Here is a 72,089-nt window from a genome sequence, read left to right on the forward strand (position 1 = left end):
GTTTGTTAACTAAAGTGAATGGTTTGGTCTTTGAAGAACCAGAAAAAAAGAAGGTGTCCTTGCAGGTAAATTTGACTAAGTTTGAAAGGACCACTCACCTTCAGGAAAAATGGTCACCTATCAGACCTCAAACATTACAAATCATCAAAATCAAGGTTACTAATTATTTGAACACCATCCTTCACTGTCTGCCACCACATAAATCATTAATCATTTCTCAGAACAGTTCAATAATATATCATCACTCATTGGCGAAATAGTTAGTAGTTACCTCTTCCAATCTAAGAACAGTGGTAGATACACAATTGTACTTCCTCTCTCCTCTTTAATGCAAGAAACACATTGGAATGGCATTGGCACTGACAGTCTTTTAAGTCAATGATCTTCTGGAGCAGCCCTGCTAGGTGATAAAAAAGATAGGCATGTGAAGGAGGAAGGCATTGTCTACAATGTCCTGAAAGGAATGTGGAGGCTTCTTCACTGCACATTGGTCCAGCGCCAATCTGGCCATAAATATTACTAAAAAATGGCGGGCAGTATAAATCTGACAGAAACATAATGTTTCGCTAGCTACATCTTGTTCTTTTTGGGCAAGGAAAGACGTTTGATGATAGATAACCAAAAAGTATAATGGTGGCATACACAGCCAGGGAAGTAGAGTTGGTTTTCAAAAGCATGTGGTTCACCCAGAAGTTCAGCTAACACTAATGATTGTGACCAATCATCCTCCTCCTTTTGTGGTGTTTCAAGAACAGTGCAATTGTGTGGTATGAAATGTTGGTTCATTTTGTTCATGGTCAATCTCTTCATGTTTTTAGACAAGAGACTGCTCCTTCTCACTTTGACAACTGAGCCAGCTGCACTGAACACATGCTCAGCAGACACACTGACTACAGGACAAGCCAGATACATTATTTCCAGCCTGCTGAGCACTAGTCATTGGCGCATCTTCGCATACCTATATACCCAGGGTTTTGAGCCACATAGACCACTTTTGGGTCATCCAGATACTTTTGGAACACCCTCTCAATGGTCATTGGAGCTTCCACTTGCTCGATCTCTATTGCCTTTGCCTCTGAACTAGACTTAAGACCTGCCACTTGAAACCAACTTGAAACCAAGCCAATGCAGATGTTGGAGCCGATTTGTGTGATCCTGGAGTTGTGATTTTTGCTGGTGTTCTTGTTGCTGTTTTTGACTGCTATGAGACAAGTCTGCCCTCTCTTGAAGTTGAAGGTGGCACCCCACAACTTCTGCCCAGGAGTGGGACTCTAGTCATTTCCAGCCATTCTTCTTCCAGGTCTCCAGATTTCTCACAAGCCCACCTGCTTGTATTATGAAATACCCCTTCAGAAAAAGGAAGGAAAGTGTCCAGAATGTGTTTCTACCATGGATCAAGTAGTGTGGCACAGATGTACTCTTTGGACAGGATGATGTCATTCTGCAGCATTGCATTACAAGCCAAGCAAACTATTAGGCTCTCATCCAAGGCATGTGCTTCACGTTTTCATTCGCACCTGCAACTTCAAACCTTTCAGACACCTTCTTTATCTTGTCCTGTAGCAGATGCAACAATAGGATATCTTGGCCTATCATACTGTCCACCTTCCTAACGTCCAGTGTGAAAAGCTCAAAAGGGAGGAGCATGTGTTTCAGGCATTTGACTAAACCCCATTTGACCGCATCCATGGGCATAGCTTTCCCAACTGCATCCCCTGCTCTTTGAATAACATAGTCATTGATCTGTCTGTATTGCTCAAACAGACTTTGCAACATGTAATAGGTCAAGTTCCAATGTGTTGGAACCTCCTATATGAGGGCTTTAACCGGTGCTAAACTAGTGGTGCTAAACTAGTGCGCTGAATAATCCTAAAATGCTTCCACCCTTTGAAAAAAATGGTTGAAATGAGTTACAGATTCTTCTGCAGGTGGTCAGTATGTTGATGACTCTGGGCCTGATTTAGAGTTTGGCTGATGGTTACCCTGCCACAAACATGACAGATATCCCATCCACCACATTACGATTCCCATAGGAGATAATGGGAAAATAACACAGCAGATGGGATATCCGTCATGTTTGTGACAGAGTAACCCCATCCACCAAACTCTAAATTAGGCCCAGTGTCTTCTTTTTTGAGAAACTCCTGTACTGCCAGGTTGATGCAATGCCCCAAATCCAGGAACCTAAAAGAGCCAGAATCTGATATGACCTTGACAATATTACCGCCATTTTCCATGGTAACAAATCCAATTCTCAGACCTCTGGGCCGCAGACACTCACTAACCTTTGTTATTTACAGTGAACGTTTGTTGTTTTATCATATTCAGCCAAATTCCTGACTAAGGATACATTTTGACCATGCACAGTAGGGGTTTGGACTCAGAATATCACCCTCAAAACAGTCCTTTCGTCCAACCTCCACACCTTTTCACCTTCTCACCATGCATGACCTGAGACTAGGGATTTACCATAGAGCCAAGCCTGTAGCCAACCACTGTGCCCAAAAATTGTTGCTGGCAGGAGAAGGTTATGTGGAGTGGTTGTTTGCACAGGGCTTAGCCTGTGGTCAAACCCTGCAAGTGACCAAATCCTGTTGCTGGCTAATAACCCACAGTCGCATATCCCCCCCAAAGACACCCAACTCAAGTTTTCCATTAACTTATTTTTTTTTCTTGCATTACTGCAATACTCCCACAGTATTGTCACAAAAGCAGCACTCCAAGCTACCACAGGACCATGCAATCTTCTCTTTTTAATATTTACATAGTCACACAATTCCCCACAGTTCTCTTGTCAGACCCCACAGGGCCTGCTCTGAGTCCTGCAATACACCTGCAGGTCCACACCTGAGACCTTGCTGAGTCTGGCAGAAGGAGCATTGGACTTGTGGGACAATTATTTTTTCATTTTGGCAGAAGGGGTCCCTCTTGAAGCTCCTTGCAAAGGCTCAAAGTCAGGGTACTCCTACTCTTCCTCTTGTGCCTTATACAACAGTGACAGAGTGCTCATGTCCTAAAATGGCAGGCAGAACTTTTCTATTGATGTTCCAGCCAACCTCTAATGTTGCTCAGTAATATGCATCTAAAGTAGGTGTTTCCAACCATTCGATCGAGAACTACCAGTAGCTCCCAGGCCCCTTCAGAGTGGCTTGTGGCCCTGAGTTCATTTTAAATAAGCACAGGGCTACCTTTTTGTCCTTTAAAGTTAAAGGAAGGCTGTGTTTATTTTACATTATTATCATCAAACCGCAGATAGTGGGGCCTGAGAAGGAACAGTGCTGGAGTCAGACTTATGATCCAGGGCACAGAGGCGAAGTGTTGAACCTCTAAAGTATTTAATTCTTAAATAAAAGTCCCGTCAATTCAATATTAGAGGTGAGATTCCAAAATTATGTTTCTCAATGCTTTTAAATCAGAGAATATTAAAAACAAAAGTTACTTTATAATTAAGTTAACTGTTCATTTTAATTTTCTCCAATTTGTTTCAAAGAGTTGCATTTACAAACTGCTGGCCTCTTGCTCTCAATTTCCAGTCGAACACTGTGCTATATTTATAACTGAAAAATAAAGTCATTTTTTAAATGGGAGAAATTTAGGCCCATATTTATACTTTTTGACGCTAAACTGCGCTAACGCAGTTTAGCGTCAAAAAATTTTGCGCCGTCTAACGCCATTCTGAAGCGCCATGCGGGCGCCGTATTTATGGAATGGCGTTAGACGGCGCAATCAGACCGGCGCTGCCTGGTGTGCGTGGAAAAAAACCACGTAGACCAGGCAGCGCCGGCGTTGGGAAAAAATGACGTTAGGGCGTCTTAAAATGGCGCAAGTCAGGTTGACGCTAAAAAATCGTCTTAACCCGATTTGCGCCATTTTTTCGACGCCCAGACGCCATTTCATGACTCCTGTCTTAGTAAAGACAGGAGTCATGCCCCCTTGCCCAATGGCCATGCCCAGGGGACTTGTGTCCCCTGGGCATGGTCATTGGGCATAGTGGCATGTAGGGGGGCACAAATAAGGCCCCCCTATGCCACAAAAAAAATCAAAAAATTTTAAAAAATTATACTTACCTGAACTTACCTGTACTTCACTGGGATGGGTCCCTCCATCCTTGGGTGTCCTCCTGGGGTGGGCAGGGGTGGCAGGGGGGGTCCCTGGGGGCAGGGGAGGGCACCTGTGGGCTCATTCTGAGCCCACAGGTCCCTTAACGCCTACCCTGACCCAGGCGTTAAATTCAGGCGCAAATGCAGGTTTTTTTGACCCGCCACCTCCCGGGCGTGATTTTTGCCCGGGAGTATAAATACGACGCATTTGCGTCGCCGTCATTTTTTTAGACGGGAACGCCTTCCTTGCATCTCATTAACGCAAGGAAGGCGTTCACGCTAAAAAATGACGCTCTTTCTTCATACTTTGGCGCTAGACGCGTCTAACGCCAAAGTATAAATATGGCGTTAGTTTTGCGCCGAATTTGCGTCGAAAAAAACGACGCTAATTTGGCGCAAACGGAGTATAAATACGGGCCTTAAAGTGCAGACAAATGTTCCACATTTGAATATTTATGCACTTTAAGGGGAATTAGTACAAACTTAACTTCATATTTATATTTTGACGTTAGAGCCATCTAGCGTCAAAATATTGGAGTAAAAGTATTTTTTGGATGCGTGAAACTACCTTGCGTCAATGAGATGCAAGGTAGGAGTTCCAGTCCAAAAAATGTCTTAAAGCCCCTAGCCCCTTATTTATCCTCCCGTGCAAAAATGGTGCACAGGGGGCAAGCAGGCCTAAATAATTGTGCAAAGCCTGCTTAGCGCCATCATTTAACACTTGGGTCAGGACAGGCGCTAGGGGGTCTGTGGACCCATTTCCATGGTCAAACACCATGGAAAGAGCCTACAGGTGTCCACTATAACCTCCAAGAACACCCCCACCCACACCAGAGGGACACCAGAGGATGGGGGACCCCATCCCAGGAAAGTAGGGTAAGTAGAGATAAGTATTTTATTTAAAATAAAAAAGCCCCCCCACATGGCAGTAGGTGCAGTGGCCAAGCCCAGGGGACCCTTGTCCCCTGTGCTTGCCATTGGGGTGGTGGGCATGACTCTTGTCGGTTTTGCTTCATGAAATGACACTAGGCTGGTTAAAAAATTGTTTTTGCCTCTAACCAGTCTAGCGTCATTTTTTGGTGCAAAACCCCCTTCCTTCATACCGCCACCACCACCCGGCTAATGTAATTTTCCCAGACGTTAGCCCACCCTTTGCGCCAGCCAGCGCTATACTTTTTGATGCAAAACTGCATTCGCGCAGTTTTGCGTCAAAAACTGTAAATATGGGCCTAAATGGCTGTATGCTTATACATATACCTATGCCAAATATGGTAAGATGTATGCCCTGTGCCACAAGTACACAGGACACAGGCTCTAAGTTACCCATACACATATCCTTTTCATATGCACACAAGTTCACATGTCCTGAAAGACCATGCTCTCACTGACCCATATGGCAGCCCTATCATAGAGGCGCTAGTTAAAGTATTTTGTTCAAACCATAGTATCTGTCTCTATGGACATTAGGCTCAAGTTCAAGGAAGCTGGCTGTGGGGTGTCTGGTAATAATGTGCAAGTTGTTTAGCCTTCAGTAGCTCTTCGGTAGCTCTCCATGACACACATAGCAGCACTGTCATATGTTCTCTTAGTCAAAATATATTGTTCAAACCATAGCATCTGGCTCTATGGATATTAGATTTAAAGTCAAGAAAGCTGTAAGTGGGGGTGACTGGTAATAATGTGAGAGTTGCTTAGCCTTTGGTAGCTCACAATGATTTTCACTGATCAGAAATAGCTCTTGATATAGAAAAGGTTGAAGACCTCTGATCTAAAGGGTCATACAGGGGAAAAAAGCTGGATCGACCAAGCAGATTGGTGACATTTACATACCACGAGGCTGAAGGCTGAGTGGTGTATAGATAGCACCCAAACCCTGAATAGGCAATATAGGTCCATACTAGACATGCCACTCAACATATATTTTTTACATGACATAATTTATTAATTGCTGTCACTATCTTTAGAAAGATTTAGGGCCTCATTGCGAGGTTGGCAGATCAACTGCCAGCCCAGTGGAGAGGGGACCACTGCAGAGATGGCGGTCTCCCAAGGGCCGATTACAAGGTTTCCAGTGGACTGACTGACGGAAATCACAGATATCTGAGGTTTCTGCCGATCAGCCCAGTGGAAGCCATGCAATGGCATTGACCTCAGCTCCTCATGGAGCCAAGGTCACTGTCTGCCATAGCAGACAGCGTGTCACGATTCTTCCACTTCAATTGTAGGCAAGCAAACAGCCATGATTGTGTGAGTGTTAGCTGTGTTACAGGCTCATTTTGTGTTCTTTCTCAGTTTCCATAGTAGCTTCCACTGCCGTCTCTGAGGCTATATAAGCAGCCCGCACATACACATGTGGGTTATTCGAGGCGAAGACAGAGGTCAGGTGTTGTCTCCGATCATGCTTGTTTCCCAGAAGACACGCTTCTTCATCAATCCCCAGAGAGTCAGCGTGTCATCACGTGTTACAAAAGCAGGATTCCCCAAATGTTTTCAGGCCTTGTCAGGTAGGGAATCAACGATTACTTATAGGATCAAAATAACGGCAATCAAGCAGTAAGTTCAAGCATTTGAGGTTTGGTTTTTGAGTTTCTATGGCTGGGTGAACTGCCCTGTGAACTTTTCTCAAGTGTTAAACCAGTGAAATCAACGTCATAAAAACAATATTGATATATTGATGATTGTCGTAATTTCATGATGTTCTCTTAAAGCGAGAAACGAAATCTAAGGTGAACTTTTGTCAAGTGTTAAACCAGTGAAATTACTGCCATAACGAATAATATCGATATATTGATGATTGTCGTAATTTCATGATGTTGTCATAAAGCGAGAAACAAAATCAAAAGTGAACTTTTGTCAAGCATTAAACCAGTGAAATCAATGTCATAACAAACAATATTTATTTACCGATGATTGTCATACTTTTAATGATGTTCACCTAAACCTGGAAACAGAACCGAAAGTGAACTTTTGTCAACAGTTAAAACATTAGGGGCTACAGCATAATGAACAATAATTATATATCAATTGTCGTTAGAGTATTTATGGTATTCAGATGAAGCCAGAAGTGAAATCGAAAGTAATTAGAAAAGGAGAAATAGTCATAAATATGAGAAGGAAGTAAATCTAACAAATTCTTATAATTTGATAATGGTTTGAGAGTATTTAACGTAGAATTCAAGGTAAAAAAACTGTAAGAATTTACAAGTATTATAAAGTGTATTCTAATCAACCTTAAGACAAAGAAGGTCTCACCATTTGCAAGAATTAGTGACTAAGGTGGTCATTACAACCCTGGCGGACGGTGTAAAAGGTGGGGTAATACCGCAAACAGGCCGGCGAAAAAAAAAAGGGAATTACGACCCTGGCGGTAACCGCCAACAAAGACAGCCACTTTAACACTTCGCCCGTCACGGCGGTACAGACAAACAGCGTGGCGGTCACCGCCAACAGACAGGCGGGAGACAAAGTACCGCCCACACTATTACAACACACCAATCCGCCACCTTTTCCGGGGCGGATTCACCGTGGATAAAAACAGGGCGGAAACAGCCTTTGCTATGGGAAAACGCTCACCTCAACACACTCCACGAGGGACGACGACTCCATGGAGCCGGAACTCCAAATACTCCCTGCCCTTGTCTTTCTGCTCCTGTACGAACAACAGCGACGTAGGCGCAGAACATACCGGTGAGTACTGCATCTACGACACGGGGGAGGGAGGAGGCAAAAGTTAGGGGGACCCCCACCAAACACCCCCACCCTCGCATAGTACAACATACACACCAATGCAGTCAAAAATATCACATTAACAACCCACAATCCCCCCGGAAGAATGCAAAGACAAAGCGAGAGCCGTTCAAATATTGTAATGTGCCAATATACATGTCATATAAAAATATACTGAATCATATCTCGAAATCTGTCATATTTATATATACAATACAAGAAATAGTGCAGATATGTACACAACAATGTCCGTGCACCAACAGTCCAAAAATGCATGGGCGAGGCCCACAATAGATACCTGACCAAAATCCGAGAGAACACTGCCGGGGCATCAGATTGAAACACTACAGGCACCTCAGGGGGAAGGGAAAGGGGGGGCACCTCAGCCACATGACTGCAAAGCCAGATCCACGACGGGGCTCCATGCCCATTGATGTATCCTGGGGAGTGCAAAGCCACAGTCTCTCAAGTCTTTACAGTGGGTGGGTTTCCCACTGGACCATCCTGGGGAGTGCAAAGCCACAGTCTCTCAAGTCTCTACAGTGGGTGGCTTGCCCACTGTGCCATCCTGGGAGTGCAAAGCCACAGTCTCTCAAGTCTTTACAGTGGGTGGGTTGCCCACTGGACCATCCTGGGGAGTGCAAAGGCACATTGACGCAAGTAGATGCAGTTCTCAACTGGTACTGGGTGGGACTGGTGGCCAGACTGGATGAGTCTCCCCGTGAAAGTTCCTGTCCTGTCACTATCCCAGCTGCACATGGGAGAAGGATGCCTGATGTGGCGGCCTATTCATACCCACAAGGTGTTTGCCCTGATCAGCGGTCTTCACCATGGCGGTCTTGACCTTGTTCAGCGGTGCTTTGCCCTGGCTGGCTATGGACTGTTCAGCGGTGCTTTGCCATGGCTGGCTATGGACTGTTCAGCGGTCTTCACCATGGCGGTCTTGGCCTTGTTCAGCGGTGCTTTGCCATGGCTGGCTATGGACTGTTCAGCGGTCTTCACCATGGCGGTCTTGGCCTTGTTCAGCGGTGCTTTGCCATGGCGGGCTTGGCCTTGTACAGCGGTGCTTTGCCATGCCTGGCTATGGACTGTTCAGCGGTGCTTTGCCATGCCTGGCTATGGACTGTTCAGCGGTCTTCACCATGGCGGTCTTGGCCTTGTTCAGCGGTCTTCACCATGGCGGTCTTGGCCTTGCTCAGGGGTGCTTTGCCATGGCTGGCTATGGACTGTTCAGCGGTCTTCACCATGGCGGTCTTGGCCTTGTTCAGCGGTGCATTGCCATGGCGGTCTTGGCCTTGTTCAGCGGTGCTTTGCCATGGCTGGCTATGGACTGTTCAGCGGTGCTTTGCCATGGCTGGCTATGGACTGTTCAGCGGTCTTCACCATGGCGGTCTTGGCCTTGTTCAGCGGTCTTCACCATGGCGATCTTGGCCTTGTTCAGCGGTGCTTTGCCATGGCTGGCTATGGACTGTTCAGCGGTCTTCACCATGGCGGTCTTGGCCTTGTTCACCGGTGCTTTGCCATGGCGGTCTTGGCCTTGTTCAGCGGTGCTTTGCCATGGCTGGCTATGGACTGTTCAGCGGTGCTTTGCCATGGCTGGCTATGGACTGTTCAGCGGTCTTCACCATGGCGGTCTTGGCCTTGTTCAGCAGTCTTCACCATGGCGTTCTTGGCCTTGTTCAGCGGTGCTTTGCCATGGCGGTCTTGGCCTTGTTCAGCGGTGCTTTGCCATGGCTGCCTATGGACTGTTCAGCAGTGCTTTGCCATGGCTGGCTATGGACTGTTCAGCGGTCTTCACCATGGCGGTCTTGGCCTTGTTCAGCGGTGCTTTGCCATGGCTGGCTATGGACTGTTCAGCGGTCTTCACCATGGCGGTCTTGGCCTTGTTCAGCGGTGCTTTGCCATGGCGGGCTTGGCCTTGTACAGCGGTGCTTTGCCATGCCTGGCTATGGACTGTTCAGCAGTGCTTTGCCATGCCTGGCTATGGACTGTTCAGCGGTCTTCACCATGGCGGTCTTGGCCTTGTTCAGCGGTCTTCACCATGGCGGTCTTGGCCTTGCTCAGGGGTGCTTTGCCATGGCTGGCTATGGACTGTTCAGCGGTCTTCACCATGGCGGTCTTGGCCTTGTTCAGCGGTGCATTGCCATGGCCGTCTTGGCCTTGTTCAGCGGTGCTTTCCCATGGCTGGCTATGGACTGTTCAGCGGTGCTTTGCCATGGCTGGCTATGGACTGTTCAGCGGTCTTCACCATGGCGGTCTTGGCCTTGTTCAGCGGTCTTCACCATGGCGATCTTGGCCTTGTTCAGCGGTGCTTTGCCATGGCTGGCTATGGACTGTTCAGCGGTCTTCACCATGGCGGTCTTGGCCTTGTTCACCGGTGCTTTGCCATGGCGGTCTTGGCCTTGTTCAGCGGTGCTTTGCCATGGCTGGCTATGGACTGTTCAGCGGTGCTTTGCCATGGCTGGCTATGGACTGTTCAGCGGTCTTCACCATGGCGGTCTTGGCCTTGTTCAGCAGTCTTCACCATGGCAGTCTTGGCCTTGTTCAGCGGTGCTTTGCCATGGCGGTCTTGGCCTTGTTCAGCGGTGCTTTGCCATGGCTGCCTATGGACTGTTCAGCGGTGCTTTGCCATGGCTGGCTATGGACTGTTCAGCGGTCTTCACCATGGCGGTCTTGGCCTTGTTCAGCGGTGCTTTGCCATGGCTGGCTATGGACTGTTCAGCGGTCTTCACCATGGCGGTCTTGGCCTTGTTCAGCGGTGCTTTGCCATGGCGGTCTTGGCCTTGTTCAGCAGTGATTTGCCATGGCTGGCTATGGACTGTTCAGCGGTATCCTGAGATGGCGGTTCAGATACTGACATTGGTGTGTGGCATGACGAACTCCACACTGGACATTGGGGTGTGGCGTGACGAACTCCACACTGGACATTGGGGTGTGGCGTGACGAACTCCACACTGGACATTGGGGTGTGGCATGACGAACTCCACACTGGACATTGGGGTGTGGCATGACGAACTCCACACTGGACATTGGTGTGTGGCATGACGAATTCCACACTGGACATTGGGTGTGGCATGACGAACTCCATACTGGACATTGGGGTGTGGCATGACATTCTATCATCCCCCAGCGGGACTGTGGGATCCTGGTCCCTCCTGGGCACTGACTCTGGCGGTGGTCTTCTGACCAGTAACGATACTTGGGCCCTCCTGGGCAATGACTCTGGCGGTGGTCTCCTGACCAGTGGCGATACTCGGGCCCTCCTGGGCACTGACTCCGGCGGTGGTCTCCTGACCAGTAACGATACTTGGGCCCTCCTGGGCAATGACTCTGGCGGTGGTCTCCTGACCAGTGACGATACGGGCCCTCCTGGGCACTGACTCCGGCGGTGGTCTCCTGACCAGTAACAATACTTGGGCCCTCCTGGGCAATGACTCTGGCGGTGGTCTCTGGACCAGTAACGACGGTGCTGGCGGTTGTGTCTGGACCGCCGGAAATGATGGCGCACTTCTCCGCCGTGACACTCACAACAGGCTGGGCAGACTTCCTCGGAACCTTCCCCACCTTCTTTGGAGTTACAGATGACTCCCAATCGCCTTCGATCCCATTTCACTTGTTGTCCCACCAGGAGTCTTGACACGGTCCCGTCGTCCACTGTCCAATTTCGGTGCCTTTGCAGGGGGTGGGCTGACAGTGCCTTGGCTCCGGGTCCTACTGCCTGCCCTGGTGGACGGTGCACTCCAAAAACCCGGAACACGCACCACTGGTACTGGAGGCTTTTTGGCTGAGGCGCTACGATGGGACTGATGAACTGGAGGGGACGGTGGGGGCAAACAGGTCAATTTGACAGAGGGACAGTTTCTGACGGACACTGGGATGGGTAGTTGGAGGGAGTCTGGGAGTGGAGGTAGAGGAGGTGGTTGTAGGAGGTGTCACTTTAGCTGTTTTGGGTGCAGGTGCAGGTACTGGAGGCTGTCGTGAGGTGGATGGATGTTGGGTGAGTGATTGCCGGCGTTTGTATACTTTGGGAGGGGGCGTCACAGACACACTGGGAGAGGACACGGGACGTGTAAATGGCAGTGGAGGTGGTGAGTGCAGGTGAGCGGCTTGTGGTGCTGGGTGTTCTTGTGCGAGTCCTAGTGCCTGTAGATGTGGTGCATGCAGGTGTGTGTGTAGACGACACTGGGAGGGAGGAGGGAGAAGAGGAGGAGGGGGACACAGTGGAGACAGTGGATGTTGCTGTGTCTGTATGGGTGTGATGCTTGTGTGAGTGCCTGTGGTGTGTGTGGTGCCTATGTTTGCTTGAGCTACTTTTGGGTGTTGACTTGTGTGCAGGCTGGTCTGTAGGTGTGCTTGGGATGGGCTGGGGTACAGGGGATTGGGTCTGGGTGGAGGAGGTTGGAGGGGGGAGGCTGGACACAGGGACAGGGGCTGCCATCAGTGCTGAAGTCAGAGATTGCAGGGTTCACTGAAGGACAGCCTGACCAGAATGAATGCCTTCCAGGAATGCATTACCGTGTTTCAACTCTACACCCTGGATGGCATTCACAATGGTAGACTGCCCAACAGTGAGTGACCTGAGGAGGTCAATGGCCTCCTCACTGAGGGCAGCAGGGGTGACTGGGGCAGGGCCTGAGGTGCCTGGGGCGAAGGTGATGCCCACCCTCCTGGGTGAACGGGCACGGGACACACGCTGAGGGACTGCTAGGAGGGCGGTGCTGGTAGGGGAGGTGGCGGCTGTACCTGTAGAAGTGGGGCATACAGATGGTGCCGCCACCACAGGGGAGCTCCCATCGGCGGACGAGTCCGTGTCGCTGGTTGGTGATCTGGTGGCCGACGTGAAGCTCCCCTCGCCCTCCGTCCCACTGGTGAATTCAGAGTCTGTGGTGCGGCCCTCCATGGCCATGTGGGATGCAGCTCCCTCGTGCTCCGGTGCCACTGTACCTGTTGATGCTGATGTACAAAAGAACAGGGAGAGCAGGAAAAGGGGGGAGACAGAAGAAAGAGAGTTTTAGTGCATGGCATACCGCTACCATTGGCAGACAAGACAGACTCAGCAGCCCCATGTATTACGCCGTGCTCCTGACCGCTGCACATGCTATTTCTGGGATATGGCCTACATGGCAATGGTAGTAATCTGCCCACATGGATGGCAAAGGGGCAACTATACATCAACTTCCCTCTGTTTTGAGCTAGGGTAGAGTGCCACATGGCCTACATAACAGAGGGGCCTTGCCTACCTAACTCGCCCTGGCCTAGGGACACCCACAACCCACCACCCCCACCCAGACACCTCCACTGCACGCAAAGTCCATATGATGAGGTAGTACTCACCCCCTTGTGTCTGCTGTGATGTCGTTAAGCGCCCATCCAACTCCGGGTAGGCCACCGCCAGGATCCGGAACATCAGGGGGGTCATGGTGCGACAGGCACCCCTCCCACGTTGGGAGGCCATCCCCAGCTGAGCCTCCGCCGTCTTCTTGCTGCAGCAGGAATGTCCTCCCATCTCTTACGGCAGTGGGTGCCCCCTCTCTGGTGGGCAACCAGGGTCTGGACTTCCTTGGCGATGGCACGCCAAATGTCCCTCTTCTGGTGGGCGCTGACCTACATGACATGCACAAGGAAAGAGGACAGTCATTACCTACTGCACCGTCGTTGTGATTGTCCCCCTCCCAACTCTATCCCTGTGGCCCATTCATCCCCATGCATAACTGTTCTATGTACTCTGCCCCCTTCCCTCATCCACCCAGCCCTCCCACCCAGGCCTAGCCCATACAACGTGCTCCCTCTGTACTAACCTGTTAGTCTGGAGGACCGTAGAGCAGCGTGTACTGGGGGAGGACCCCATCCACAAGTTTCTCCAACTCCTGTGCAGCGAAGGCAGGGGCCCTTTTCCCAGACGCAGCAGCCATCGTCGCTTCTAGACCGAGGTCACAGCAGCACTAGCAGTGTAGGTCCTCTCCAGTCGAAGGTCAGGTATCTAGTGATTGAAGAGATAGAAAATGGTGGTGACGTCCGCGGCGGCACCTGTTCATTGGCTCCTGGGACCCATAGGGTCCAATGTTAACCAATGCAGCATTGCGCCACGCTCTACGACCGCCTACCGCGATGCTGTGCAACGCCAGCGCAGTTACCCCACAATCCCATTGTCCCAGTTTAGAGGTCAGACAGCCTCCATTTCAGGGGCCCACATGGCTTCAATTACTACTGCGTCACACATACCGAGGCCTACACTCAAAACCTTTCCCGGATGGGTTAATTGTCTGTTGTAGTCTTGTGTGTGACTGTGGGTACATACCTGGAGGAATGCTGACAGTTTCTTTGCTGTTGTCCTTCTTAGGCAACGTCAGTTGGGACATATTGGAAGATGGCGGAATCCGCCAGTGTACCGACCGCTGGTGGACCTGTTGACAATGGAAGAGCGACATGTCATCGTGACCTACCGGTTTGACCGTGCCACAATCCAGGAACTATGTACCCAGTTGGAGCCAGACCTGATGTCACCAATCCGCCATCCGACTGGAATCCCCCCTGACGTGCAGGTGCTGTCAGTGCTGCATTTCCTTGCAAGTGGATCTTTTCAGACAACAGTGGCCATGGCATCAGGGATGTCCCAGCCTATGTTTTCCAACGTCTTGTCCAGAGTGTTGTCTGCACTGCTGAAACACGTAAGGAGATACATCATTTTCCCTGAGGTGGAGGATTTGCCTACAGTGAAAGGTGATTTCTATGCCCTTGGACATATTCCCAACGTCATAGGTGCCATTGATGGGACCCATGTAGCTCTGGTCCCCCCCGCAGGAATGAACAGGTGTACAGGAACAGGAAGAGTTATCATTCGATGAATGTCCAAATGGTCTGTTCGGCAGACCAGTACATCTCTCAGGTAAATGCTATGTTCCCTGGCTCTGTGCATGATGCCTACATCCTGCGGAATAGCAGCATCCCTGATATGATGGGTGAACCCCAGAGGCACCGTTTATGGCTATTGGGGGACTCTGGTTACCCCAACCTGTCATGGCTATTGACCCCAGTGAGGAATCCCAGGACCAGGGCAGAGGAACGGTACAATGAGGCCCATGGACGGACTAGGAGGGTGATCGAGCGGACCTTTGGTCTCTTGAAGGCCAGGTTCAGGTGCCTCCATATGACTGGTGGATCCCTATTCTACTCACCGAAGAAGGTGTGCGACATCATCATCGCCTGCTCCATGCTCCATAACTTGCCATTGCTACGGCAGGTGCCTTTTCTGCAGGAGGATGATCCAGATGACGGTGTTGTTGCAGCGGGGGAGCCTGGGGAGCCTGTGGACAGTGATGAGGATGAAGCTGATGAAGATGAAAACGACAACAGGGAGTCAGTCATACAGCAATATTTTCAGTGAGACACAGGTGAGTATATTTTCATGTTTCACATATTATTAACTTTCACACGTCTACCTCTATCCTGTACCCACATTTCACTCCCTATTTGTTAACTGAGTTGTCCCCTTCCATTTCAGTTTCACTATTGTGGTAACCTACGTGTCAACAGCTTGCACCCTTGAAAGGCTTGTGATGTGTGACATTGGTATGTTGGCCTTCCAATGGGTAACCTTTTTTAACACTGTAATTGACAATACAAAGTTCACAATCATTGACTGACTCCAGTTTTATTAGTGTTTCCAGGGTGTTTATTTAAGTGCATAACAATGAAGGGGGGTTGTGAAATGGGGATGGGTGATGGTGGAGGAATGTCCATGGCAGAGTCCAGTCTATTAGTCTCACAGGTACATTGCACATCTGGCCATTGGAAGTGGAGCTGGGGCAGTTCCGATTTGGACAGGGTAACAAAGTGGGAGGACGATCAGGGTGGTCTTATTTCCTGGCGGGGGTCTTGCCATCTTGCTCTGTCCTGTTCCTGGATCTCAGGGCCCGCTTGCGTGGTGGTGGTCCATCTGCAGGGGATGGGGTGCTGGTGTGTTGGTCCTGTGGCGGTGCCTCCTGTCCACTAGCGCCGGCGGAGGTGGTGGGCATTTCATCGTCCTGGCTAGTGTCAGGGGCCCCTTGGAGTGCCACGGTATCCCTCAAGGTCTTTTGAATGTCCGTCAGCACCCCTACAATGGTGCCCAGGGCGGAGCCGATGGTCCTGAACTCCTCCCTGAACCCCAAATACTGTTCCTCCTGCAGACGCAGGGTCTCCTGCAACTTGTCCAGAACCGTGGCCATCGTCTCCTGGGAGTGGTGGTATGCTCCCATGATGGAGGAGAGGGCCTCGTTGAGAGTAGGTTCCCTTGGCCTGACCTCCCTCTGTCGCACAGCAGCCCTCCCAGTTCCCCTGTGTTCCTGTGCCTCCGTCCCCTGGACCGTGTGCCCACTACCACTGCCCCCAGGTCCCTGTTGTTGTTGGGGTGGTGGGTTCGCCTGGGTGCCCTGTAGTGGTGGACACACCGCTGATTGACCTGTCCTGGGTAGGGAGGTTTGGGCCCGCTGGGTGGGTGCTGTGCTGGTGTTCCCAGAGGGTGGCAGTTCGGTGTTGGGCTGTGGCTGGGCAAGGGGAACCGACTGTCCTGAGGCCCACGATGGTCTGGGCTGGTCATCAAAATCCAGTGGGGCAGAGCTGCTGTTGTCACTGTGGGCCTCCTCTGGGAGTGGAGTGGTGTTGTCTGGACCCTCTGGTGTGGTGACGTTCCTTCGGGTTCCTGCGGGGGTATGAGTACATGATTATTGGAGGTGTGTGTTTCATGATGTGCAATGTTTGGGTGTGCGTGTACCCCAGTGCAGGCATTCCTGTGTGGGGGCTTGTGTGGTGATAGTTGGGGGGTGTTGTGGGTCTGTGCAGTGGGCATGCTTTAGTGATGGGTATCCATGCTTAGTTAGGTCATGCAGGTTTTGGGGTTGGGATGGGTGGTTGGTGTCATGGGTAGATAGGTGAGGATTTGGAGTGATAGGGGAGGGTGTGAGGGTGGGGGTGTGTGATAGCATGCAGGTACGGTGGGGGATATGATAGTTGAAATTTGACTTACCAGTGTCCGTTCCTCCACTGACTCCTGCGAGGCCCTCAGGATGCAAGATGGACAAGACTTGCTCCTCCCATGTTGTTAGTTGTGGGGGAGGAGGTGGGGGTCCGCCGCCAGTCCGCTGTACCGCGATGTGGTGCCTGGATACCGTGGAATGCACCTTCCCCCGTAGGTCGTTCAACCTCTTCCTGATGTCCTCCCTATTTCTTGGGTGCTGTCCCACAGCGTTGACCCTGTCGACTATTCTTTGCAACAGCTCCATCTTCCTGGCTATATGATGTGTGCTGTACCTGTGATCCAAATAGCTGTGGATCTACCCGGATGATTTCCTCGACCATGACCCTGAGCTCCTCCGAGGAGAAGCAGGGGTGTCTTTGGTGTGCCATGGGGTGGTGTGTGTGATGTGTGGGGTGGTGTATGTGTTGATGAGTGTGGTGAGTGTAGTGGTATGTGGTGTTTTGTGCGTGGGTGTTGTGTGGGTGATGGTGTAGTGTGCCTCTGTGTGATGGGGTTCTCTATTCTGTGCTGTCTCTCTCTGGCCTTCTCTCAGAAATTGTGGTCGTAGGGGTTTGTGTGTGATGTGGGTGTGTGTTTTATATTGTATTGGGTGTGTGGGAGTGGTGTGTGTATGTGTATCAGGTATGTGTATTTCGAAATGTCCAATGTGGCGGTGTTTTGGAGATGTGTGTGTATTCTGAGCGCGGCGGTGTGTACCACCAATGGAATACCGCGGTTGAAAGACCGCTGCGTGGATTTGTGGGTCGTAATAGCATGGGCGTGTTTCTGTTGGCGTGGAGGTGGAGGATTTGTTTTCGCCAGTTTATCGCTGACCTTTGGTGTGGCGGTGTTGTGTGGGTGTCTGAATTTCGGCGGATTCCGAGATGTGTGTCATAATAGCTGTGGCGGTCTACCGCGGTCGCGGCGGTGTATTGGCAGTCTTCTGCATGGCGTTAAGCGCCTTATACCGCCAAGGTCGTAATGACCCCCATAGTTTTTAAACCTTGATATTATATTTACTAATAGAGAAAAGGCAGGATTTTAATGTTTATATTCTGCTTTCAGCTCTCCCTCCCCGCAGTACCCTCCCTAAATCCCTTCCCCTCGTCTGGCCATTCTGATACTCTGCATATATATATATATATATATATATATATATATATATATATATATATATATATATTCAGAGTCAGAGTTACTGGAAGGTGGGCCTCTTGAGGTTACTGGTCCTGAAAACCAGTCAAACAAACCTTGACACAGTGTGCATTCCGAGAGTGATGAGCAGGGGGGCCCCTGCACTGCCACAACATGGTTATGGGCAGTGCAGGCACCCCCCTGTGGTCACCAGCACTTCCTTTCTACCAGCCTTTTTATGGTAGGGATCACGCCATGAAAAGACAGGCATAAAGGGGACTCTGGGACCACTGTTCAGACCTCCACCATCCAATCGGGAAGCATGTCTCTGGTGGTGGCGGCAGTCCACTGGTGGTCTGATTGCCACGGTCGAAATGTAGCAGTCCGACTGCCAGCAATGTGGAGGTCTGGCCACCACCACAAGACTGGCTGTTTGAAGACTGCCACCTTCGTAATGAGGACCTTAGACAGTTAAACCATCATATGTTTAGTGTTTATTGTTCGCCTGAGACTGCAAATATGAGTGTCAATGTTTTTTTAAATGTGTGTCTTTGTTCAATGCAGTTTCTATCCAGAGTGGATTAACATAAGGCTCTCAAAGAATTTGGCACATAATTTGCATTTTTATAGACACTTTTAAAAATGTTCCTGCAAAACCTGGTCCTCCATACTGCATAATCTAGTAGCTCAGAAAATGGTACATCTCTGCAGAGTGGTAAATATGATGAAGAAATTCACATTTCACGCAGAACCGTTAAATGTTTCCATTATTAGAAGTAAAATATGTATAGTTATACAATTGCATTATGCACAATAAAATAATCCAAGCATGTAATTTATTTAGAGCAATGATGTAAATAAAGACACAATTTTCCATTTAGTACTACAATGCAAATGTCAAATTCCAGTTGCTTACCACTGTACAAGAGTAACATGAGAAAAACACTTTACTATATATATATATATATATATATATATATATATATATATATATATATTACCTAGTGGCAGTCGATAGTTATAGTTAGAACCTAGTTTCTGTAGATTTTCTTTTTTTTTATTTGCCTATATCTTTGGCAGTGGTTGACGAATCTTCACAAACTTTTTTAAAAAAAAATCACGTTCTCTTCAACTGCTGTCTGGAAAGCTTCGGGGTGATCCGTCAAGCAGGGGCTGAGAAAAAGCGGGGGTCCCAAAGCGTGTTTTCCCTTTTCATTTTTCTATGGGGGTCTTGAACAGTGATAGTGCCGAAACCACTGGACGGAAATACGCCAAGTTTGGCAGAAAGGTAGCTATTGCTCCAGAAAGAACCTTTTTGATATTTGGTGTAAATCCATTAAGTAGTTTTGGAGAAATTAACAAAAAAATCCAAATTTGTACATCTAGGGAAACAAAGGATTCACAACCCCTTCCGGTCTCGTGCTGAGATCTGATTGGCTGCCAACACTTCAACAAGTTTAGGCAGCCATGTTGGGACTTGGCTTCAGCTGAGTCTCAGAAAAAAATGTACAAAAAAGAAAAGGGGCCAGGGTACGAACACCCTGATCACTTAGCTCTGGGGCTAAAAAGCACTTTTTTACAAAGTAAATTGATGAGAAATCACCAAGTGGTCGCGAATCGACAGCAAAAATTAAAAAAAGAAACAAGTGCGGGCTGCCGCATTTCCTAATACCTAAGACCCCGGGTGAGCCAAGTCCCGAGGGCATTGATATTTGTAATGTGAGGGTGCCACCCAGCCCTTCGCAGCCTTGGGGACCGCCACCTCCTTGGGACTAAAATCATTATGTGTGCAGGGTGCCCCACACAGCCCTGGGGACAGCCCCTCCCCTGTGCTATTATTAAATTTAATGGGTGGGCACGGCTCCCCCACAGCCAGAAGGACAGCCACCTCCCCGGGGCTTAAATGTAATTTAATGTGGGGGGCTGCATGCCCCCCCTGACCCCGGGGACCCTCATCTACCCAGGGCTTATAACAAATATAATACAGGGGCGGTAGTGACACCCTGTTTCTCTGGGGACCACCACCTTCCGAATGCTTTTATGAAATTTAATATGGGGAGCTGCGCAGCCCCCCACTGACCCGGGAACCAACTCCTCACTGGGGCACTAAAGACAAACAATGGGGGAGGGCCACATGGCCCCCCATAGCCCCAGGGACAAACACCTCCCAGAGGCTTCACTAAATAAGTGAAGGGGGTATAATCAGGACACTCAAAGCCCTGTGGACTACTACCTCCACAGGTTTATGCTTGTTGAAGGGTGGCCATGCGGCCCCTCTCAGGGGAGCCACTGATGGCCATGAAGACCTAGGGTGCATGCCCCATGGCCAAGCTGTTTGTTTTTGCTTGGTGGAAGCTGACAGCTCTCACCAAGCAAAAGCAACCATAGTCAGCTTTCTGACAGCAGGAGATGTCAAACAGCTCCGGCTGTCAGAAAGTGGAGTTTTTATCTATCTTCCCTGCACACAAATATGTGTTCAGCAAAGACAGATGAAAACATTTCCAGAACAACAGGGAGCTGCTATTAAAAGCAGCTCCCTGCTTGGGGGAGCAGTGCCCGCCCCCACAGGACATAGGGAGCTGGCTAGGACCGCAGGGGCCTTGAGGCTCCCCCAGGGTCCTTTCACTCTTTCTCTCTCTCTCTCTCTCTCTCTCTTTCTCTAGCTCTCTCTCTCTCTTCCATCCCATAATGGGATGGAAGAGAGCAAGAGAGAGATGTTAATTTAAATGGTCTCCCCATGCAATGACTCAAAACAGATAATAATGTCAGGAGTCACCTGTGGCAGTGGTTGGATTAATGTATAGTAATGAAAATTACTCTACATTAAAGAAACCATAGAAATTCACTGAACAAAACAGGGATGTTATAGTTGGGAAAATAATTTTAAAAAACATAGAAATTCACTTAAAAACAAAGGTTACAAGAACATTACAGTTAGGCTCACATTTTAACGTACCAAACATACCAAACCATAGCAATTCACCAGTTATAGTTAGAGTTATCTCAAGTAACTATAACATACGCCCTAAAGTAACTATAACTTGTGCTGGAAAGTAACTTTAGGCAATGAGTGACAGTGCCTTACTACAACTATAACTACAAGCATAACTAGAACTGCTGAATTTCTATGGTTTCTATGGGTAAAACATCAGCTCAACTATAACGTCCCTGTAACCTTTGTTTTTTTCAGTGAATTTCCAATTTTTTTTTAACACGCATGCCAATATAACCAGTGGTGCGCATGGCCTTCGGCCAGGCTCTGTGGCCAACCCTGTTGTATGTACCCAAACCCACGTTCTGCAGAGCCGAAGAGGTGGGATGTAGTGGGTGTTTTTTTTTGACAATTTTTTTTCTGTATCTGCAGATCCACCCACAAATTTACACAGGGGACTGCGCTGAGACCCATAGTAGATATCTGGATTGGACTGGAAAAAACATGTTGGGCAATTTTTTGCCCATGATGGGTATATGGGGCCTCATGTTTTTTTGCAGTATTTCTTTCCACCTCCAGCAGAAGAGACAAAGAAAATGACAACTTTTCTGTTCGGTTGCAGCCAGCCAATCAGGGCTTTGTTTTTACCACAGATCCGCAGCACAACATATATGTATATTTTAGCCTTAAATAGTTAAAAAACTACTGAACAGAATTAAACCACATTTTTTAAAAAGCACACTTCAGGCCCAATATCCAGCTTTCTGCCAGATTTGGTGCAATTCCGTTCAGCAGTTTCGGCTGTAGTCATGTTCAAATTTACAAAAAACCCATCGACATAGAATGGGGAAAACTGTTTTGGGACCCCCTTTTTCTCTACCCCTGCATTACCGATCACCCCAAAACATTTCAGACACCAGCTAAAGTGAGTGAAGTATAAGTTTTGAAAATTTTGTGAAGATTCATCAAATGGCACCAAAGTTATTGGCAAAAAAAACAAAAACATAAAGTGCCCCGTCTATGGAAAAAAGTGGTCTTAACCCCTCGGATGACCTAGACGTAACCGTTACGTCCAGGTAGGGGCCCTCGGGGGAAGCGCTAGCGCTCACCCCAGGGGCCTCGCACTCCCCTCCCCTGGGCAGGGATGGAAGGGGAATCGCTTCCCCTTCCACCCCCGCTCCCCCTGACCTCCCGTGGTGTGTGAATATATCAGCGCCGGATTGCACGTTGACCTCATCAGAGGCCTACCCTATGCGCTAGAAGCTGAACTTCCAGCGCGGATTGGAGGAGAAATGCAAAAGCATTTCTCCTCCGATCACATGGAGGGGGCAAGAGAAGCATGAAAGGAGAGGAAATGCCTTTCCTCTCCTTTCCTGTCTCTCTCAGCATTTCTGCTGTCTGATCGCAATGCGATAGGGCAGCAGCAATGCCACTAGACACCAGGGATTTTTTTCTATCTATACCGATATAAATTTGGCCCCACTTGTCAGCCTAAAAATGTTTATTTTTTTTTAAACTGCCCTCTTCGCCCTGCTTTGGTTCCCCCTCAATTTTGGCAGGTTTTTGGCTCTTCCCTGTCACAGGAACTTGGCCCACCTACACAAGTGAGGTATCATTTTTACCGGGAGAGTGAAAGTAATATTGGGAGGTAGGAAATTTGTTCCGGTGAGGTGAACCCACCCAGAAATGTAGGAACATTTTTATTTTTTTAGCTAAATTTTAGGTTTGCTAAGTATTCTGGGTAAGAAAACACTGCGGGATCTACAAAAGTCACACCTCCTTGGACTCCCACAGGTGTCTAGTTTTCAGAAAAGTCTGGGTTTGATAGGTTTCTCTGTATTGCTGCTGAGCCCATGACCAAAAAAATCAGGTGCCCCAACCTTGCAAAAACAGGTAGTTTTGTATTTGATCATTTTGATGTGTCCGTATATGTTTTGGGGCATTTCCTTTCGCAGGCACTAGGCTTACCTATACAAGTGAGGTACCATTTTTATTGGAAGACATGGGGAAACACTGGGTGGAAGGAAATGTGTGGCTCCTCTCAGATTCCAGAACTTTCTGTCACCGAAATGTGAGGAAAAAGTGTTTTTTTGGCCAATTTTTGAGGTTTACAAAGGATTCTGGGTAACAGAACCTGGTGAGAGCCCCACACGTCACACCATCCTGTATTGCCCTAGGTATCTAGTTTTGAAAAATGCACAGGTTTGGTAAGTTTCCCTAGGTGCCGGCTGAGCTAGAGGTCAAAATCCACAGCTTGCCACTTTGCAAAAAACAGCTCTGTTTTCTTTGGGAAAATGTGATGTGTTCATGTTGTGTTTTGGGGCATTTCCTGTCATGAGCACTAGACCTACCCATACAAGTGAGGCACCATTTTTATCTGGAGACTTGGGGGAACGCTGGGTGGAAGGAACTTTGTGGCTCCTCTCAGATTACACAACTTTCTGTCGAAATGTGACGAAAAAGTGTTTTATTGGCTGAATTTTGAGGTTTGCAAAGGACTCTGGGTAACAGAACCTGGCCATATTGGATTCCCCTAAATGTCTAGTTTTCAAAAATGCACACATATGGTAGGTTTCCGTAGGTGCTGGCTGAGCTAGAGGCCAAAATCCACAGGTAGGCACTTTGCAAAAAACAGCTTTGTTTTCTTCGGAAAATTGTGATGTGTCCATGTTGTGTTTTGGGGCATTTTCTGCCATGGGCACTAGGCCTATCCAAACAAGTAAAGTACAATTTTTATCGGGAGACTTGGGGAAATGCTGGGTGGAAGGAAATTTGTGGCTCCTCTCAGATTTCAGAACATTCTGTCACTGAAATGTGAGGAAAAATTGTTTTTTGGCCACATTTTGAGATTTGCAAAGGATTCTGGCTACCAAACCTGGTGAGAGCCTCACAAGTCACCCCATCCTGGATTCCCCTAGGTGTCTAGATTTCAGAAATGCACAGGTTTGGTAGGTTTTCCTAGGTGCCGGCTGAGCTAGAGATCAAAACCCACAGCTAGCCACTTTCCAAAAACACATCAGTTTTCAATGTAAAAATGTGATGTGTCCATGTTGCATTTCCTGTTGCAGGCGTTAGGCCTACCAAAGCAAGTGAGGTACCATTTTTAGTGGGAGACTTGGAGGAGCACAGAATAGCTTACAAGTATTGTTGCCCTTGTCTGTCTCTACATTTTTTCCTTCCAAATGCAAGACAGTGTGCAAAAAAGATGTCTATTTGAGAAATGCCCTGTAATTCACATGCTATTAGGGGGACCCCAGAATTCAGAGATGTGCAAATAACCACTGCTTCTCCATACCTTATCTGGTGCCCATGTTTGAAATACAAAGGTTTTCTTGATACCTATTTTTCACTCTTTATATTTCACCAAATGAATTGCTGTATACCTGGTATAGAATAAAAAACCCATTGCAAGGTGCAGCTCATTCATTGGCTCTGGGTACCTAGGGATCTTGATGAACTACAAGCCCTCTATATCCCCACAGAAGAGTCCATCAGATATAATGGTATATTGCTTTAACAAATCTGGCATCACAGGAAAATGCTACAGAGGAAAACGTGTCAAGAAATAACTGTTTTTTTTCACCTCAATTTCAATATTTTTTTATTGTAGCTGTTGTTTTCTGTAGGAATACCTTGTAGGATTTACACAAATGACCCCTTGCTGAATTCAGAATGTTGTTTACTTTCCAGAAATGTTTAGCTGTCTCGGATCCATCATTGGTTTTACACCCATTTCTGTCACTAACTGGAAGGAGTCTAAAAGCACAAAAAATAGTAAGAATGTGGTATGTCTCAGTAAAATCCCAAAATTTTGTTGAAAAATGTGTTTTTCAGATTCAAGTCTGCCTGTTCAGGAAAGCTGCGAAGCTGGTGATTTTAGCACCACAAACCCTTTGTTGATGCCATTTTCAAGGAAAATAACACAACCATTCTTTAGCAGCCTTTTTCCCATTTTTTTTTCAAAAAATTTAATTTTCGCTTTCGCTTCAAGGAAACCCACAAACTCTGGGTACCTCTAGAATCCCTAGGATGTTGGAAAAAAGGATGCAAATTTGGCGTGGGTAGCTTATGTGGACAAAAAGTCATGAGGGCCTACGCGAACTGCTCCAAATAGTCAAAAAAAGACCTGGCACCTGAGGGGGAAAAGGCTTGGCAGCGAAGTGGTTAACTATAGCTACGCACTGGCTAATGGCAGTAGGTGATATATATATATATATGTGTGTGTGTTTGTGTATATATACATACATACCATTCCATACAAGATAAAAACATACATGTATAATCATTATTGAAATTACATAAAGAGATATCGATGCAGCCTGCAAAATACAGGCCATGAGGGTATGTGCATGATGATGAAAACAATATGCCATAACAACTTGATGAGTTTTAGTTAAAACAAAATATTATTTAGCACTTGCTACATGGGAGTGTTCTTCGGTTTGCTCTTTCTTTCTTTCTTTTTCCTTTTCTCTCTTTCCTTTTCATCCTATTCTCTCTCGTTTTTCCTCTCATAACTCTCCTTTGAGGTTTATTTTTATTTTTGTCTTCTCTTCTTTTTTGTTCTTTTTTCGTTCTGCTCTCTTTTTCTTCCTTTTCATTTTTTACTCTTCAATTTTTTATTCACTTTTTTATCCTTCCTCTATCTTTCTATTTTTCTTCTATTGTACACAGAGTAGAGCAATAAATACAGCAAAACAAAAATGGAAGAGAGAGCAGCAAAATGTGCTCTCAAAGCTGCAACATTGTTCTCAACAATGCAAGGGATTGAAAGATTGGAAGAAGTTGCAAAACCCATAGATAATGCTATGACTATACAAGATACATGTTTTAAATTGGAGAAATGGTATTGTAAGGGGATAAATAAAAGTTGGGAAATAATTGCTCTAGAGAAATATATAGAGGTTGGCAGAGTGCCAAGAGGTTTGAGGATCTTTACACTTCCCAATCACTTAGACATGAGACCTGAGCTATTATCAGAATGGGGTGAAAACAACATGATCTGTTCACGTAACATGATGTTGATTCTGATTAAATATGCCAAAATAGATGCGGCGGAAGCAATAAAGGAAGCGCAAATACTGGAAGAAAAAGCTAAAGATATGAGTAATCAAGAAGAATCAATTAGATGTAGCAAGAAAATGGAGGATAGACTCATTAAAAATGAATCCGAAATAGAATTACGAAAACCAAGAAAATGTAATCGGGATGAACTAGATTACAAAAATGGCACTGTGGTATCCTTTGCGAAGAGATTTGAACGCATCAAGGAACAACATTCTAAAGATATCAAATTAAAAAATCCAGCAATGTCGGAAACAATAAGTGAATCGGATATTGAAATCAGTGAAGGAGAAGAATCTGGCAATGTAAATATTAGAACAACTTTGGTGGAAGAAATGCAGATCATATGTATGAATCAACAAACATCAAAAGGCAGGGGCCGAGGACGCAGTGTGGGCAGAGGCCACCCAAAAAACATACAATCAGGTATAGGAAAATCAGAAGAAGTAAAAGAAAGAAGGAACTATCCTCTGCGCAACAGACAGAGGAAATAATAGATGATGTGGAAAAGATTGAAGAAGAAAAAATAGTGATAAATTCATCTAATCACATACTAACAAAGGAAGAAGAGAATGTATTAAACAAAGGCTTGTCATTCAGTCCTGAACATCATATGGACAGGGTGGAAACTAAAATAGACACATACAAGTTAATTAGAAAAATCAAGCTAGCAAAATATTTCAGCAAGCATCAACTAAGACCCAGAGACAAACAAAATACACAAAATGATGCAGGTTTAACAATTGATCAAATAGAAGATGTAAACGTTTGTTATGATCTAATGGACAACTTAGAAGATGATGAGATGACATCAACTCAGATATTGGGAACAATTGGAGTACCAACAAATATTCATGAATATAGCCAGTTCAAACCAGTTTCAAAATTTTGCCCTGTTTTAAATCCAGGAAATAAAGTAGATTTATTTTACGAATTGGTTATTAATGATTTGGAAAGATTAGAATATGCTAAACCTTCCAAAAGAGGAGACGATTTAAGCATATCTGAATGGGTTTAAAACAATTGTCGGATAATCAAAATATTATTATCAAACCCGCAGACAAGGGAGGTAATATTGTGATTCTTAATCAAAAGGACTATGTCACAGAAGCAATGAGACAAATAAATGACAAAGAGAGTTATGAAAAATTTAAAAATGATCCCACAAATCATATACATGAGGTGATCATAAAGAAATTGGAAAAATGGCGCAATGAATGTCTGATCAATGAGGAAGAATTCAAATATCTAAATCCAAGATATCCAATATTGTCTACTATTTATTTTCTTCCAAAGATCCACAAGACATTAATCAATCCTCCAGCAAGACCCACCATCTCTGGGTGTGGATCGCTGTTTGAAAATATATATAAATATGTTGACCATAACATTGTTCCATTAGTCTCTTCTCTCAGTTCGTATATCAAAGATACGGGAGACTTCTTACTTACAATAGACAACATTCAATGGCAATCAGAATATAAATTAGTGACAGTGGATGCAGTGTCATTATATATATCAATCAGACATGAAGTTGGACTAAATGCACTAAAACTCTTTTTACGACAAAGAAAAGTTTAAGAAAAAAGTCACTCGGAGATGTTAGTGGAGATGGTGGAGCTATGTTTAACTAACAATATTTTTTTATTCAATAAAAAACATCTATAAACAAGTGTGTGGAACTGCCATGGGAATTTCTCTCTCTCCAAGTTATGCCAACCTAACTTTGGGGTGGTGGGAGAGGGAAATAGCATGGCAGGATGGATACTCCGAACATCTGGATAAAGTAGTATTATGGCTACGCTATATAGACGATCTATTTCTGATTTGGAATGGTACCAAGGAGGAGTTTGCAATGTATTTCAAAATCTTGAATTAAAACGAATATGGTTTGAGCTTCACTTATGACATCAATGAAAAACAAATTGATTTTTTGGATATTAGAGTATACGTAGATAATGATCAAATCAACACAATTGTATTCAGGAAAGCGACTTCTACTAACAGTGTCCTACATGGGAGTAGCTTTCATCCAAAACCTTTGATAAAGAACATCCCATTTGGCAAATTCCTAAGAATGAGACGGAACTGTTCTAATGACAAAGAAATGGTGAATCAATTTAAAATGGTACGAAAACGCTTCTTGCGCCGTGGATATTCAAGAACAAACATTGAACTGAGTGAGAAGAGGGCTAAGAGGATGCCTCGACAGGAAACACTGATAGACAAGGGTGTAAAGAGAGGAAGTGATAAGGAGGAAATATGTCCTTGCCTAATTCTCACTATCAGCAAAGAAAGTAAGGAAATAGAATCAATATTTAGAAAACATTGGAAGATATTGAGGAGTGATCGAGATCTGGCAAAAAGAATAGGTGGAATTCCACAAATATCATATAGGAAATCACGCTCATTAAAGGACATATTGGTAAAAAGCCATTATGAAGCACCAACTATAAGGAATTGGCTGAAGAATGAAACAACAGGCTTTTATAAATGCAATAAATGCAAAGTGTGTCAAATTGCAAGAAATACAAAAACTTATATGGATTACAAAGGTAAGGCCACACATATCTTACAAAGAATCACTTGCGCAGCCAATATGTAGTTTACATGCTTGAATGTGAGTGTGGGTTGAGATATATTGGCAGTACAATCTGTCCATTGAAGAAAAGGATTTTGGAGCACACTAGAGCTATTACCAACAAAGACATGAGCTACACAATGGCAAAACACTTTGCGAACTTGCATACTAATGATTGGAGATCATTACGATTCATAGGTATACCACAAATGAAAAGAAGCGAGAGAGGAGGAGATAGAACTCGGAAGCTAAGACAAATGGAGAGTAAATGTATTATTCAGCTCCGCACGAAGATGCCTTATGGATTGAATATGGATGAAGAATTACATGTACATTTGTGATTCTGCAAAATGGTCAAATGTATGATAATAATGGCATTTATGCGGGAGGCCACTGATAAAAATACTATGAAAAAAGTATATAACATCCTAGTCGAATAATGATAGGTATCACATTGGAGAGAATTGATATGTGTTTACCTAGGATCGAGAGAGTAGAATCTAATATGTAAAAAAAGAAAAAGATTGTGAAAATCATAATAATGAATGAATTTAGCAAATCTCTCAAGGTCATTAATGACATATAGGAATGTTTTAGTTAGAAATGCTGGAATACCATAGTGATACTATCTCTTAATGCATATATGAAAAATGGAATAGATGTTATAGGGTAAAATTGTGTCACATGTGTACAGCTTTTTTGACAATTATAATGCAATGATTAATCAGTGGCCAATGTAAATAGTATGAAGTTATGAATTAGAAATTGAATGAAATGGCACAATATAGGAGAACACAAGCAACAAGTACTATATTATGAGAAAGGGATCTTTATAAGCACTATTTTATTTAATTTTTATTTTTATTTTATTATTTGTATTTAAATTTAGAAAAATATATAAATGTTTTTTAATTGGAATTTGTAAACAATGAAGCACTATGGGGTATAAATAGCAAAAGGGAAAAGGGACTCATTCACTATGAACAAGACTCCTTGGGGAGTTGAAACGCTTTGGTGGTTGTTACTTTGGTATAAATAAATATGCACTTCATGGAGTGCAGTGAATACTTTTGGTGATTTATATATATATATATATATATATATATATATATATATATATATATATTTCCTTTAAAAAATAATTTGCATCACTCCAAAAGACTTATTATCAGTATTTACTCTTCCTCAGAACAAACCATCCTGATCATCTCATATACATGCCCTTTACGTATATCCAGTGCATACTCTTACCCACTTATTTTTTTACATGTTCCACTAATTTTACATTTAACACCTATTCTCTGCTTCACCCATACGAATTTGTCTGAGTGCAATATCCCACACATATCCAGGCACTAGAATCGACTGATAGACACCATGGAAGAAATTATTAGGACAAAAGCATCTTTTTCAAAAAAAATTGGGATGCACAACAGGGACCATTCCTCCTTAAAGATGATTTACAGAGCAAACCTTCTCCACCCTCTGTACTTACAAGTTGTGTGAGTTTCACAAGTCTTGCAATGACTGACTAAAAGGCACTAAAAGGGACAAGTAAGTTGAAGTGGGAGTCTGAGAAATACCTGAATTTCCTTTCCATAAATTAAGCTTTCATAGCACGTCTGACATTTGCCAAAAATCATCCAAAACTACCTCAGACTCAAGGAGATTATTATTGCATAACACATGCTCCCAAGAATCACTCATAATGAATTACTTTAAATCTATTAGATGATACTATTGTCTCCTAGTCACTCACTTTTAGCCACTCTAAGTCAGCTATACTTCCCAATTTGCTTCCCACTGATTCCCCTACATATTCAATTACTGTAGTTAGTAGCCTGTTCCATCGTATACAATTCGGAAATGTGTCACCAGCCTATCCAATTCTTAGTTAGCTTGATTCATCATGTGCAACATGGATTTTGGGGAAACCTGTCCATTAATTATATATTTCCCTGATGCCAATCTTGTACAACTTAGATAATCTCTTCTTTCATTACCACGCAAAGGCCCTGGCATGGTCTACAAAGGTGTTTTTTCTGTGTAGCTGTTCAGTAAACATCAGGCTCCCACACTGAGGATGATCAATGTGAGAGCCTAAAATGTATTGGTCCAGGAGGCCTCACGTTGTCATAGAAAGCTTTATTGCCTATGACTGGAAATGTAAGCGCACACATTGCTTTAGATCCCTTCAGAGTGACTGTTGTTTCCCAAATCTCTTGAAGTGTTCAAACCAGGGAATCATTGCTCTCGCTAATATTGAAAATTATTCACATGTTTTCACCACTACCCTAGGTATTTCAGAGACTTGATCTTTGCACACATCCCCAAACCAAAGGAGCACATGCTGCTAAATAGGAACTTGGTCAAAGGACCCAAAGCAAGATATTACTTTGCCTGCATCTATATATGGTATCTGTGGATTTTGTAAAGAAATATTTGTGATTTCTGATATCAGAGCAATTGAAGTAGTACTTAACCCTGGTTTTGGAAGAAAGTCCTAGTTATTTGCATCAACATTGTCTGAAACTGATACAGCCAACTAGGGCAAAGGGGAGACAGTCACCAGTATCCTCCTGAATCTCTCAGCAGCGTTCAACACCATCTACCACCACACGCTCATTGCCAGACTTTGGGGGTCATTATGAATATGGCGGTAAACACCGTTGCCCGCTGTGGCGAAGGTGAACAGAATACCGCCATTGGCGGTGAACAGAAACCTGCCATATAAAGAAGCCAAAAACAGAAACCGCCAACATTTTTGTTACCACCGCCAGGGCCTTGTCAGCGAAAAGCTGCACATCCCACCCCGCCACCGCTGAGCATTCAAATCCCTCGCCCTCCAAATAATGATGCAGAAATCACTGGAACAGTCAGTGGATGCTGAACGACCAATGGCGGTACAGACCACCACGGCCAGCAATGAGACCCAACAGCAAGAAATGCCCACATTGGCAAGTTTGAAACCCACACACCTGACACACATCCACAGCACTATAAAATATGCACACACACACCCCACAATCCTTTGCACCGCCAATAGGAGAAGCCAGACTGGCAACACTACAAGCAGATGCTGAATGCAACAGCACACAACTCACACACCCAACCACACAACAGCACCCTCACCAATATCCACACAACAGACCACCCACAACAGACACCACGGCGCCCTCTAAGCACCCACGATCACAGAAAGGGAGCTAATAACAATGGTGGACGAGATACTCAAGGTCAAGCCACAAATATTCGGAGCACAAGTCCAGCACACACCCATCGCCAGGAAGATGGAGTTATGGCAGACAATAGTCAACAAGGTCAACGCAGTCGGAAACCATCCACGCACAAGGGACGAATCCGCAAGAGATGGAACGACCTGCGTGGGAAGGCGAGGTCCATGGCAATAAGGCACATCATTGCGGTCCAGGAGACTGGGGGAGGACCTCCACCAACCCCCTTGACTACACTTACTGGGAGGAAAAAGTACTGGCATTCTGCACTCTGAGGTCCTCACTGGACTCACTAGAGGAATGGACTCGGGTAAGTCATCTACAATTACCATATATCTACCACACCTGTAATGCATACACCTCCACACCCCTCCAACTACCACCAGTACCACTACTCCACCCAGGCCACAATCACTACATCCAGTCACCCTGCATGCCCACAAACGCACCAACAGGCCCACATCCCTCCCCCTGTGCACAGCCACCTACCCCTGCAAGGAATCACAATAGCACTACACCACCCAAAATGCACCTCCACATTCCATGCTAAATGCAATGGCAAGCTCACAAAAGGACACTGCATGGTCCAACAGTGGAAAACCTGCACAAAATAGTCCTGCCCTGTGCACCCCATCTGATTCCGTAAATGTAATATACATGTCCATTCCCTCCCACAGGCACCACCACCCATGTCACCCTAATGGAAAGGACAAGGAGTGCCGGCGACCCACATGGAGACAGAGGCACCACTCAGGACACTTGTGAGAGTAGTATGGACAGTGAGGATTAACCTGGCCCATCACACAGCCCTGGACTGTCACCATCCAGCAGACCCACCCCGAAACACCACTGACACCCCTACCACCCAGCCACCAAAATCAGCTCTGGCCACACAACCCCACACCAGTGTATCCAGGCCACAGACTGGTGGAACACAAGGACAGAGACCACAGTCACCACCTACCAACAGGCAGGATGACTATGGCCCCAGTACAAGTAGCACCGCCAGACCTGTGCAGGGGACACAGGCAAAGGGGGTTCGGCCCAGTGGGAGGGTATCAGTGGCCCAGGCTGGAGGCCAAAGGATGGCTGCTACAGCCCAGTAGGTGATCTCTGAGGTCCTGGGAGCATACCACCATACCCAGGACAGGATGGGCCAGATCGTGGCCACCCTGGAGCAGAATCAAAGGCTGCAGATAGCACACCACTAAGAGGCCACGGAGGAGTGGAAACAACCCAGTGCCACCATGGTCGCCATTGCAGAGGCACTGCTGCACCACTTTCCAACCTAGCATGAGACCCCCACAAACCAGGAAGCCCCTACCACAGACCACGATACAGACCAGCCATCAACATCAGCAGCAGCAACTCAACTGGTGCAACTATCTAAGGACACACAGGAGACCAGCACCCCTACCCGTACAGTCCAGCAACAGGCACTTAAACGGTCCCTCAGGCCCAGATATGGTACTGGTACACCTGCCAAGACCAAGGCACCCTCAAAGAAGTGACTGTGACACAAACTGCCTTCCAAGTGTGCCACTGAACCACCATCCTCACTGGCCAATAGCAACTCAACAACCTGCAAGGTACAGATGGACACATTACCACAGCCACCAATCGCTGAGACCATGTAGCCAGTATGGACATCCACCATCAGCCCACTGCCATCACTGTAAAGAGCAACATGGCATCCCTGACACCTATCAAAACACATGTACACCAATGTCAATGTCCCCTGTCAATATGTTGAATCAATTTGTAGTGTGAATGCATTTGCCATTGAAATCCAATAATCAAACCTTTCTTGCAGGAATGGCACCCCATGCACAAGATGGTATGGAGTGAACAGAAATGTCTAACCAGTTGTTCATCATGTCACATGGCACTTGAATACCTTGTTACAGTGTAAATGTCTACAGACCCAACACCCCCATAGAGAATTAGTTAGACCAACAGTATGCAGTACAGACAACAACATCAGCAAACAGTACCTCTTAGTCGCTGGAAGTATAGTTGGATCAGTTGGTTCCTGGAGTGTGCATCTTCCCCCTCTTCGTCATCACCATCACTGTCATCCCCTCTCAGAGGAAGCTGGTCTGGATATACAGCACCCTCCTCCTCCAAGAGGGGAATAGATTTCCTCTCAGCCACATTGTGCAGCACGCAGCAGGCCACCACTATTCTACACACCTTCAAGGGCTATAGCACAGGGAACCCCTGGGTATGAAGGCAACAGAATCTAGCCTTCAGGAGAACTATAGTGAGCTCAATCACCCTCCTAGTACGTTCATGGCCCTCATTATAATTCCTTTCAGCATCTGTTTTAGGATTCCTCACTGGTGTCAGAAGCCAATGCATGTTGGGGTAGCCAGAATCACCTGCAAAAGTGGGAAAAACATGATTGTAACTAACTACCTTCAGTTGCAGACATCCTGGCTGTTAGCAATGTGCAGTAATATTGTCAGCCACACTCACCTATGATCCATCCTCTGTCCTCTTGTAGTTGTTCCATCATGTATGGCACACTGCTGTTCCTCAGCACAAATGAATCATGGACTGATCCAGGGAACATGGCATTCACATGTGAGATGTATTTGCCTGTATTACACACCAATTGAATGTTCATAGAGTGAAAGTTCTTCCTGCTTCTGTACACCTGTTCACTTACTCTTATGGGAATGAGAGCTATGTGGGTGCCATTTATGGCACCTATCACATGGGGAATGTTGGCAAAGGCATAAAAGTCTGACTGGATGGCAGGTAGCTCTGCTCTTTGGGGAAACCTCACATATGACTGCAGGTGTTGTACAAATGCTTCCAGGAATCTGGACAGGATGAGGCAAAACAATGGCTGTGAAAATCCCGCACCCATGCCCACAGTCACCTGAAAAGAGCCTGTGTCCAGGAAATGGAGTACAAAGAGCACTTGCACTTCAGAAGGGATGGCATGCTGATTCCAATTAACTGGTCTCATTGCTGGATCCAGTAATGCACAAAGTTCATGAATAGTAGCATGAGTGAGTCTGTAATTGATATTGATGTGACGTTCCACCATGGTCTCCAAATCAACAAGTGGTCTGTACACAGATGAGGCCCTCCCTCGCCACATGGGTCTCTACCTAGGGGGAGTGGGGAACACATGTGAGGTACACAAATTCATTTGCACAATATGTTGTGTATATAACACTGCTGTCAAACAAGTAGGTGACACATAACCATTGTAGGATATTAAACTGTTGTGACATGTCCTAACTAATACATATGGACTGTTGTGGTGAGTACATTGTCTTTTGGCCATGCTTTTGAGGGCTGGGGTCCATAGGGCCAGCGTGGGGCCAATGACCAAATAATAACTGCGTAGTAGGTTGCAAAATGTCAGCACCCTGTCATCCAGATATGTAGCAGTGGAAGTGATTCCATCCCGCTAGTGGTTGTCATAGTGGCGTAAGGCGGTGTTTACCGTCGTGCACCCATTCATTGGTTAACATGGTTGTCAATGGGGACTATGGGCCTATCATGATCGCCGCTGGCAGTGACGGTGCACACCGCCACGGAGTGTACGCTATTTCGCCACCCCAACTTCATTTGACTCCCGATTTCGTGCATGCAAGTACTCCACTGAGTGTGCTGCTGTGTCCTGACTCTGGTCCTGGAAATGGCACGAGTCACAGGGGAAAGGGCCCCGGCCTTCACCACGGAGGAGCTGAACAAGCTGGTGGATGGGGTCCTACCCCTGTATGCCAAGCTATATGGTCGACCAGAGGTGCAGGTGAGTAGGCGGATTAGGGTGCATGAATGTGTGTGATGGTGGTGGATGTCTGTAAACGTGTGTGCAAGATTTGTAACTGCACAGCCATTTAATGCATGACAATCTGCGTGAGTTAGGTACTGTAATGTTGTTTTAAGTGTCTGTCCCATAGGGGATGTGTGGCCAACGGTATCACATGCTTATTCTGACCTCAGTGTTTCTTTCCTGTGTGTCTACTACAGGTCAGTGCCCATCAGAAGAGGGGACTCTGGCACACCATTGCCAGGGAGGTGCGGACCCTGGGGTCCACAGCCGGCAAAGCACTGCAGGAAGCAGTAGGAGGACCTGTGGCGCTGGGCGAGGAAGACCTGCGAGGCCCAGCTGGGGAAGTGGTGACTGTCGGGCCCTGACCCCCCCTAATGAGCAGCATTCTGGCGGTGGCATACCCAGACTTGGATGGGCACTTGAAGGCTACACAGCAGACACAAGTGGGTGAGTACCAAGACCATTGTATGCCTCCTTGATGGATGTCTGAGAGTGCTGTAGTACAAATGCTGTCTAGTGGCAGGGACTCTGACAATATGTCATTTAGCATATTGGACCCCATGTGCAGTTAGATGATAAGGGGCAGGTCTGCAGTTCTTCAGGTCCTTCTGTACTGTTGGAGATGGCTGTATACCAGGGTTGTGGCCACTAGTCAGGGGCATAGCCATGAGAATAGCTGTAGGTGCTGCATGTTGGTATATTTGCTGGGTGGGAGTATGTGTGAACCAGATATTTACATCCATTCAGCTATTTACCGATTTCTCTCCTGTTTTGTCTCCCCACCCCTGTACTCTTGTGTTGTCTGTGTACATCAGCATCAACTGGCGAGAGAGCAGTGGCACCGGCAAGTGGGGATGCAGCAGCCCACGGTTCCAAGGAGGCAGAGTCGAGCGAGGCCAAGGAGACCAGTGGGTTGGAGGTGGAGGGGAATACAATGGTGGAGGCAACTACTACTGGAGGTAGTGACTCCGATACCTCCTCCAATGGGAGATCCCTGGTGGTGGCAGACCCTAGTGGGCCCACCCATTCTTTGACATCTTCCACCACCCCCCATACCATCACCGCCCACTCAAATGCTCCCCACCCAGTTGCTGTGCCCCCTCACCCAGAAGGGTGGGCATCTCCTTCGCCCAAGGCACCGCATTCCCTGCCCCAGTCAGCCCTGCTGCCCTCACGGAGGAGGCTATTGACCTCCTGAGGACCATCTCTGTTGGGCAGACAACCATCGAGAATGCTATCCCGGGGCTAGCATCCCAGATGCATCAGTGCAATGCATACCTGGAAGTTATTCACTGTGCCATGTCTGGCCTAGAGAGATCTTTTCAGGCTCTGGCCTCCTCTTTGATGGCAGCCAGTGTCCCTGGTCTTTCCGCCCCCCCTCCAACCACCTCTACCCCTTCCAGCACCCCACTCTCTTCACCCTTCCCAAGCACACATTCAGACAGCCATGCTCACACCTCAATACACAAGAAACACACAGACAAACACAAGAAACACACTTCCCACCACAGGCATACACACAGACAACAAACAAAGGCACACATAACAACATCCACTTCCCCCAGTGTGTCCACCTCTTCTGCCTCCCTGCCTGTCACCTCTCCATGCAAACTCATAGGCACTGCACCTTCATTCACTGTTTCTGAGTCCATTCTTACAGTCACCACAACATCAGACATCCAGTCATGCACCCCAGACACCACACCTACACTCGCCACAACGACTCTGAGTACCACTTGCAGCACACTCACCAAACTTGCACACACCCAGACAACATCCATTTGTACTGGCAGCCTGTCTTGTCCCACTGTGTCCACCCCCTCCCTCCCATTACACTCGGATGTTCCCAGACACCCACCCGACACATATCCACCACACCTCAGCATACTGTACAGTCACCTGCATCCACGTCATGCACTCCTACACCTATATGGCCACTCCCTCTACCTCCACTCCCACACCTTCCTCCAGGTCCACCCCGACTGCCCCAAAGAAAATTTCTTATCCCGTGTAGACATTTTTGAACCCACTGGCCCACCCCGTCTCGTCCCTAAGCGTGCACACCTTCTTGCCTTGTCCACTCTTTCCACATCCAAGTCCATCCCTGTCCGCCCTTCCCATTCCCATGCACCTTCCCCTGTGAGCAAGAGGCCCTGTGCTGGCCCAGGAACATCTGCCGCCCCCTGGTCACAGCCCGCTCCCCCACTTTTCAAGGCTAAACCCAAACCCCGCCACCTCCCAAACGTAATTCCAAGCCCCCCCTGCCAGATGTAAGTCACCACCACAACCACCCCCTGACCCTGTTCCCTGAGGTGCCTGGCTGCTTCATTGATGCCCCTTTATGGTGGAGTACAATGTGCACATGTGAGAGTCAAGTTCGGGCCATTTGGGCCCATCCGCCTTTTTGCTATCGACTGGCCATTGGCCTAATGTGGACAATCTGTTGCTCCTGGGGCTTTATGAACATTTGTGTGGCCAGTGTTGGTGTTGGCACAGTCGGGATCCGTGGTTCCTCGTTTCATTGTGGGGGGGGGGGTGTTGTGCACATGTGGGTACTTTGGGCAGGTTGTCTTGGGCTTGTGTCTGGTAAGTACCTCTTGCTCCTGTGTGGATGGCTTGTGATGTTGTGAGGGGTTGGGGTGCTTTGCGGGGTGGGTGGAGTGGGTGGATATGTAACTGTGCCCTTTATTCCCTTGTTTAGTAAGTTGCGGTACTTACCGTCATCGTCTTCGTTTGCGGTGATGGTCGTGGAGGTATATAGCACGGAGTAGCACTGGCATGATTTGCAACTCTCTCTCCATGTCTGCTTCGCGTGTTGTGTGAGCCTCCGGTGACTGTTTCCTTTTATTTGTTTCATTTCCACCAGGCTATGTGTGGCGGTGGTTCCCGCCCCGGAACTGACAGCGGTCTAGTGCTTCATTATTTGTTGGGTGGGTAGGGCCTTTACATCGGACTGTGGGCGGCCTCATCCATCATTGTCGACATTCCTCTGCTGGAGTGCGTGTTTTTCGGGCTGCCTGTTTTGCTCGTGCTTCATTATTTGGCGGCCCTGACCGCCTGACTGTTGGCGGTAGTTGCTGCCACCGCCGGCGGTGCGGTCTTTCCCGCCGTGTTCATAATGAGGGCATTTATGACACCTGCGTCCCAGGAGCTGCCCTCAGATGGATTGCTTCCTTCCTCACCAACAGAATACACTGAGTCCACCTTCCACCCTTCACTTCTGAACCCAAACCAGTCCTCTGCAGAGTCCCTCAATGATATCATTCAGCCCCACCCACTTCAACATCTACATGTCCCCCCTTGCCAACATAGTCAGATCCCACGGATTCAACCTAATATTCTTTGCCAAAGACACACAACTTATCCTCTCCCACTCCAAAAACTCCTTCACTGCCAGAACCAACTTCTATCAATGCATGACTGCCATTGCCAATTTGGTGAGGGATAACTGCCTCAAGGTCAACATATCAAGTAGGACATCTTGATCTTTGACAGCTTCCTGGTGGCCTACAGAACTAAGGCCAACTCCAACTCCAGCTGAGCACGCCAACTAGTTCAAAGATTACAGACCATCCAAAATGCCACAGCTAGACTCATTCTAAATCTCTCTGATTGCACCCACATCACCCCCACCTCAAAAAAGTCCACTGGCTCCCGGTTCAGAAGAGATGCCAGTTCAAATTACTCTCATATGTTTGAAAATCATTGTGTCCACATACTTAATTGATCGTCTGGACCCTCAAATCAGTAGCCCCACCAGTTCATTGCTTAGCATAAGGGCTAGGACATTGATTTAGTCTAGGACACTACCATGGTAGCAATTACACAAGCTTCTCCACTAAACCACCAATCCCTGAGACAAATTGCCTTTTGAGGCATTGTATTTCAGATTCTTGCTCTCTAAAACAAATAGCAGTGGAATAACAAAAACATAAGAAACACCAGGGCTATATTTGTTGGAAAAAAATCAAAGCAGTGCCCTGATGTTTGCTTTAGCAGCCCATTACTCATGCTACCAAATGACAGGACTGCTGAATTCTAGGCTACCTATTGTTTATACCAATTCATGCCTCTCTCTTTCACATCCCTACTCATCATCGCATTCTTACAAACTGTTTTCATCCCTGTTTTCTGCTTTTTTTCACAGGTTTCCAGTCTTTCCCTCCATCCTACTTAGTACTCAGAGCCCTATAATGTCACAAGGGTACAGGTATCTGGTCTGGAGAAATTGACCCACTTCAGGTTTTCCATATCTAAAGTACATTTCCTACTGACTGACTATCTAGTGGATGCTGATATATTCAACATCAAGGAAAATACTTTAGGCCCTCCACTAGAGTGAATTCTGTCATTTGCATAAAACTATGATTCCCGTAACTGTATTACCCCCACTGGTTGTCATGATATTGCCATACATTAAGAATGAAATAGGCAATAACATGGGTAATCATCGTATTAACCTGCTGTTGTACTAACAGGTATGGGCTTCCCATTCATGTAGGTGGAAATACTGCAGCTCTTGATGTGGTAATTCTGTTTTTCTCTTACTACAAAAATCAGGTGAAATGTAAAACTGCATGTTTACCCCGCTTCTTTCCCTCAATTAACTGACTTTAGAGGAGCACCTTAGAATTGAAGTTCTAAGACAAGCTGGTGTCCTTATATACCGTCCACTGGGATTAAAGCATGCAATACTTTAATTCATGCAATTGAGTCACATTTGGCATCCTCTTTGACCAAATCAGTTTTAACCTTATTTGGGCGACTTTGAATTCCACCTAGAGAATCAGCTGGACACAGAAATAGACACATTAGTTGATACTCTCTCCTGCTTTGGATTTACTCAATTGGTTGTTGGCCGTATGCACCAGGCGGGCCACACACTTGATGGAATTTATTCCAACAATCCTTCTCTCACTATCCCTACTATATTTCCCATAAACTGGTCAGACTATTTGGCAATATCTTGGTATATTAAACTTGCCGATAAACTCTCCACTGCCATGGCTGGTGGAAAATCTTTAATCTCCCATGCTCTGCATAAAGTTCAAGCATCAGAGCTGAGTGCTTTCCTTGCTAGTTCTCATCCAGAAGAGATCAAGGTCACTCATCAAATGACAGCAAGTTTTTCAGTCTGGCTGCAAACTGCATTTTATAAATTAGCCTCTTCAAAAATGTAAGTTTCCAGGTGAAGCAAGCCCTCGGCACCATGGTTTAATTATGCCTTAAGGCCTGTTAAACAAGGATACGCAGACAAGAGCAAACTGGAGAAGAGCATCACCTGATAGAAAAATATGAGCATAGCATAGCACAATATAAAATCTTTTAGTGGCTGAAAAAGCTGCATTTTTCTCTAAACAAATTAAACCTTCAAGTAACTCAAGTAAGATGCTGTTTGAAACTATCTCTAAACTTTCTTTGTCTGATATCAGGAAAGCAGCAGGCAATAGCCAGGCTTTTTGTAATACGTTAAAGAGCTTTTTTCAACAGAAAGTGGAGACAATCTTCCATAATTTTCCTCTAGTACTACTAAGGATCATAATAGTATCAACATCAGGCCTATGGTCCCTGAGAGGACGTTCTTTAGAGAATTTGCTCATCTGAGTGAGGATCAAGTAAAGTTATATATTTTCAGTATAAAATCTGGATCTCCTTTGGACCCATGTCCACACAAGATCATGCACTTAGTACTGGATTCAGTGGCCCGCATACTGGGCAAGATCTTTAATGCTCTGTTTAGTTTGGGATTGTTTCCCAAAGAGTGGAAAAACACTTCTGTTCTTCCACTGTGGAAGAAACCTCACTCAAACATGCTTAACCCAAACAGCTATCGGCCCGTCTCTAGACTTCCTTTTCTAACAAAGCTGGTAGAGAGGGCCATGAATACACAGTTGGCCATGTTTTTCAAAGGAGATCATTTGTTGGAAGAAACACAGATTGGTTTCTATAGTGGCCACAGCACAGAGCTGTCATTGGTTGTGGCCACAGTGGAACTAAGCCAATGCTGCCCTCATCCTATTTGATTTGTCTGCATCATTTGATATGGGCAAGCATGATCTTTTGATTGCCCGTGTACAGAGCCTAGGGATTTAGGGTGTAGCCTTGGCCTGGTTGCGTCCTTTTCTTACAGATTACAACCAATTTGTTTCCTTGGAAGAATACACATCTGGGCCATTTTCATTACCTTGTGGTGTTCCACAGGGGTCCTCGATGATCTTGACTTTGTTCAATTTATCTGTTATGCTGTTGGCAACTTTGATCACGTCTTTTGGACTATTGTTTGTTTCCTATGTTGACGAGACACAAATTGTGGTATCGCTTTCCAAAAAGGTTTCAGATATGAGTAACACCTTTAGAAACTACATGAGTGCAGTCAACTCTTGGATGGACACTGTCTTAAACTGAACTCTTTTAAGACAGACGTCATGCTATTCAGCAACAAAACCTCCTTCTAAACTCCTTTGTGGTGGCCAGAGGAGTGTGGCTCTCTTCTGACACCAGTCAAGAGTGTCAAAAACCTTAGTGTTTTGATCAACGACAGATGATCATTCAAAAAACAGATTACCAGTGTTATTTCAGAATATTTTTAAACTCTATGCATTATAAAGAAAATTGCACAATTTTTACTACTTGACCATTTAAAGACAGTTGTCATTCTACTAATCCTGTCCAGACTAGATTACTGTAATTGCCTTTATCAAAAGTCATGAAATAAACTGCAAATTTTGCAAAAGTCAGCAGCGCAGCTGCTGATGAAGGTACCTAGATCTCATTCAGCCTCACACACGATCAGAAGGCTACACTGGCTTTCTGTAAAGAAGTATATAATTTTCAAGGTCCTTTGTTTTGCATTTCAACCTTTCTAGTAGTCTAGGGCCAACATATCTGAAGGATAGGCTCAAGTGGTACCGCCCATCTGGACTCTTCGTTCAAGCTTTGCAAGCAATTTGGTCGTCCGCCCTACAGGCTGTCTTCCTGGAGAGGCAGAAGTTTCATTACGTGTATTTCTCATAATTGAAACCGTCTCCCTCATGATTTGAAAGAGGCCACCTTTTTATCCAGTTTCAGGAAATCTCTGTTCAGTCATGATTAGTTTTAGTGGCCGTTGAATCACTAATCACTGGTAAGTGCCAAGATGTTTCCGGGTATATGTTGCGCTCTATAAATCTAAAGCAATCAATCAAATGCGTGGTAAATATACTGCAAAATAATTGCATGTGTGGTGGTGACCTGTTCATTGGGTTCCTTATCTGTGCTCTGGCCTCACCCAGCACCATGTGATACCTTAGTCCCTCACCCACAGTCTGTGAAACAAGTTGATCAATCTCAAAGGACCAGTTGAGAGATCTTAAGAACATGACAGCAGACCCCTGAAATTGGGACAATAACATTGGGTCTTAGGGTTTTGCCCTTAATTTCCAGGCATGATGCTTCGATTCAAGTGCATATTTTCTTAGGTGAAGCCTCAAGCACTATTAGGCCTCTTAATGAATGGCAGTGTCAGAGATCGAAAGCCCCCAATATTTTGGAAAATACGTTTTCAAAAGAGCATGTTTTTAGGGATAGTGCTCAAGCATGTTCTCCAAACTCACAGCCAAAGTCTGCCACCAACTTTCGAAAGCAAAGTTAGTACTTGCAAAAAAATAGGAGTGGCCAAATCAAAACAATATTGAATGATCATCCTTCAGAGATTCAGAAGTTACTTGCCTATACCCAAGCATAAAAACAAAATAGAGGTGTTTTGGTATCCATTAACAAATGTTTGATGATTATTCCATAATTATCATTATTTATAGCATCTGACCACCATCTTTTTTGGCTTTAGTATTCCTTTAAATGATATGCCCATCATTTTCCTGTTGAATAACTGTAAACTGCTGGTCTCAAAGAATAAATTGCCATCACATCATGCTAGAGAAGTGTATATCCTGTTTGTGCCCAATTGGGTCTGATACCGACACAAGATGCTGGAGAGTTTTCCATAACGCAATGTGCCATGTCCAAGCCACATCCCTGTAGAGCACCCCTCTGATGGTTGGCCAGGTTTATGCTATAGAAATACCCTATACACGCAGGTAAACAAAGCAATCACATCAGAGAGGTCAGTGGGTACTGAGAGAGCTGTCATAGGGCTGAGTTTTTAAAGGTTTTCCACTTCAACGTACCTATATTCATATTGTGTGGGTACTTTCCTGGGAAACTTATCTGCTTGTTCCTGTCATAAATTCCTCAAGATACAGAATGAGGCAACCACAGAAGAACTGACTAATTAAAGTATGGTACTAAGGGTAAGATTAATTCATAGTTAACAAGGTTTCCTTATTGCAGGACCTCCTGGCTGAATTAGATCTTTGCTTCTCAGGAAGTGGCTTGCTTTGCAAATTAGTCCTGCTTGGCTATGATATAGGGTGTAAGAACAGGAGAGGAAAGATGATAGGGGTTTAGGGACCTATTTAGGGATTGGTGGGTAGTGGGGGCTGGTGAGATTTTAAAGTGGTAGGGCATAAATGTTTGGGATGATTGGTCCATGGCAAACAAGCATAGGGATCAAGCCCAACCATCAAAAGGGGGGTTTAGGGATTCTACCCCTGAGAACATTTGAAAAAGAGTGGATAAATGGTGGCTTTTTAAGCAAATATGAGAAAGCAAGAAAGTTAATAAAGCAATAGGGAAAGTCTAAACTTTAAATATTGGAACACATTAGAACATGCTCCGTATCTACTGAATTAAAATTGTTCAACAGTTATTGCAGTGTGTACATTGTACAATGAGGCAAGCAAGCTTTATAATTATCTGAGCTTCAACCAGCTTTGCCTCTGCGCTGCAGCTGGAACTTTTGGTAAAGCTGAAAAACTTCTCCCATAATATTATCTTATAAAAAAGGGCTGACACACCTGCATAACATGTGCCTGCCCCTCCTCCTTTCAGATGTGGCAGGACTTCAGGAACTGCTTAAGTCAATAGTATTTGCTTTGTGAAGGGGGGACTGGAGATAAAGTAAAATGTCTCTAGTTATGAAATATGTATCTTTCTTCAGCTTGTTAAAATAGCTTTTGTTTATTTGTAGGCACTCCCCTTAAAGATGTTACCTCCGTGGCTGACTTAAAGTTTCCCAGAGGACTGTAATACTCCTAGCTGGAAAATAATAAGAAGGTTGCCTTTCTCTTTTCCATATCCAAACTAGTTCTTCAACACTAGTGTGTCTTTAACGATTGCACTTTCAAGTTAGCTGGGATAAGCATCAGGAAACAAGTAGGTGCGCTCTAATGGAATAATTATTTTGTACAATTTTGTTCTGATGCCCCTGCCTGGATATACACAGCAGCCTTTGTGGTCTGCACAAGGGATGAGAAGTAAACAGTTGTCGCTTTCATGGTTAAGTTTTAGATGTGTTTATTTAATTTCCTGTTTGCTCTAGAATGTTAAACACGGCCTTGAAAAAGCTCTGCAAACAGAGCTATCCGCGGCAGCATCTAGCATCTCATGGCAGCGCATAGAAGTGTTAGAGGTGGACTGCCTGCATAAACAAACCCCTTTCTGACTTGGGGGGTTATTCCAACTTTGGAGGAGGTGTTAATCCGTCCCAAAAGTGACGGTAAAGTGACGGATATACCACCAGCCGTATTACGAGTCAATTATATCCTATGGAACTCGTAATACGGCTGGTGGTATATCCGTCACTTTACCGTTACTTTTGGGACGGATTAACACCTCCCCCAAAGTTGTAATAACCCCCTTGGTGTTGAGAGAGTTGGGATAAATGGTCTATGTGCACGTACAAGCAGTCACAGCCCTCGCCTTCAATGGTCACTGGCAGACACTGGTGCAGTCAAGTGCTTTGATGTTTTGAAAAGCGCCCACTAGTAGCACTAATAGTTACTATTATAAATCAAAAAGTACACTGTTCCTAATGAAAATGAACTATAGAGTGAAAGGAATGTCTCCAGGAGCAAGAACCCTCATGCATCACAGTGGATGACTGGCTTCATCATTGGGAAAGCTCCTCGTTAGGCCGGTACTGCAATGCCTAACGGGCTCCCCCAGAGGGGGTGCTCTTAACCGGGGTGCTCAGATAGTAGCACTTCCAAAACATTGAATTGATTTGAGTGGGTGCCCAATAGGGAGTACCCAAATGTCAATGGAGTGAAAGAAAAAAGTTAAAATTGGTTCATCACCAGTGATTATCAATCATAGTTTTAATCTGTTTTATATGATGAAGACCAAGATTAAAAACAAAATCGGAGAGTAGTGGGTGATAAATAATGGTCACCTACTCCCAAAAAAGAGGATAGACAATCTATGGTATCTCTCTATAACAGGTCTACATGTTTCGCGTCCAAATGGTCCAATCGGATCCCATGACGCTTCCTCAGGACCGAAAAAAGAAAGTCTACTCCACAATTATTAGAACAAATACTCAGTGGTATCTAAAGATAAGTAGTCACTTACTTAGTTCTACTTGTGCAAAAAAGTTCACCCTAAGAAGATAAGATATAATCATGATCAATTTATATAATAAAACTTGCAAAATTAGTGCGTATGTGAAGTTAGTGTGATGACAGTGGCTCACTCTAGTGAAAGCAAAAATGAATCAAAAAAGCTTACCATCCCCAATTTCAGGATAGCGCTCTTAAAGGATCACAAGTCAGGAAAAAGGAACTTTAATTCTGTATTTTATAATCAAGAAGAATTATTAACATGGCTAGCAAAATTTTGGCAAATACTTAGCTCTCAATTCGCCAGATCAAATCTATGATTCAACATAAAAACCATTGATATTGTTAGATCATGCACAAATACAATGCTGAGGCTCCAAGTTTAGTGAAAGGAAAATAGGTAAAATTAATTATACTATTGTCAGTTGTGAAAAATGAATTCCTCATAAATTGATGGACCCAAATAATTGTTGACGTTATGAATACTTCGATCTAATGTCGTTAAATAAAAACGAAAATCAAAAAAATATATACTAGTTGCATATATAGAGAATGCTCCGGTAAGAACGATATTGTATAGTATTAATACAATCCTTGTTGGCTGTGTGTCAACAAAGACGGAAGCAAAACTCTAAATACATGCCCGTCGCGGATCGCTACACGCAAACCTAGTTATCTTCAAGCACAACAAACGGGGATCAAAAACAGCTGCGAGCGGGTACGAGCGGGTCAAAGAGACTTACTTGTAGTTCCTTGTTTAGCAGGCTGATTAACCTACCCCGCAGACTTGTGGCCATATAGAACGTTAGTGCGGCGTTCTAACGGGGTTTTAAAGAGAAACCCTCGTCAAGCGAGACCGGAAGTGTCAGCCGGCTCGCGGCTAATAAAAAGCAGAAACAGACTTGAATTCGTAGTTCGTTAGTAGTTAACGGACTACAATTACGGAAATGTGGACGGAAGCCGGAATGAAAGTTTATCCGGTTGTATGACACGAAGGTGAACATAAAAAGGGGGGGCAGTCATAAAAAACCAACGGGCCCTCAATAGTTGATACTTTATGTGTATTTGTAAAATGTTTGATAAAGATAAGAAGCCAAAGGCACTATTAAGTATTAGAAAAATGTCGGAAAAAATCGGAAAAAATTTAATTCCGAAAAAAATAAATATACAGGAAAAAGAAGAAGAGGGAATCCTATAGGAAAGGCCAATTCAGCAATGGTCATTGTTAATGATAATCCCGAATCAAAAAGGGGTAGTAATTATAGCAAAAAGATCTTCAATATGTTGTTCATCATAAGGGGAATTATGTCGAGAGAGCGGACCAAGGTATGTCATCGTTTAATCCCCGTAACATTGTCCCTAATTTGAAAATCCATCTCTGTTCTTTTCTGAAGAGTGATTTCGAACCGTTAGGGAGGTTTTTAGGGGCTTCCAGGACCACCCATTGTAGTTCATCTGGCGAATGGGGGGTATCCAAAAAATGGGCACATAGTTTCGTAGTTATTCTCTGGCATCTAATGTTGCTTCTGTGCTCATTTATACGTATCCTCACTGGTCGAGTTGTCATCCCCACGTAACGTAGGCCACAGGGACATGTGATCATATATATACAGTTTTTTGAGTTGCAGTTAGTGTGTCTTCTTAGGAACCATTTTCCAATAGGGTCAAGATCAAGCGATGTCGTTTTATTTGTTAACGGGCACACATTGCAGTTGCCACAGGAAAAATGACCCTCAACAGGTGGAAGATCCCATAAAGTTCTTTGTTTTGGAATGTCGCGTCTTTGTGGACGTGTATGGATCACTATGGCCCTCATTCTGACCCTGGCGGTCGGCGGAGAGACGGCGGTCGGACCGCGAACAGACCGGCGGTATTAAAAATGGCATTCTGACCGCGGCGGTCCCCGCCGCGACCGACCGCTACTTCTCCACTCCGACCGCCGCGGCGGTCATGACCGCGGGGCTGGAGTTTGCGCACTCCGGCCCGGCGGTCGTCCCAAGACCGCCAAGGGTATTATGACCCTGCCTACCGCCGCGGTTTCTTGCGGGCGGGAACCGCCGTGCGAACCATGGCGGTAAGCACTATCGGGGCCAGGGAATTCCTTCCCTGGCACTGATAGGGGTCTCCCCCACCCCCCACTACCCACCCGAGTCCTCCCCCCACACCCTCCACCCTCCTGCCACCCCCCAGAGGTGGTACGAACCCCCTCCCCACCCCCACCCCGACATGCACATACATGTACCCCGACATGCACACACCCCCAACATGCACATATACACACCCCCTACACACACATACACAACGGGGACACATACCCGCACACATACATGCCGACATGCGCACCTGCCGAACAGCACACATTACCCATAGACACAGCAGCACCCCCCGGCCGCATACACGCACTCACACACCCCCTCTACACACTCACACGCACACCCCCATGCACGCCCACATCACACAACACCCCCCCACCCCCTCCCCTCACGGACGATCAACTTACCTTGTGCGTTGGTCCTCCGGGAGGCGACGGGAGCCATGGGGAGGTGACCGCCAACAGAAGACCGCCAACAGAAGACCGCCACACAGAAATGTGGGTCGTAATTCTGTGGGCGGTGTTCTGCTGGCGTGGCGGTGGAGGTTGACCAGTCTCCACTTTCCCGCCGACCGCCAGTGTGGCTGCTGGCGGTTTTCCGGCGGAACGCTCCCAGCGGTCAGAATGCGCACAGCGGCACACCGCCGCGGTCGGCGGTCTTCACCGCGGCGGTAACTCAGCGGTCTTGCGAAAAGACCGCCAAGGTCAGAATGAGGGCCTATGTCTTTTATGTTGGAAGTACGTTTAAAAGCAAAGAGGGGATTAGGTATGGTCGAGCCACCACTTTCTAGAATCGACCAACGGTTGTTAAGCACCTTTTTGATCGTATTAGATAAAGGGGTGAATGTAGTTACACAGGTTATTTTTGACTGGGGCGTTCTTATGTTTTTCTCAAGTAAACATTCCCTGTGGTTGTTTCTAGCTCTTTTTCGAGCAGCATTTACAATCTTAGTTGGGTAATGTCGGTCACAGAGTTTGGTTTGAAGGGTGTCGGCCTGTCGGTCATATTCCTGAATGAGGCTACAGTTGCGCCTTAATCGTAAAAATTGGCCCACTGGTAAATTATCCCTTAGGGCTTTCGGATGGTGGCTTTCATATAAGAGAAGGCTATTTCGATCTGTCGGTTTATGGTAGGTGCTCGTGCTCAATAGACCTTTATCAATGGTGATCAATAAGTCCAAAAAAGGTAGTTGAGTGGTGGACATCGAAGCCGTGAATTTTAGAAAAGGATCAAGGGAATTAATCCAAGATATAAACTCCTCAGTTGATGTAAGGGGACCCTGCCAGATGATCAAAATATCATCTATGTAGCGTTTCCATAGATTTATGTCTTTTTTAAAGGGGTTCGTTGATGTTAGAATGTATTTTCTTTCAAAATCATACATATAAAGGCATGCTAGACTGGGGGCAAAAGTGCTACCCATCGATGTCCCTCTAATCTGATGAAAGAGTTGTTCTTCAAACTCAAAGAAGTTCTCCGTCAAAGCCAAGGTGGCAAGTTGCATAATAAAGGGTATAGGTGTAGTTAAATCAGTGGGGTCATCTGATAGAGCTGATTCAATTACCCGTAGAGTATCCTCTTGAGGAATATTAGTGTAGAGTGCTTCTACATCTAGGGTGATGATCCCCTGTACTGCTCCAGTCAAGTTGATTGAGTCGATTAAGTTTAGGACATCCTTTGTGTCTTGTAAGTAGGTAGAGGAAGATCTCACGAGTGGCTGTAGGAAGTGATCACAGAAGATAGATAAAGGTTCCAGGACAGATCCAATTCCAGATACAATTGGTCGACCTGGTGGTGGCTGAATTCCCTTGTGAATTTTAGGTAGACAGTAGAAGTATGGTGTTCGTGGGTCCTCTGTGTCAAGGAATTCCGCTTCTTTTGAAGTTATCCATGAGTTGCTCTTAGCTTCTTCCAAAAGACTTCTAATCTGAATTTGGAGTCTCTGGGTTGGATCTTGGGTGATCTTAGTGTAGTAAGTAGTGTCGCTCAAGAGACGTAAACACTCACGTTTATAGTCTACTGTGTCCATAATAACAATAGCTCCCCCTTTATCTGCTTGTTTTATCACGATGTCTGGGTCAGAGGATAGCTGTTGAAGTGCCTGTTTTTCTCGTTTTGGAATATTCACATACGAGTGTTTTGGATATAGACGGGAGACATCAGACAGTACTGCCTTTTCAAATCCACATTTCCGTAATTGTAGTCCGTTAACTACTAACGAACTACGAATTCAAGTCTGTTTCTGCTTTTTATTAGCCGCGAGCCGGCTGACACTTCCGGTCTCGCTTGACGAGGGTTTCTCTTTAAAACCCCGTTAGAACGCCGCACTAACGTTCTATATGGCCACAAGTCTGCGGGGTAGGTTAATCAGCCTGCTAAACAAGGAACTACAAGTAAGTCTCTTTGACCCGCTCGTACCCGCTCGCAGCTGTTTTTGATCCCCGTTTGTTGTGCTTGAAGATAACTAGGTTTGCGTGTAGCGATCCGCGACGGGCATGTATTTAGAGTTTTGCTTCCGTCTTTGTTGACACACAGCCAACAAGGATTGTATTAATACTATACAATATCGTTCTTACCGGAGCATTCTCTATATATGCAACTAGTATATATTTTTTCGTTTTTCGTTTTTATTTAACGACATTAGATCGAAGTATTCATAACATCAACAATTATTTGGGTCCATCAATTTATGAGGAATTCATTTTTCACAACTGACAATAGTATAATTAATTTTACCTATTTTCCTTTCACTAAACTTGGAGCCTCAGCATTGTATTTGTGCATGATCTAACAATATCAATGGTTTTTATGTTGAATCATAGATTTGATCTGGCGAATTGAGAGCTAAGTATTTGCCAACATTTTGCTAGCCATGTTAATAATTCTTCTTGATTATAAAATACAGAATTAAAGTTCCTTTTTCCTGACTTGTGATCCTTTAAGAGCGCTATCCTGAAATTGGGGATGGTAAGCTTTTTTGATTCATTTTTGCTTTCACTAGAGTGAGCCACTGTCATCACACTAACTTCACATACGCACTAATTTTGCAAGTTTTATTATATAAATTGATCATGATCATATCTTATCTTCTTAGGGTGAACTTTTTTGCACAAGTAGAACTAAGTAAGTGACTACTTATCTTTAGATACCACTGAGTATTTGTTCTAATAATTGTGGAGTAGACTTTCTTTTTTCGGTCCTGAGGAAGCGTCATGGGATCCGATTGGACCATTTGGACGCGAAACATGTAGACCTGTTATAGAGAGATACCATAGATTGTCTATCCTCTTTTTTGGGAGTAGGTGACCATTATTTATCACCCACTACTCTCCGATTTTGTTTTTAATCTTGGTCTTCATCATATAAAACAGATTAAAACTATGATTGATAATCTCTGGTGATGAACCAATTTTAACTTTTTTCTTTCACTCCATTGACATTTGGGTACTCCCTATTGGGCACCCACTCAAATCAATTCAATGTTTTGGAAGTGCTACTATCTGAGCACCCCGGTTAAGAGCACCCCCTCTGGGGGAGCCCGTTAGGCATTGCAGTACCGGCCTAATGAGGAGCTTTCCCAATGATGAAGCCAGTCATCCACTGTGATGCATGAGGGTTCTTGCTCCTGGAGACATTCCTTTCACTCTATAGTTCATTTTCATTAGGAACAGTGTACTTTTTGATTTATAATGTCTATTTTGGGAGGCCGTACACTGGACCTCTAATCTCCCGGTCCCTCTCTTATTATTTTGTTGCATGTACAGTAGTCATACTGTGGGACCTTCTAGCCTTTACACTGAATTTTAACAACTATTGGTTGACCCAGTCGTACTTCACAATATGGAAGACTTCCAGGGTCTAAGTTATGATGATGACATGGTATCCGCCATATTACAAGCACCTTCCATTCTTGATAATGAAAGATCAAGTTCATCAGGAAGTCTTAAGGAAGAATGGAACAAACTCTCCACCCTGAAACGTGAACTTATCAAGACAGTCATGCATGGGACCATCATGACTGAATATTTACGAGCGAATATAGCTCCCAATGGATTGTTAGTGGCTAATATACCTAGAATCTTCTTACAAGATCTTGCATTTAGAAAAGATTGGGCACAAATTGCATGGAAGTGTACCAGAGATTGGCTGGTACTGATTATCAACACTTCCAAACGCATAGCCGATTCCATCACTATTCAAATAGCTACTATGGAAAATACTTTGAAAACCACAATTACATTGACAGCTTTCAAATGTCGCCTCACAGAAATCAATGCTGAACTTAATGAGACAAAAGAGTTTCTAACTCAGCAAAAAATAACGAAACTTCAAAAAGACATAACTAAGTTCAGTAGGGAGAAGGCCTACCCGTACATTAAGGAGGATTATGACGCTGATAATCAGTCACGCTCCTGTGATGAATCAACTACTTCATATAGAAAACCACGTCAGTACAGTAGTGGTTCATCATCTGACGGGTGGAGTACCGACGATAATATACCACAACCTTTTTATAACTACCCACCCTATCCAACTAACCAACCAATTCCTTGGCAACCACCCTACCCATTCTTCCAACCCCGTCCCTTGATGCCTTTCGGGCCTTTTTTAGGCCGCGGCCGGGGCAGAGGCAGAGGCAGAAAAAGAGGAAGAGGCAGATCGGTTCAATGGTCCAAGGAAGAACCACAAATGGTGACGAGGAGCCACACGAGGATGCCCATACCCAGAACCTAGTGGTTAACTTATCCCAAAAAACACTCTCAACTGACGAAACTAACGTCCTAAACAGGGGATTAGGTTTCGTACCTACCCCGAAAGAGGATTTCTTCCGCTTACACATCGAACTAGCTCAATTCTTTCGGAAGATTCGCCTCCATATGTTCTTTAGAGACAAACCTATTGAACCAAGATGTGATTCTGGTCTCAAAAAACCTTCCACGTTTTTACCTCCCACAACGATGGTGCCAATTGAAGTACTCACATTTGAAAAGGCAGTACTGTCTGATGTCTCCCGGCTATATCCAAAACACTCGTATGTGAATATTCCAAAACGAGAAAAACAGGCACTTCAACAGCTATCCTCTGATCCAGACATCGTGATAAAACAAGCAGATAAAGGGGGAGCTATTGTTATTATGGACACAGTAGACTATAAACGTGAGTGTTTACGTCTCTTGAGCGACACTACTTACTACACTAAGATCACCCAAGATCCAACCCAGAGACTCCAAATTCAGATTAGAAGTCTTTTGGAAGAAGCTAAGAGCAACTCATGGATAACTTCAAAAGAAGCGGAATTCCTTGACACAGAGGACCCACGAACACCATACTTCTACTGTCTACCTAAAATTCACAAGGGAATTCAGCCACCACCAGGTCAACCAATTGTATCTGGAATTGGATCTGTCCTGGAACCTTTATCTATCTTCTGTGATCACTTCCTACAGCCACTCGTGAGATCTTCCTCTACCTACTTACAAGACACAAAGGATGTCCTAAACTTAATCGACTCAATCAACTTGACTGGAGCAGTACAGGGGATCATCACCCTAGATGTAGAAGCACTCTACACTAATATTCCTCAAGAGGATACTCTACGGGTAATTGAATCAGCTCTATCAGATGACCCCACTGATTTAACTACACCTATACCCTTTATTATGCAACTTGCCACCTTGGCTTTGACGGAGAACTTCTTTGAGTTTGAAGAACAACTCTTTCATCAGATTAGAGGGACATCGATGGGTAGCACTTTTGCCCCCAGTCTAGCATGCCTTTATATGTATGATTTTGAAAGAAAATACATTCTAACATCAACGAACCCCTTTAAAAAAGACATAAATCTATGGAAACGCTACATAGATGATATTTTGATCATCTGGCAGGGTCCCCTTACATCAACTGAGGAGTTTATATCTTGGATTAATTCCCTTGATCCTTTTCTAAAATTCACGGCTTCGATGTCCACCACTCAACTACCTTTTTTGGACTTATTGATCACCATTGATAAAGGTCTATTGAGCACGAGCACCTACCATAAACCGACAGATCGAAATAGCCTTCTCTTATATGAAAGCCACCATCCGAAAGCCCTAAGGGATAATTTACCAGTGGGCCAATTTTTACGATTAAGGCGCAACTGTAGCCTCATTCAGGAATATGACCGACAGGCCGACACCCTTCAAACCAAACTCTGTGACCGACATTACCCAACTAAGATTGTAAATGCTGCTCGAAAAAGAGCTAGAAACAACCACAGGGAATGTTTACTTGAGAAAAACATAAGAACGCCCCAGTCAAAAATAACCTGTGTAACTACATTCACCCCTTTATCTAATACGATCAAAAAGGTGCTTAACAACCGTTGGTCGATTCTAGAAAGTGGTGGCTCGACCATACCTAAACCCCTCTTTGCTTTTAAACGTACTTCCAACATAAAAGACATAGTGATCCATACACGTCCACAAAGACGCGACATTCCAAAACAAAGAACTTTATGGGATCTTCCACCTGTTGAGGGTCATTTTCCCTGTGGCAACTGCAATGTGTGCCCGTTAACAAATAAAACGACATCGCTTGATCTTGACCCTATTGGAAAATGGTTCCTAAGAAGACACACTAACTGCAACTCAAAAAACTGTATATATATGATCACATGTCCCTGTGGCCTACGTTACGTGGGGATGACAACTCGACCAGTGAGGATACGTATAAATGAGCACAGAAGCAACATTAGATGCCAGAGAATAACTACGAAACTATGTGCCCATTTTTTGGATACCCCCCATTCGCCAGATGAACTACAATGGGTGGTCCTGGAAGCCCCTAAAAACCTCCCTAACGGTTCGAAATCACTCTTCAGAATAGAACAGAGATGGATTTTCAAATTAGGGACAATGTTACAGGGATTAAACGATGACATACCTTGGTCCGCTCTCTCGACATAATTCCCCTTATGATGAACAACATATTTAAGATCTTTTTTGCTATAATTACTACCCCTTTATGATTCGGGATTATCATTAATAATGACCATTGCTGAATTGGCCTTCCTATAGTATTCCCTTTATGATGAACAACATATTAAAGATCTTTTTGCTATAATTACTACCCCTTTTTGATTCGGGATTATCATTAACAATGACCATTGCTGAATTGGCCTTTCCTATAGGATTCCCTCTTCTTCTTTTTCCTGTATATTTATTTTTTCGGAATGTAATTTTTTCCGATTTTTTCCGACATTTTTCTAATACTTAATAGTGCCTTTGGCTTCTTATCTTTATCAAACATTTTACAAATACACATAAAGTATCAACTATTGAGGGCCCGTTGGTTTTTTATGACTGCCCCCCCTTTTTATGTTCACCTTCGTCTCATACAACCGGATAAACTTTCATTCCGGCTTCCGTCCACATTTCCGTAATTGTAGTCCGTTAACTACTAACGAACTACGAATTCAAGTCTGTTTCTGCTTTTTATTAGCCGCGAGCCGGCTGACACTTCCGGTCTCGCTTGACGAGGGTTTCTCTTTAAAACCCCGTTAGAACGCCGCACTAACGTTCTATATGGCCACAAGTCTGCGGGGTAGGTTAATCAGCCTGCTAAACAAGGAACTACAAGTAAGTCTCTTTGACCCGCTCGTACCCGCTCGCAGCTGTTTTTGATCCCCGTTTGTTGTGCTTGAAGATAACTAGGTTTGCGTGTAGCGATCCGCGACGGGCATGTATTTAGAGTTTTGCTTCCGTCTTTGTTGACACACAGCCAACAAGGATTGTATTAATACTATACAATATCGTTCTTACCGGAGCATTCTCTATATATGCAACTAGTATATATTTTTTCGTTTTTCGTTTTTATTTAACGACATTAGATCGAAGTATTCATAACGTCAACAATTATTTGGGTCCATCAATTTATGAGGAATTCATTTTTCACAACTGACAATAGTATAATTAATTTTACGTATTTTCCTTTCACTAAACTTGGAGCCTCAGCATTGTATTTGTGCATGATCTAACAATATCAATGGTTTTTATGTTGAATCATAGATTTGATCTGGCGAATTGAGAGCTAAGTATTTGCCAAAATTTTGCTAGCCATGTTAATAATTCTTCTTGATTATAAAATACAGAATTAAAGTTCCTTTTTCCTGACTTGTGATCCTTTAAGAGCGCTATCCTGAAATTGGGGATGGTAAGCTTTTTTGATTAATTTTTGCTTTCACTAGAGTGAGCCACTGTCATCACACTAACTTCACATACGCACTAATTTTGCAAGTTTTATTATATAAATTGATCATGATTATATCTTATCTTCTTAGGGTGAACTTTTTTGCACAAGTAGAACTAAGTAAGTGACTACTTATCTTTAGATACCACTGAGTATTTGTTCTAATAATTGTGGAGTAGACTTTCTTTTTTCGGTCCTGAGGAAGCGTCATGGGATCCGATTGGACCATTTGGACGCGAAACATGTAGACCTGTTATAGAGAGATACCATAGATTGTCTATCCTCTTTTTTGGGAGTAGGTGACCATTATTTATCACCCACTACTCTCCGATTTTGTTTTTAATCTTGGTCTTCATCATATAAAACAGATTAAAACTATGATTGATAATCACTGGTGATGAACCAATTTTAACTTTTTTCTTTCACTCCATTGACATTTGGGTACTCCCTATTGGGCACCCACTCAAATCAATTCAATGTTTTGGAAGTGCTACTATCTGAGCACCCCGGTTAAGAGCACCCCCTCTGGGGGAGCCCGTTAGGCATTGCAGTACCGGCCTAACGAGGAGCTTTCCCAATGATGAAGCCAGTCATCCACTGTGATGCATGAGGGTTCTTGCTCCTGGAGACATTCCTTTCACTCTATAGTTCATTTTCATTAGGACCAGTGTACTTTTTGATTTATAATGTCTACTTTGGGAGGCCGTACACTGGACCTCTAATCTCCCGGTCCCTCTCTTATTATTTTGTTGCACTAATAGTTACCACTTTGCAGCGCTGCGCTTATAAGTATTTTAGGAGAACCACTGAATCTGCCAACTTCTGAATCAGCCCATAGTCTGTGACCTACACAGACACTTGTATGTATGCGTCACTGATCCAGGCGAGGAGGTGAGCGTGCATTGCTATGTCAGTGATCCCTGATGCTTGGTAGGCTGACCCAGGCACTGCACCCACCCCCTCCCTTTCCTGACAGGGTGTATTGCAATTTCCCTGTTTCTGAGGTCTGGTGATGATTTTCCTTTAAGGTTTCGTTGCGATTAATAAATCAGCAAAAGTCACAAAGGAAAACGGGGTCGGGAGCCATGATCCAGGAGGGCCAGGTGGGCATCTTGCCTGCAGCGTCTGTGAAATCGCCTCCTTCCATGGTACTTTTTTATGTACAGGTGGCTCAGAAAGGATGTTCTCAACAAAAATAAAATCAAAATTATGAGCCTGTAGATATGCGGCCCATCGGGGGATTTTGGAAAGTAGGATTGGTGGCGGATAGATGGGTGGGGATTTCTGGTAAACACAATGCCTCTCATTCCTAGGGCCACCTTTAGAGGGTTACAAGGGCAGTGGAGCAAAGCACAAACCTCAGATTTACATACTTAAGTTTAATTAAATGGTGTAACTTAATCCACCCACTGAAAGAGTTAGGCGCTGACGGCCTGTACATGTGCCCTATTCCAAAAATGAGAATTTTATCATTCCAGTTTGGCATGCCAATGTAGTTATGTGGGTCATGGGTGGCTTATGTGTCATACATACCTCAGACTTCAGCAGAAATGCAAAAAACGTAATGTGTAACAATTTACCTGCAGACTGCAACAATTAAATGAATGTTTTTAAAGAGAATGGTGGAACCAAGTTTCAGTTTGGGCAGGCGGGAGGGGGCCTCCATTTCTACGTCCAATCTCGTCTGGTCTCTCGCACTGGACCATTTTGCTTTCTTGTCCTGTGCCACTGCAGCCTAGTGAGCCTGCCTCACTACTGTCTCCGCTCTCGAAAGCCTTTAGCTGGTGAAGGAAAAGGAACCTAGAGCACGGCAACAGCAGAAAGGGCCAATCACTGCATGGCTTCATAATAAAGCCGTACAGTGATTGGTGCTTAGAGCCCCGTCGACTTTTTTGGATTGGAGCCTCGCACCTCCGCGCTGAGCGATACAGCTTAATGCTTTTTAGTGCCAATCATGATACTGCTCTCATGCTATTAGGTTATCAACACAGCATAAGAGTACTGCCAGGATTGGCATGAGGAGCCGAAGTTAGTACTTCTGAGGATGGGGGGATTGCAGCTGTGACTCCCCCGGTTGAGTCAGCTCACTAATTGAAATAAACTACCAGTTTAGCAAGTCTTCCTCACTCTCTTCATCTACTTTCACTTATTATTTTTTTAGCCTTTCCCAACTTGCTTGGGAACTTCAACAAACAACTGGTCTGCAGCAGCTAGAAAAATCTGACCGCTAGTGCAGTGACCAGAAAAACGAAGTAATTGAATATATAAATTTAATACTGGGAATGGGGGACACACAAATAGGGGCCCAGTGGCCATTAATATAGGGGGACATTGCTCCCACGCCCTTAAGGAGGAACCTCCTCTGTTAGTGGGTGGCCCTCTGTCTGCAATGAGAGCAGAGGTAATAAACTCTGTTGGACTTTTAACCACTGTATTTAGAGATGCTCCCTGGCCTGACATCTCTAAGCCTTGAATGTTTCCTGAGCGCCTGTCAAAGTACTGGTTTATTTCTCTAAGCAAGAAACTGATAACTCTGACAACCTCAGAGTTTTCTTGAAGGAAATTAGGGTAATTTCTCATTTTGTCTCCTTGGACTACCAGACTTTGACTGATGGCAACGAAGTAAAACAAAGACATCAAATTGCCCATTCTAAATAAGGGACACAGTCTGATGTAACTTACACCAAAAGTCCCAAATTCATTAGGCTATTGGTGTAAGGTTTTTGCCAGCAGAGCAGCCTGACTTTAAAAAGAGCGTGTAGACCATCAGTTTTCTGGAAAGGGTTACTCTTCCATTGAATTGCCCCTCCTCCTGAGGTGGAGTACCATGTCCACAAAACTTAGGTGCAGATTTAAGAGCCCCTAGAGCCTCCTTGTGCCACATTAGAGTCATTTTTTATGCTAAAGTGGCCCAAGTAGCTCAAAAACACTGCACCAAATTTACAAAGTGGCGCAATGCATGAATTGTGCCACTTTGCAACCCTTTACGCTACATTATACCTGCTCCAGTTAAGATGTATGCAAAGAGGGCGTTCCCTCACTAGGGGGCGGGAGAAAAAATGATGCAGAGAAATCTGATAGATTTCTTTGCATAATTTTTTTCTGCACTTTTAACGCCTTCTGAGAGCAGGCGCTAAAGGGAGGCTCTCATTGGTTTAAATGGGCCTCTGGGGGCTTTGCAGGTTTAGTGTCAACATTTTTTACACTAATCCTGCAAAGCGCCAAACTAGTGTCAAATATTCTGATGCTAGTTCCCTAACAATCACAACAACCACCATGGTGCGCCGTATATTAAGTACGGCACACACATGGTTGCCTCAGGTGGGCGCTAAGGGATGCAAGAAAAGTGGTGCTGCACTAGGTGCAGCGCCACTTTTCATAACTCTGCCCGTTAGTGTTTTAACTTTGCACCCACTGGAAAGTCAACAAGGTGACCATTACATTTTAGGCCTTTTTTGAAAACCTGCCCTTGAGAGATGAGTGGAAATGCAACATCTCATTTGAGTTGTGAATTACCTACTGAAGACCAGCATCACTAGGCATTTTTCCATAGCAGCCTTTCGCTACGTCGCAGCTCTACAAGAATACTTCAAAAGATTAGCGTTGACGGGTGACATTATTGTTTGAGATAAGAAAGTGATGCTCACCTTCAAGGGCATAGTGAAGCACCCGATGTACCAGCTTAAGCGGGGGTGCTGTTGTGACAGATTTAACTCCTTCGGCTCCATGGACATAATGGTAACGTCCATGGCTGCGCCCGTGTGGCGCCATGGATGTAACCATTACGTCCATGTACCGGCCCTCTGAGGAAGCACCAGCGCTCCCCCCGAGGGCCACCCTACACCCCTCCAGGTCAGGGCTGGAAAGGGAATCACTTCCCCTTCCACCCCGAACCCCCTCGACCCCTCCAGTGACATCTGATGACATCAGCACGCGAAAGCGTGCTGACCTCATCAGAAGTCACCTCCCGTCATTGCGGAAGAGAAGAGCTTAGCATTTCTCTTCCGCTCAGGTGGAGGGGGCCAGCAGAGACATGAAAGGAAAGGCTTTTCCTTTCCTTTCATGTCTCTGCAAGCATTTCTGCTGCCCGATCGTGATGCGATTGGGCAGCAGACTTGCCCACTAGACACCAGGGGATTTTTATTTTCAGCTAATGGACATAAGGGGAGCGGCCCCATGGGCAAGGGCCGCTCCCCAGGGGGCAAATCATTTTCAGGCCATTTCTGCCCCCCCGGGGGCAGATCAGCCTACTATAATTAGGCCGATCTGCCCCCATGGGGGCAGAAAACCCCCTAGACACCAGGGATTTCTTTTTTTTACTTTTTCTTTCTTTTATGTATAGAGAGCGACCCCTTCAGCAAGGGTTGCTCCCTGGGGGGGGGCAAATTGTTTCTAGGCCATTTCTACCCCCCTGGGGGCAGATCGGCCTAATATAATTAGGATGATCTGCCCCTGGGGGGGCAGAAACCACTAGACACCAGGGAATTTGTTTTTTGGGGGATAATGGACAGAAGGGGAGCGGCCCCTTGGGCAAGGGCTGCTCCCCAGGGTGGGCAAATAATTTTCAGGCCATTTCGGCCCTCCTTGGGGGCTGATTGGCCTGCTATAGTTAGGCCGATAAACACCAGGGATTTTTTTTTTCTTTTTTCTTTCTTTTATGAGCAAGGGTCGCCCCCTGGTGGGGGGCAAATTGTTTCTATACCATTTATGCCCTCCCTGTGGGCAGATCGGGCCTAATATAATTAGGCCGATCTGCCCCCAAGGGTGGCAGAAACCACTAGACACCAGTTTTTTTGTTTTTTTTCTCTATGAAATTAACATAAGGGGAGTGGACGCTCCCCAGGGGGGGGAATCATTTTTAAGCCACTTTTGCCCCCCTGGGGGCAGATCGGCCTAATATAATTAGGACGATCTGACCCCGGAGGGGCAGAAAACCCCCTAGACACCAGGGATTTTTTCATTTTTGTTTTTTTGTTCTTTTATGTTTAGGGAGTGACCCCTTCAGCAAGGATCGCTCCCTGGGGGGCCAAATTGTTTCTAGGCCATTTCTGTCCCCCCTGGGGGAAGAAAACGCCCTAGACACCTGGGATTTTTTTTTGTTGTTTTTTTTTTTTTCTGTTTAGGGAACAACCCCTTCAGCAAGGGTTGCTCCCTGGGGGGGCAAATTGTTTTTAGGCCATTTCTGCCCCCCCGGGGCAGATCAGCCTAATATAATTAGTCCGATATGTTCCCGGGTGGGCAGAAACCACCAGACACCAGGGATTGGAGTGTGTATGTGTGTGTTTTGATTGGGGGGGGCTGCCCCTTGGGCAAGGGTCGCTTCCTTTGGGGGCACATTATTGTTGGCATATCTGCCCTTCTTGGGGGCAGATAGGCCCATTTTTGGAAGGGCAAGCCCACCAGAGAACAGGGAAGATATTTTTTCAAAATAAGAGGGTTGGGGTATGGCAATACACCCACCCCAAATAAATGGGGCCAAAGTTGTTCTGCCCACCAGTGGGCAGATGGGGCAATTATCCCCGATCCACACCCCGGGGGCAGAAAGTCTACTAGATGGCATGGAATTTAAACAAAAAAAAAATTGTGGGGTAGTGGCTACCAACTAGTATGGGCCTGGTTATGCCCCCACCCCAACTGAAGGGGGTAACAGTCTTTCAGCTCTCCCCTGCACAATAAAACATTTTATCCACGGCAAGCAAGAAGACAATTGATTATTTTGGGTTTTGGTTTTACATTTAGGCCATGAGGCCTTGGTAACTCTTAAAATAATTCAACTTGGTATGGTGAGGGCTGCACTTGTTTGACTTTGGGAAGCTGCCATGTTAAAAATCCACAAGACCCAGACACATCTGAAAACTAAACATCAGGTTGATTCCAGGGGGACGTGCTTCACATGCACGCTGCACCATTTTCTTACCCACAATGCCCTGCAAACTTCCAACTTTGCTGAAAATCACACATTTTTCCCACATTTTTGTGATGGAACCTTCCGGAATCTGCAGGAATCCACAAACTTCCTACCACCCAGAATTGTCCCATCTATACCGATAATAAAAGTTCTGCTGCGCTTGTCAGCCTAAAAATGATTATTTTTCAAACTGCCCTTTTGGACCCACTTTGGTTCCCCCTCAATTTCGACATTTGTTTTTGGCTCTTCCCTGTCACAGGCACTTGGCCCACCTACACAAGTGGGGTATCATTTTTACTAGGAGACTGAGGGGAACGTTGGGTGGTAGAAAATGTGTCCCGGTGCGGTGATCCCACACAGAAATGTGGGAAAAAAGTGATTTGTTAGCTAAATTTGAGGTTTGCTGAGGATTTGGGTAAGAAATCATTGGGGGATCCACGCAAGTCAGACCTCCCTGGACTCACTCAGGTGTCTAGTTTTCAGAAATGTCTGGGTTTGGTAGGTTTCCCTAGATTGCTGCTGAGCCCAGGACCAAAAACGCAGGTTGCCCCCCTCCAACCAAAAACAGGTAGTTTTGTATTTGATCATTTTGATGTGTCCACGTTGTGTTTTGGGGCAGTTCCTGTTGCAGGCGCTAGGCCTACCCACAGAAGTGAGGTATCATTTTTATCGGGAGGCTTGGGGGGGCACGCTGGGTGGAAGGAAATCTGTGGCTCCCCACAGATTCCAGAACTTTGTCACCGAAATGAGAGGAAAAAGTGTTTTTTTTTGGCCAAATTTTGAGGTTTGCAAAGGATTCTGGGTAACACAACCTGGTCAGAGCCCCACAAGTCACCCCATTTTGGATTCCCCTAGGTATCTAGTTTTCAAAAATGCACAGGTTTGGTAGGTTTCCATAGTTGCTGGCTGAGCTAGAGGCCAAAATCCACAGGTAGGCACTTTGCAAAAAACACCTGTTTTCTTTGTGAAAATGTGATGTGTCCACATTGTGTTTTGGGGCATTTCCTGTCGCGGGCGCTAGGCCTGCCCACACAAGTGTGGTATCATTTTTATCGGGAGACTTGGGGGAACGCTGGTTGGAAGGACGTTTGTGGCTCCTCTCAGATTCCAGAACTTTCTGTCACTGAAATGTGAGGAAAAAGTGTTTTTTAGCCATATTTTGAGGTTTGCAAAGGATTCTGGCTAACAAAATCTGGTGAAAGCTCCACAAGTCACCCCATCTTGGATTCCCCTCGGTGTCTAGTTTTCATAAATGCACAGGTTTGGTAGTTTTCCCTAGGTGCCGGCTGAGCTAGAGGCCAAAATCCACATGTAGGCACTTTGCAAAAAGCACCTCTGTTTTCTTTGGGAAAATGTGATGTGTCCACTTTGTGTTTTGGTATTTCCTGCACGGGCACTAAGCCGACCCACACAAGTGAGATGGGGAACGTTGGATGGAAGGAAATTTGTGGCTCCTCTCAGACTCCAGAACTTTCTGTCACTGAAATGTGAGGAGAAAGTGTTTTTTTAGCCAAATTCAAATTCTGAGGTTTGAAAAGGATTCTGGGTAACAGAACCTGATGAGAGCCCCACAAGTCACCCCATCTTGGATTACCCTAGGTTTCTAATTTTCAAAAATGCACAGGTTTGGTAGGTTTCCATAGGTGCCGGCTGAGCTAGAGGCCAAAATCGACAGGTAGGCACTTGCAAAAAACACCTCTGTTTTCTTTGGGAAAATGTGATGTGTCCATGTTGTGTTTTGGGGCATTTCTTGTCTCAGGCGCTAGGCCTACCCACACAAGTGATGTATCATATTTATCGTGAGACTTCGGGGAACGTTCTGTGGAAGAAAATTTGTGGCTCCTATTAGATTCCAGAACTTTCTGTCACTGAAATGTGACGCGAAAGTTTTTTTTTTTGCCAAATTTTGAAGTTTGCAAAGGATTCTGTGTAACAAAACAAGTCACCCTATCTTAGATTCCCCTAGGTGTCTAGTTTTCAAAAATGCACAGGTTTGCTAGGTTTCCCTAAGTGCCGGCTGAGCTAGAGGCCTAAATCTACATCTAGGCACTTTGCAAAAAACACATCAGATTTCAATGTAAAAATGTGATGTGTCCATGTTGCCTTTCCTGTTGCGAGAATCAGGCCTACCCACGCAAGTGAGGTACCATTTTTATTGGGAGACTTGGGGGAGCACAGAATAGCAAAACAAGTGTTATTGCCCCTTGTCTTTCTCTTCATTTTTTCCTTCCAAATGTAAGACAGTGTGTAAAAAAGACATGTAATTGAGAAATGCCCTGTAACTCACATGCTATTATGGGCATCCCGGCATTCAGAAATGTGCAAATAACCACTGCTTCTCAACACCTTATCTTGTGCCCATTTTGGAAATACAAAGGTTTTCTTGATACCTTTTTTACACTCTTCCTATTTCAGCAAATGAATTGCTGTATACCCGGTATAGAATGAAAACCCATTGCAAGGTGCAGCTCATTTATTGGCTCTGGGTACCTAGAGATCTTGATGAACTACAAGCCCTCTATATCCCCACAGAAGGGTCCATCAGATATAATGGTATATTGCTTAACAAATCGTGTACGAGAAATAGCTGTTTTGTTTCACCTCAATTTCAATATTTTTTGTTTCAGTTGGTATTTTCTGTAGGAAACCCTTGTAGGATCTACACAAATTACCCATTGCTGAGTTCCGAATTTTGTCTACTTTTCATAAATGTTTAGGTTTAGTTTCACACCCATTTCTGTCACTGACTGGAAGGAGGATGAAAGCACAAAAAATCGTAAAAATGGGACATGTCCCAGTAAAATGGCAAAATTGTGTTGAAAAATGTGGTTTTCTGATTCAAGTCTGCCTGTTCCTGAAAGCTGGGAAGCTGGTGATTTTAGCACTGCAATCCCTTTGTTGATGCCATTTTCAGGGGAAAAAACACAAGACTTCTTCTGCAGTCCTTTTTACCCATTTTTTTAAAAAAAACGAAATTTTCACTGTGTTTTGGCTAATTTCTTGGTCTCCCTCAGGGGAACCCACAAAGTCTGGGTACCTCTAGAATCCCTAGGATGTTGGAAAAAAGGAAGCAAATTTGGTGTGGGTAGCTTATGTGGACAAAAAGTTATGAGGGCCTATGCGCAAACTGTCCCAAATAGCCAAAAAAAGGCTTGGCACCTGACGGGGAAAAGGCCTGGCAGCGAAGGGGCTAATTGTTTTATGGCCCTTCTTAACTTTAATCGTTGGCTCACAGGTCATCTCAAATCCGCAAGAGAAACGAAAAATGCTGCATTATTGAACTATAATAACACAGCGATGAGGTGGGAACCAGAACATACAAAAAAGGCCTAAAACTATGACTATTAAAATAGCAAATAAGGTAAAGGTAAATGGAGTGAGAGCGTAAAGGAAGCAAAGTGGAATGCAAATAATGAAGGAAGGGGAAAATTAAGCATGATGAAAAGCCAGTGCAAAAAGTTGTAAAGGAAGAAGGAAGAAAGTAGATAAAGAGTAGAAAGAAGGCAATATGTAGAAAAGTGTAACAAAATGAAAAATGTAAGTTTGGAAAAAAGGAAAGAAAAAAATGTATTGAAGTAACACAAAAAGAGAAATGAGAAATAAAAGGAAGGGCAATGAAAGGAAAGAAGAGAAAGAATTCACAAATGGAAAGATCCAAAAAGATACGATGGAAAGAAAGTACAAAGAAAGGTCAGGAGAGTGATAAGTATAAAAGAATAGAAAGTTAGGAGGAAAAATGGTAGGGATGAATGGATACATTTAAGGAACGATGGAAAGAAAGAAGGAAAAAAATAAAAGATGATGGAAAGAAGGAAAGAAAGAAGATGGGAAGGAGGAATGAATGAATGAGCTAAACAACTCAGTATTCGTAAATGAGTAGTCCTTTAAAATCATGCTGTAATATTCATCATTTTGCACTATTTTCTGCAAATGTTCTACAGGGGTACAGTTCCCATGGCACTTCATATTAAGTGTTGGGATCACTCACTTTGCTCACACACTTAGGCCCATATTTATACTTTTTTAGTGCCACATTTGTGCTGCTTTTTGATGCAAAAGCGGCGCAAACTTACAAAATACAATTGTATTTTGTGAGTTTGTGCCGCTTTTGCGCCAACAAATGAAGCAAATATGGCACTAAAAAAGTATAAATATGGGCCTTAGCGCTGTATATTTTTCATAGTGGAGGGGACTTTGGCCAATATTTTTACCTTTTTTGCGCCGAGTTTGATTCACTTTTTGGTGCAAAAGCAGCGCTAACTTACAAAACACAATAGTATTTTGTAATTTAGCGCCGCTTTTGCGTCAAAGAATGACATAAACGCGGAGCAAAAAAAGTATAAATATGGGCCTTTATTTTTCTGGCTTCTCCCTTGCTCACCTTCACTAGGTTAGCAGTGGAATCCTACAAGAGCTATCCTTCCAATATCATCAATGTCAAGCTGCACGCTATAGAGGGTATTACTAGGCTGGCGGCTAAGCTGGTACAGCAAAGGTGTGGTATGCTGATCGTACCATAAATTGCTGATCTTCATGCTGGTGGATGTAATTATTTCTCTTGGAGCAATGGAGGCACACCATCAGAAAGAAGTGAGGAAATTATCAAACTTGCATAGTCAGCTTCAGACAAGAGTGTGAGGCTCAGGATATGTTTTTGGAACTAAGAAACGTGACAGAGGGAAATGTTAAAGCTGCTTTTGAATCAATGAATGAAAGTTTGTAGGTGATTCTAACTGAGGGAGCCTTCTACTGATGAGAAGTCTAACCCTGTGCTTGATTTGTCCTCTCACCAGTAAAGCCAGACATCCAGAAGAAAAGAGAAAAGGTCAAGGAATTCAGGTCCTGATTTATACTTTCTGGGGCAAAACTGCACTAACGCAGTTTTTCACCAAAAAGTTTAGCCCCGGCTTGCACCATTTCTGTGCAAAAGCAGGGCACCATATTTATGGAATGGTGCAAGCCGGTGCAAAGGGTAGGCTAGTGTAATAAAAAATGACGTTAGTCGTGTGGAGCTGGCGTTATGGAAGAAGGGGGTTTTGCACCAAAAGATAACATTAGGCAGGTTAGAGTAAAGAAAAATGGCTCTAACCTGCCTAAAGTCATTTTCTGATGCAAAACCATCCATACCACATGACGTCTGTCTTAGAAAAGACAGGAGTCATGCCCACTGCACCAATGGCCAGCATAGGGGACCAGGATCCCCTGGGCATGGCCATTGCACCCTGTGCCATGTATGGGGGCCCATTTCATGGCCCCGTGGCACTTTAAAAAATAAAATAAAATAAAATAAAATACTTACCTGTACTCACCTGGGATGGGAACCCCCATCCTCTGCTGTCCCTCTGGTGTGGGTGTCCCTGGGGCCTGGGGAGGGCACCTCTGGGCTTATTCCATGGGGTTCTACCATGGAAATAGGCCAACAGGTCCCCTAACGCCTGCCTTGACCCAGGACTTAAAAAAGTGGGGCAAAGCAAGCTTTGCACCATTTTTTGACCCCTCCTCCCTCCCGTGCACCATTTTTGCACTGAGGTATAAATATGGCGTTAAGGCCATAGATTCATATTTTGCCCAGGAACACCTACCTTGCAACTCATTAAAGCAAGGTAGGTTTCCATGTCCAAAAAATGACTTTAACTCCATAAATTTGGCGCTAGACGGGTCTAGTGCCAAAGTATAAATAGGGAGTTAGTTTTGCAATGAATTAGAGTTTTAAAAATTACGCTAATTCGGTGCAAACAGAGTATAAATATGCCCCTCTGATCTTTAGTGGGAAGCAATTGCAACCCAATAGGGAAATCGGAACAGTGTACACTACCAAGCCAATAACGGTAATAAAGGGTTATAAAAGTGTCTGTATTCAGATTTATTGGCATTTTTTCTTAATTTGTTAGCCCTTTTATAAAGTGCTACAGGTCACCAAGACCACTTCAAAGCACTGATTTTAAGATAACTTACTAATTCATCATGGTTTTGTTTGCAAGTGATATCTTCAAAAGGATAGAAACCGTTCTCTAAAATTATTATACATATTATTGGGGTATTGGTGTCATTCTAGCACTGATACCAGCTAGCCAGGAGTTCTTATGCTTTCCTTTCTATCTTGTTAAATGAGAGAAAAGCATGGCTCATGGAATCCGTTCACATGGAGACACTGTTCCGTTCTTTTGCAGTAGGTAGCCATGGTGCTTGCCCCCATGGTGGCACATCCTGTTACTCAGGCATGGCTTTTAACAAATGTTTATAATTATAGAATCGAGTAGTAGTTTCTACTCGCACTGCTTTGCCCCTGTTGTATTCTTGGTTACTGGCGGCGTGCGCTGTACAAAACACGTGGTGCACCGGTTTTCTTATTCAACTGCTGCGCCGTTACAGAGGGAGCCGCCTTCCCCATCTCTGCTCGTGCGTCCGCGCCGGCTCCCTGACGTCATTGCCAGCCCTTTATTTTTATTGGCTCGAGAGAGCCAAGGCAAAACCAAGGCAGTGCAAACAGTAGGGGTTGCCGGGGCAATACCCCTATTACATGTGAAGGTTTGGTAGTGACCGCATTCCCGTTAGTTCACGGGCGCAACACTACATCCCTCCCAAAATTTCACAACAAACAAATGAAACGTAACACCATCACAGTAAAACAATATCAATTAACGACTTAGCTCCAGTGACTTATAGTAGGAAGTCACGCAGCATCGGTGAGGGTGCAGGATTGCTTCTCAGGTGATATCTCGATCGGAGATCTCTTCCATCTCGTGAACCGGTGTCTCTGGGGTTAGTGTCAGAGTCATTGTCATGTCTTTCACAGACATGTTATGTGTTGTCAGGAGCAGGATCACTCCAGCTCTTCACCCTCCTCAGCCCCATCCATTTCTGTTGTTAAGGGACCATGTCCTGGACTGGTTCTGGGGACTTGTGATGGAGCTTGGAATCTCTTGAACCATGATACATTCCATGCAACTTGTTTAGGGCCTCTCTTTGCCACAATCATTGATCCTTGATGGCTGGTAACTATCCACGGCTTATCTTCAAACGGCAGACGAAACTTGCTTCCGGGGAAATGGTCCTTTCTGAGCACGGCGTCGTCTTCTTGTCTATCCGAATTACGTGCTCTCATACGCCTGCTTGCTCCATCATTTGAATTTTTCCTCTTGGCATATTCTTTTCTTTCATTTATTGGACTGGGCTTCCAGGACTCATGATGGGGTATGACATCGGTCACTATTCGCCCCATCGATAAATGACCAGGAGCTACTCCAGTGGTAGAGTGTGGCGTCATACGGTCATCACGGAGAAAAGAGTAAATAGCTATCTCTATTGCTTCATTCTTAGCCATCGCAATCCAAACCACTTTATTTAGTATCCTCATAAATCTTTTGACTTCCCTATTGGCTTGAGGCCACCGAGGAGTTATCTTTCTGTGCTTAATGCCCAGTGACCGTAGGTATTCTCCGAACTCACTCCCACGAAACAGTGGTCCATTGTCATTCTTGACCGCTTTTACTAGCCCATGAGATGCAAACATTTTTTCCATCTTTGATATGATTTCGGACACTGTCAAGGTTCGGACTATTTCTACCTAGGGGTACCGCGAGTAGTAATCAGTCATGACCATCAGATGATCTCCATTAGGCAGGCTCCCAAAGTCAAGGCTCGTTGACACCCACGGTTTATGGGGTCGTTCCTCAGTCTCAATAGGGACTGGGGTGTTGGGAGTTCCAGTCGTTTGGCACCAATGGCATGACCGTATTAACTCCTCTACCCTTTCATCCATCTGTGGGAACCACACTTTTGTCCTCAACCTGTTCTTCGTTTTCACCATCCCTTGGTGGCCAGCGTGTGCTAGCTGAACGACTCTGCTCTTGAGGCTGTATGGGATCACGAGTCTGTGATCTCGGAGGAGACATCCGTCTTCACTGACAGTTAGTTCTTGCCTCACCCGGTGTAGTCCTTCCATGACCATCCTCGACTTCGGGGTTAGGGACTGCCACTGTTTCGGTCCAGTGCGTCAGTTATTGTTCTGTATCGTCTGTATAGCTCTTTGGAGGTTGTCATCTGATTCCGTGGCTTGTCTTATTGTGTCCATCGTGATGGGTAGTGGTCGTGATCTCTCTGCTACGCATTTGACGTATTCTTCGGTCTCACGAGCTTCCCGTTCTTCTCGCTGAGTGGCAGGTCTGGAGTGCCTTGAGAGGTAGTCTGCTGGGTTGTTTGATCCTGGGTGATATTCCACTTTACAATTGTATTCCTGCAATTGAAGCATCCACTTTTCAATGCGTGGAGGTGGGTTGGATGCTGTGCCTTGGAAGAGTGGTATTAAAGGCTTGTGATCTGTGGTGACAATAAACGGGTGTCCGTAGACATATAGGTGGAAATGTTTACATCCCCAATGGATTGCAATTGCTTCTCGCTCAATCTGAGAATATCTTCTCTCTGTATCAGTTAGTAAGCGGCTCGCATATGCAACTGGGGCCCAGTCTTCCTCATTGACTTTTTGGAGGAGCACGGCTCCTAGCCCTGTTGGACTGGCATCTACTGCAATGGATGTTTCTCGCCGAGGGTCAAAATATCATAGGGTGGTGTCTTCTGATAACGCTTCCTTTGTTGCTTGGAAGGCATGTTCATGTTCAGGCCCGCAGGAACATGTTGATGCCGCTTTCGTGAGGTCTCTCAACGGTTGTGTCAGTGATGTCAGGTTCTTTGTAAAACGGCCACAGTAGTTCACCATGCCCAGAAAGCTTCGGACTCCAGTTACGGTCGTCGGGGTTGGGCATTTTTGATGTCTATCACCTTTTCCGGGTCAGGGGCAACGCAGCGTGACGATAAGGTGTATCCGAAGAATTGTATTGTTTCTTTGAAAAACTCACACTTCTCTCTATGGAGAGTGTGTCCTGACTCATGGATCCGCTGGAGAACTCTTTTGAGAATGTCGTGCTGTTCCTGGATGGTTTTTGCGAATACGAGGATGTCATCGCTGACATTTATAACACTTTTTAAGTCTATTAGCAACTCTCTTATCGTGTTTTGGAAGACTTCAGCTGCACTTGAAATTCCGAAGTTTAACATCTTGTAGCGGCGGAGTACAATATGGGTAGAGAATGCTGTGATATACCTGGACTCCTCTGCTAGGACTAGCTGGTGGTACCCTGATCTGAGGTCCAGTTTTGAAAACCTTTTGGCTTCACTTAGTTCTCCTATTAGGTCATCAATGGTTGGTGTAATGTGTTGTTCTCTTTTTTTGGCAGTCTCATATCAACACAGATCCTGACCTCTCCAGGTTGTTTGGGTTTTTTGGCTACTACAATCGGAGACACCCATGGTGTCGGGCCCTCCACCTTCTCTATGACTCCTGCAGATTCTAACTTGCATAGTTCCTTCTCCACTAGGAGGTATAAGTGAAACGCTATCCTTCTGTGTCTGAAAGCTATGGGTTGGACTGACTTGTCAATGTGCAGCATGATTTCTTTGTTTCTTAGACAGCCTAAGCCTTCAAAAACATGAGCATAGGACTCTAATATGTCACTCAGGGACTCCATGTATATCTCAAGAATGAAGGTGACGATGCCCAGTGCTTCTGCGGTGTGGCATCCCAGTAACATTCGCTGTCCTTCTTCTGCTACATAGATTTAGGCTTCGATTTCTTGAGATCCGTGAGATATCGTAGCACAAAACTTTCCTTTCATCGTCAGCGGTCGCACTTGACCATATGCAAATATTCTGACCTGTGTCGGTGTGAGGGGTGGAACTGGGTTTAACCTTTGGTATGTCGCTTGTGCCATGATGTTAATGGACGCTCGAGTGTCTATTATGACTTGCACTGGGCATCCAGCTACCTGTATTTGACACTTGGGCAGTTTTCTCTGCCGACTTGTGG

Source organism: Pleurodeles waltl, chromosome 7 (genome assembly GCF_031143425.1).
Source record: "Pleurodeles waltl isolate 20211129_DDA chromosome 7, aPleWal1.hap1.20221129, whole genome shotgun sequence".
NCBI lineage: Eukaryota > Metazoa > Chordata > Amphibia > Caudata > Salamandridae > Pleurodeles > Pleurodeles waltl.